General features: G+C 54.7%; 2 long non-coding RNA genes across 40 annotated transcripts; one reads left to right on the plus strand and one right to left on the minus strand.

The window, feature by feature from the left end:
* Window positions 1-15,542: 15,542 nt before the first annotated feature.
* Window positions 15,543-20,896, plus strand: LOC128089571 (uncharacterized). The gene is made up of 2 exons (XR_008210616.1): window positions 15,543-16,313; window positions 19,577-20,896. It is a non-coding gene; the product is annotated as an uncharacterized LOC128089571 (long non-coding RNA).
* A 5,109-nt stretch (window positions 20,897-26,005) lies between these two features.
* On the minus strand, window positions 26,006-54,409 carry LOC128089570 (uncharacterized). 39 transcript variants are annotated; one of them, XR_008210583.1, is made up of 4 exons: window positions 54,120-54,398; window positions 46,688-47,980; window positions 40,457-41,108; window positions 26,006-26,447 (listed from the first exon to the last, which is right to left on the minus strand). It is a non-coding gene; the product is annotated as an uncharacterized LOC128089570 (long non-coding RNA). The 39 variants fall into 39 exon arrangements; XR_008210585.1 differs by lacking the exons at window positions 26,006-26,447; window positions 40,457-41,108 and adding exons at window positions 28,803-29,244; window positions 43,254-43,905 and having other exon boundaries at window positions 54,120-54,399; XR_008210597.1 differs by lacking the exons at window positions 26,006-26,447; window positions 40,457-41,108 and adding exons at window positions 31,594-32,041; window positions 43,254-43,905 and having other exon boundaries at window positions 54,120-54,399.
* Window positions 54,410-63,010: the final 8,601 nt, after the last annotated feature.

Genomic DNA, 63,010 nt, shown 5'->3' on the forward strand with positions numbered 1-63,010 from the left:
GCTGCGCAGAGGAGGATGCTCTGCTTATGCACAGCGTTTCCACCTACGCAGAAGGTAGCTACTCAGAATGCTCTGTGGGGAAATGCATCCTTGGATTAACAGTATCGTCCGGGCCGCACAGTTGCATAGAAGCACCTGCGTTTCTACGTCAGAGCCCTCCCTGACGTACGTGAAGGAAGCGGGCAGCCATTCAGGGGCAGACCTGAGAAGACCGCGACATTACAAAAACTTGACTCAGGCAATCTCAGAGGGCGCGGGAACACGTGGGTTACAGAGTGTCCCCAAATGGCGGCTCCTCTCCGTGGAAGGCAGACGGATACAAAATGGCGCCCCCCTATGTGGGCATGGGGGAGGGATTTCCTGTGCTGGGCCCTCCTACCCCCGGGCGGGCCGATTGACGTTGGGATCCGCCCTTCACCGGAGGCTTTTTCCCAGCCCGGCACGCAGTCGGCACAGCGCTGCCAGCTGCTGACCAGGAAGAGCGGCGGGCCGGAGACGGAGGTCTGTGGAGCAGGAGCAGCAGCTTTACACGCCAGAGCGTTCCGTGCCTGGCTGCCCGAGTGGTAAGAGGTTCTCCGTTGCGCAAGGGGCGTAGTCGGGAGGGCTTGAAACTGCAGATTCCCGGATAGGGAGGGGGGCTCTCTGAGAGTTCTGGGGAGCCGTTCCGTCCCCGTTTTGGGAGGGCAAGCCAGACAGCTGCTGTTGTTAGCAGGGAAGGTGAGAGAGCCGTAGAGCTGCACCTTGTGACTGTGTTTGTGCGCTCCAGGGCGTGCTGATGCCCAAGAGCCATCTCTTGTCTGCATAGCAAAGGAAGGACAAGGCCCCACGTTCTTCGGGAGGGGTGTGTGTCAGGCTAATCCTGTCCCCTCTGGCTTCAAGCCACACACTCGATTGGAAATGCGGGGCTGAATCGTGCTGCGGCACCTGCGGCCTGAGAGGTACCGAAGAACAGGGCTGGTGGGCCCAAAGGCCGTGATTGGCAAGTGGCCTTTCCGTTTCAGACAGAAGTGTGCTTTCTAAGGCATATCCGTACCTTTAACTTCTGTCTGCAGAGATGTGTCTGTGGGTTACTTATCGCTGTTGGGGTATAACCCTCGATGCCCGGCTAAAGAGCAGAAAGTTGTTTGCTCTCCCTCCCCGGCCGACACCGCGGACAGTACCGGCAAGGTGAAAGTGCGAGGAGTCACGGGAGAGGCTGAAGGCAGTTTCCTAGGCAAAGCCAAGGCCGCAAGAAGGAGCAAAGCAAAATGCGGGGTTCAATTCCAGCTTCCCGTTGGCAGGCAGATAGCTGTTCAGGCGCTTCCAGGAAAACGGGGCCCATCACGTGTGGCAGTTTGCTGGCAAGACAAACGGCACCGCTCGCAAGATGCCCTCATGCCTCCTTCCCAGGTTGGCTTTTACTGCGGAGCATGTCGGTAGGCGGTGCGGAATACGCCCTTGCTTCAGTTTGGGCCAGGGGCCCCGGCTGTGTTCCCCCGCAGCCTCCCCCGACTTCTTGTGCAACTCCAGCCTCCTGGCATGAAGGAGAGCATAAGAAGCAGAAACATCCTCGGTTTCTGTGGAAGCAGTGCTCTGCTACAGCACTTAATGTGGCTGTGTGATCAGCACTGTTTGCGCCCCAGTTCCCAAACCTGCTTGACAGGTGCCTGCCAGGAGGAAAAGACCTCTGCCCTAGCCAGACCCAGCACAATTCCCTAGCGTAGTGCAGCAGCACAAACAGAGAGTAGCAGCACTGCTGTTAGAGTGTCGCCTACGCTGCATCCGGTGGCACGGGGACGTAATGTCGTGGCTTACGGGCCCTGAGTCTGCCGAGGCGCTTCCAAAGGAAGGGGCTCTACTTCTGCCCAAAGGCTGCCGCAGCAGAAGGCTGCGCAGAGGAGGATGCTCTGCTTATGCACAGCGTTTCCACCTACGCAGAAGGTAGCTACTCAGAATGCTCTGTGGGGAAATGCATCCTTGGATTAACAGTATCGTCCGGGCCGCACAGTTGCATAGAAGCACCTGCGTTTCTACGTCAGAGCCCTCCCTGACGTACGTGAAGGAAGCGGGCAGCCATTCAGGGGCAGACCTGAGAAGACCGCGACATTACAAAAACTTGACTCAGGCAATCTCAGAGGGCGCGGGAACACGTGGGTTACAGAGTGTCCCCAAATGGCGGCTCCTCTCCGTGGAAGGCAGACGGATACAAAATGGCGCCCCCCTATGTGGGCATGGGGGAGGGATTTCCTGTGCTGGGCCCTCCTACCCCCGGGCGGGCCGATTGACGTTGGGATCCGCCCTTCACCGGAGGCTTTTTCCCAGCCCGGCACGCAGTCGGCACAGCGCTGCCAGCTGCTGACCAGGAAGAGCGGCGGGCCGGAGACGGAGGTCTGTGGAGCAGGAGCAGCAGCTTTACACGCCAGAGCGTTCCGTGCCTGGCTGCCCGAGTGGTAAGAGGTGCTCCGTTGCGCAAGGGGCGTAGTCGGGAGGGCTTGAAACTGCAGATTCCCGGATAGGGAGGGGGGCTCTCTGAGAGTTCTGGGGAGCCGTTCCGTCCCCGTTTTGGGAGGGCAAGCCAGACAGCTGCTGTTGTTAGCAGGGAAGGTGAGAGAGCCGTAGAGCTGCACCTTGTGACTGTGTTTGTGCGCTCCAGGGCGTGCTGATGCCCAAGAGCCATCTCTTGTCTGCATAGCAAAGGAAGGACAAGGCCCCACGTTCTTCGGGAGGGGTGTGTGTCAGGCTAATCCTGTCCCCTCTGGCTTCAAGCCACACACTCGATTGGAAATGCGGGGCTGAATCGTGCTGCGGCACCTGCGGCCTGAGAGGTACCGAAGAACAGGGCTGGTGGGCCCAAAGGCCGTGATTGGCAAGTGGCCTTTCCGTTTCAGACAGAAGTGTGCTTTCTAAGGCATATCCGTACCTTTAACTTCTGTCTGCAGAGATGTGTCTGTGGGTTACTTATCGCTGTTGGGGTATAACCCTCGATGCCCGGCTAAAGAGCAGAAAGTTGTTTGCTCTCCCTCCCCGGCCGACACCGCGGACAGTACCGGCAAGGTGAAAGTGCGAGGAGTCACGGGAGAGGCTGAAGGCAGTTTCCTAGGCAAAGCCAAGGCCGCAAGAAGGAGCAAAGCAAAATGCGGGGTTCAATTCCAGCTTCCCGTTGGCAGGCAGATAGCTGTTCAGGCGCTTCCAGGAAAACGGGGCCCATCACGTGTGGCAGTTTGCTGGCAAGACAAACGGCACCGCTCGCAAGATGCCCTCATGCCTCCTTCCCAGGTTGGCTTTTACTGCGGAGCATGTCGGTAGGCGGTGCGGAATACGCCCTTGCTTCAGTTTGGGCCAGGGGCCCCGGCTGTGTTCCCCCGCAGCCTCCCCCGACTTCTTGTGCAACTCCAGCCTCCTGGCATGAAGGAGAGCATAAGAAGCAGAAACATCCTCGGTTTCTGTGGAAGCAGTGCTCTGCTACAGCACTTAATGTGGCTGTGTGATCAGCACTGTTTGCGCCCCAGTTCCCAAACCTGCTTGACAGGTGCCTGCCAGGAGGAAAAGACCTCTGCCCTAGCCAGACCCAGCACAATTCCCTAGCGTAGTGCAGCAGCACAAACAGAGAGTAGCAGCACTGCTGTTAGAGTGTCGCCTACGCTGCATCCGGTGGCACGGGGACGTAATGTCGTGGCTTACGGGCCCTGAGTCTGCCGAGGCGCTTCCAAAGGAAGGGGCTCTACTTCTGCCCAAAGGCTGCCGCAGCAGAAGGCTGCGCAGAGGAGGATGCTCTGCTTATGCACAGCGTTTCCACCTACGCAGAAGGTAGCTACTCAGAATGCTCTGTGGGGAAATGCATCCTTGGATTAACAGTATCGTCCGGGCCGCACAGTTGCATAGAAGCACCTGCGTTTCTACGTCAGAGCCCTCCCTGACGTACGTGAAGGAAGCGGGCAGCCATTCAGGGGCAGACCTGAGAAGACCGCGACATTACAAAAACTTGACTCAGGCAATCTCAGAGGGCGCGGGAACACGTGGGTTACAGAGTGTCCCCAAATGGCGGCTCCTCTCCGTGGAAGGCAGACGGATACAAAATGGCGCCCCCCTATGTGGGCATGGGGGAGGGATTTCCTGTGCTGGGCCCTCCTACCCCCGGGCGGGCCGATTGACGTTGGGATCCGCCCTTCACCGGAGGCTTTTTCCCAGCCCGGCACGCAGTCGGCACAGCGCTGCCAGCTGCTGACCAGGAAGAGCGGCGGGCCGGAGACGGAGGTCTGTGGAGCAGGAGCAGCAGCTTTACACGCCAGAGCGTTCCGTGCCTGGCTGCCCGAGTGGTAAGAGGTGCTCCGTTGCGCAAGGGGCGTAGTCAGGAGGGCTTGAAACTGCAGATTCCCGGATAGGGAGGGGGGCTCTCTGAGAGTTCTGGGGAGCCGTTCCGTCCCCGTTTTGGGAGGGCAAGCCAGACAGCTGCTGTTGTTAGCAGGGAAGGTGAGAGAGCCGTAGAGCTGCACCTTGTGACTGTGTTTGTGCGCTCCAGGGCGTGCTGATGCCCAAGAGCCATCTCTTGTCTGCATAGCAAAGGAAGGACAAGGCCCCACGTTCTTCGGGAGGGGTGTGTGTCAGGCTAATCCTGTCCCCTCTGGCTTCAAGCCACACACTCGATTGGAAATGCGGGGCTGAATCGTGCTGCGGCACCTGCGGCCTGAGAGGTACCGAAGAACAGGGCTGGTGGGCCCAAAGGCCGTGATTGGCAAGTGGCCTTTCCGTTTCAGACAGAAGTGTGCTTTCTAAGGCATATCCGTACCTTTAACTTCTGTCTGCAGAGATGTGTCTGTGGGTTACTTATCGCTGTTGGGGTATAACCCTCGATGCCCGGCTAAAGAGCAGAAAGTTGTTTGCTCTCCCTCCCCGGCCGACACCGCGGACAGTACCGGCAAGGTGAAAGTGCGAGGAGTCACGGGAGAGGCTGAAGGCAGTTTCCTAGGCAAAGCCAAGGCCGCAAGAAGGAGCAAAGCAAAATGCGGGGTTCAATTCCAGCTTCCCGTTGGCAGGCAGATAGCTGTTCAGGCGCTTCCAGGAAAACGGGGCCCATCACGTGTGGCAGTTTGCTGGCAAGACAAACGGCACCGCTCGCAAGATGCCCTCATGCCTCCTTCCCAGGTTGGCTTTTACTGCGGAGCATGTCGGTAGGCGGTGCGGAATACGCCCTTGCTTCAGTTTGGGCCAGGGGCCCCGGCTGTGTTCCCCCGCAGCCTCCCCCGACTTCTTGTGCAACTCCAGCCTCCTGGCATGAAGGAGAGCATAAGAAGCAGAAACATCCTCGGTTTCTGTGGAAGCAGTGCTCTGCTACAGCACTTAATGTGGCTGTGTGATCAGCACTGTTTGCGCCCCAGTTCCCAAACCTGCTTGACAGGTGCCTGCCAGGAGGAAAAGACCTCTGCCCTAGCCAGACCCAGCACAATTCCCTAGCGTAGTGCAGCAGCACAAACAGAGAGTAGCAGCACTGCTGTTAGAGTGTCGCCTACGCTGCATCCGGTGGCACGGGGACGTAATGTCGTGGCTTACGGGCCCTGAGTCTGCCGAGGCGCTTCCAAAGGAAGGGGCTCTACTTCTGCCCAAAGGCTGCCGCAGCAGAAGGCTGCGCAGAGGAGGATGCTCTGCTTATGCACAGCGTTTCCACCTACGCAGAAGGTAGCTACTCAGAATGCTCTGTGGGGAAATGCATCCTTGGATTAACAGTATCGTCCGGGCCGCACAGTTGCATAGAAGCACCTGCGTTTCTACGTCAGAGCCCTCCCTGACGTACGTGAAGGAAGCGGGCAGCCATTCAGGGGCAGACCTGAGAAGACCGCGACATTACAAAAACTTGACTCAGGCAATCTCAGAGGGCGCGGGAACACGTGGGTTACAGAGTGTCCCCAAATGGCGGCTCCTCTCCGTGGAAGGCAGACGGATACAAAATGGCGCCCCCCTATGTGGGCATGGGGGAGGGATTTCCTGTGCTGGGCCCTCCTACCCCCGGGCGGGCCGATTGACGTTGGGATCCGCCCTTCACCGGAGGCTTTTTCCCAGCCCGGCACGCAGTCGGCACAGCGCTGCCAGCTGCTGACCAGGAAGAGCGGCGGGCCGGAGACGGAGGTCTGTGGAGCAGGAGCAGCAGCTTTACACGCCAGAGCGTTCCGTGCCTGGCTGCCCGAGTGGTAAGAGGTGCTCCGTTGCGCAAGGGGCGTAGTCAGGAGGGCTTGAAACTGCAGATTCCCGGATAGGGAGGGGGGCTCTCTGAGAGTTCTGGGGAGCCGTTCCGTCCCCGTTTTGGGAGGGCAAGCCAGACAGCTGCTGTTGTTAGCAGGGAAGGTGAGAGAGCCGTAGAGCTGCACCTTGTGACTGTGTTTGTGCGCTCCAGGGCGTGCTGATGCCCAAGAGCCATCTCTTGTCTGCATAGCAAAGGAAGGACAAGGCCCCACGTTCTTCGGGAGGGGTGTGTGTCAGGCTAATCCTGTCCCCTCTGGCTTCAAGCCACACACTCGATTGGAAATGCGGGGCTGAATCGTGCTGCGGCACCTGCGGCCTGAGAGGTACCGAAGAACAGGGCTGGTGGGCCCAAAGGCCGTGATTGGCAAGTGGCCTTTCCGTTTCAGACAGAAGTGTGCTTTCTAAGGCATATCCGTACCTTTAACTTCTGTCTGCAGAGATGTGTCTGTGGGTTACTTATCGCTGTTGGGGTATAACCCTCGATGCCCGGCTAAAGAGCAGAAAGTTGTTTGCTCTCCCTCCCCGGCCGACACCGCGGACAGTACCGGCAAGGTGAAAGTGCGAGGAGTCACGGGAGAGGCTGAAGGCAGTTTCCTAGGCAAAGCCAAGGCCGCAAGAAGGAGCAAAGCAAAATGCGGGGTTCAATTCCAGCTTCCCGTTGGCAGGCAGATAGCTGTTCAGGCGCTTCCAGGAAAACGGGGCCCATCACGTGTGGCAGTTTGCTGGCAAGACAAACGGCACCGCTCGCAAGATGCCCTCATGCCTCCTTCCCAGGTTGGCTTTTACTGCGGAGCATGTCGGTAGGCGGTGCGGAATACGCCCTTGCTTCAGTTTGGGCCAGGGGCCCCGGCTGTGTTCCCCCGCAGCCTCCCCCGACTTCTTGTGCAACTCCAGCCTCCTGGCATGAAGGAGAGCATAAGAAGCAGAAACATCCTCGGTTTCTGTGGAAGCAGTGCTCTGCTACAGCACTTAATGTGGCTGTGTGATCAGCACTGTTTGCGCCCCAGTTCCCAAACCTGCTTGACAGGTGCCTGCCAGGAGGAAAAGACCTCTGCCCTAGCCAGACCCAGCACAATTCCCTAGCGTAGTGCAGCAGCACAAACAGAGAGTAGCAGCACTGCTGTTAGAGTGTCGCCTACGCTGCATCCGGTGGCACGGGGACGTAATGTCGTGGCTTACGGGCCCTGAGTCTGCCGAGGCGCTTCCAAAGGAAGGGGCTCTACTTCTGCCCAAAGGCTGCCGCAGCAGAAGGCTGCGCAGAGGAGGATGCTCTGCTTATGCACAGCGTTTCCACCTACGCAGAAGGTAGCTACTCAGAATGCTCTGTGGGGAAATGCATCCTTGGATTAACAGTATCGTCCGGGCCGCACAGTTGCATAGAAGCACCTGCGTTTCTACGTCAGAGCCCTCCCTGACGTACGTGAAGGAAGCGGGCAGCCATTCAGGGGCAGACCTGAGAAGACCGCGACATTACAAAAACTTGACTCAGGCAATCTCAGAGGGCGCGGGAACACGTGGGTTACAGAGTGTCCCCAAATGGCGGCTCCTCTCCGTGGAAGGCAGACGGATACAAAATGGCGCCCCCCTATGTGGGCATGGGGGAGGGATTTCCTGTGCTGGGCCCTCCTACCCCCGGGCGGGCCGATTGACGTTGGGATCCGCCCTTCACCGGAGGCTTTTTCCCAGCCCGGCACGCAGTCGGCACAGCGCTGCCAGCTGCTGACCAGGAAGAGCGGCGGGCCGGAGACGGAGGTCTGTGGAGCAGGAGCAGCAGCTTTACACGCCAGAGCGTTCCGTGCCTGGCTGCCCGAGTGGTAAGAGGTGCTCCGTTGCACAAGGGGCGTAGTCAAGAGGGCTTGAAACTGCAGATTCCCGTATAGGGTGGGGGCTCTCTGAGAGTTCTGGGGAGCCGTTCCGTCCCCGTTTTGGGAGGGCAAGCCAGACAGCTGCTGTTGTTAGCAGGGAAGGTGAGAGAGCCGTAGAGCTGCACCTTGTGACTGTGTTTGTGCGCTCCAGGGCGTGCTGATGCCCAAGAGCCATCTCTTGTCTGCATAGCAAAGGAAGGACAAGGCCCCACGTTCTTCGGGAGGGGTGTGTGTCAGGCTAATCCTGTCCCCTCTGGCTTCAAGCCACACACTCGATTGGAAATGCGGGGCTGAATCGTGCTGCGGCACCTGCGGCCTGAGAGGTACCGAAGAACAGGGCTGGTGGGCCCAAAGGCCGTGATTGGCAAGTGGCCTTTCCGTTTCAGACAGAAGTGTGCTTTCTAAGGCATATCCGTACCTTTAACTTCTGTCTGCAGAGATGTGTCTGTGGGTTACTTATCGCTGTTGGGGTATAACCCTCGATGCCCGGCTAAAGAGCAGAAAGTTGTTTGCTCTCCCTCCCCGGCCGACACCGCGGACAGTACCGGCAAGGTGAAAGTGCGAGGAGTCACGGGAGAGGCTGAAGGCAGTTTCCTAGGCAAAGCCAAGGCCGCAAGAAGGAGCAAAGCAAAATGCGGGGTTCAATTCCAGCTTCCCGTTGGCAGGCAGATAGCTGTTCAGGCGCTTCCAGGAAAACGGGGCCCATCACGTGTGGCAGTTTGCTGGCAAGACAAACGGCATCGCTCGCAAGATGCCCTCATGCCTCCTTCCCAGGTTGGCTTTTACTGCGGAGCATGTCGGTAGGCGGTGCGGAATATGCCCTTGCTTCAGTTTGGGCCAGGGGCCCCGGCTGTGTTCCCCCGCAGCCTCCCCCGACTTCTTGTGCAACTCCAGCCTCCTGGCATGAAGGAGAGCATAAGAAGCAGAAACATCCTCGGTTTCTGTGGAAGCAGTGCTCTGCTACAGCACTTAATGTGGCTGTGTGATCAGCACTGTTTGCGCCCCAGTTCCCAAACCTGCTTGACAGGTGCCTGCCAGGAGGAAAAGACCTCTGCCCTAGCCAGACCCAGCACAATTCCCTAGCGTAGTGCAGCAGCACAAACAGAGAGTAGCAGCACTGCTGTTAGAGTGTCGCCTACGCTGCATCCGGTGGCACGGGGACGTAATGTCGTGGCTTACGGGCCCTGAGTCTGCCGAGGCGCTTCCAAAGGAAGGGGCTCTACTTCTGCCCAAAGGCTGCCGCAGCAGAAGGCTGCGCAGAGGAGGATGCTCTGCTTATGCACAGCGTTTCCACCTACGCAGAAGGTAGCTACTCAGAATGCTCTGTGGGGAAATGCATCCTTGGATTAACAGTATCGTCCGGGCCGCACAGTTGCATAGAAGCACCTGCGTTTCTACGTCAGAGCCCTCCCTGACGTACGTGAAGGAAGCGGGCAGCCATTCAGGGGCAGACCTGAGAAGACCGCGACATTACAAAAACTTGACTCAGGCAATCTCAGAGGGCGCGGGAACACGTGGGTTACAGAGTGTCCCCAAATGGCGGCTCCTCTCCGTGGAAGGCAGACGGATACAAAATGGCGCCCCCCTATGTGGGCATGGGGGAGGGATTTCCTGTGCTGGGCCCTCCTACCCCCGGGCGGGCCGATTGACGTTGGGATCCGCCCTTCACCGGAGGCTTTTTCCCAGCCCGGCACGCAGTCGGCACAGCGCTGCCAGCTGCTGACCAGGAAGAGCGGCGGGCCGGAGACGGAGGTCTGTGGAGCAGGAGCAGCAGCTTTACACGCCAGAGCGTTCCGTGCCTGGCTGCCCGAGTGGTAAGAGGTGCTCCGTTGCGCAAGGGGCGTAGTCAGGAGGGCTTGAAACTGCAGATTCCCGGATAGGGAGGGGGGCTCTCTGAGAGTTCTGGGGAGCCGTTCCGTCCCCGTTTTGGGAGGGCAAGCCAGACAGCTGCTGTTGTTAGCAGGGAAGGTGAGAGAGCCGTAGAGCTGCACCTTGTGACTGTGTTTGTGCGCTCCAGGGCGTGCTGATGCCCAAGAGCCATCTCTTGTCTGCATAGCAAAGGAAGGACAAGGCCCCACGTTCTTCGGGAGGGGTGTGTGTCAGGCTAATCCTGTCCCCTCTGGCTTCAAGCCACACACTCGATTGGAAATGCGGGGCTGAATCGTGCTGCGGCACCTGCGGCCTGAGAGGTACCGAAGAACAGGGCTGGTGGGCCCAAAGGCCGTGATTGGCAAGTGGCCTTTCCGTTTCAGACAGAAGTGTGCTTTCTAAGGCATATCCGTACCTTTAACTTCTGTCTGCAGAGATGTGTCTGTGGGTTACTTATCGCTGTTGGGGTATAACCCTCGATGCCCGGCTAAAGAGCAGAAAGTTGTTTGCTCTCCCTCCCCGGCCGACACCGCGGACAGTACCGGCAAGGTGAAAGTGCGAGGAGTCACGGGAGAGGCTGAAGGCAGTTTCCTAGGCAAAGCCAAGGCCGCAAGAAGGAGCAAAGCAAAATGCGGGGTTCAATTCCAGCTTCCCGTTGGCAGGCAGATAGCTGTTCAGGCGCTTCCAGGAAAACGGGGCCCATCACGTGTGGCAGTTTGCTGGCAAGACAAACGGCACCGCTCGCAAGATGCCCTCATGCCTCCTTCCCAGGTTGGCTTTTACTGCGGAGCATGTCGGTAGGCGGTGCGGAATACGCCCTTGCTTCAGTTTGGGCCAGGGGCCCCGGCTGTGTTCCCCCGCAGCCTCCCCCGACTTCTTGTGCAACTCCAGCCTCCTGGCATGAAGGAGAGCATAAGAAGCAGAAACATCCTCGGTTTCTGTGGAAGCAGTGCTCTGCTACAGCACTTAATGTGGCTGTGTGATCAGCACTGTTTGCGCCCCAGTTCCCAAACCTGCTTGACAGGTGCCTGCCAGGAGGAAAAGACCTCTGCCCTAGCCAGACCCAGCACAATTCCCTAGCGTAGTGCAGCAGCACAAACAGAGAGTAGCAGCACTGCTGTTAGAGTGTCGCCTACGCTGCATCCGGTGGCACGGGGACGTAATGTCGTGGCTTACGGGCCCTGAGTCTGCCGAGGCGCTTCCAAAGGAAGGGGCTCTACTTCTGCCCAAAGGCTGCCGCAGCAGAAGGCTGCGCAGAGGAGGATGCTCTGCTTATGCACAGCGTTTCCACCTACGCAGAAGGTAGCTACTCAGAATGCTCTGTGGGGAAATGCATCCTTGGATTAACAGTATCGTCCGGGCCGCACAGTTGCATAGAAGCACCTGCGTTTCTACGTCAGAGCCCTCCCTGACGTACGTGAAGGAAGCGGGCAGCCATTCAGGGGCAGACCTGAGAAGACCGCGACATTACAAAAACTTGACTCAGGCAATCTCAGAGGGCGCGGGAACACGTGGGTTACAGAGTGTCCCCAAATGGCGGCTCCTCTCCGTGGAAGGCAGACGGATACAAAATGGCGCCCCCCTATGTGGGCATGGGGGAGGGATTTCCTGTGCTGGGCCCTCCTACCCCCGGGCGGGCCGATTGACGTTGGGATCCGCCCTTCACCGGAGGCTTTTTCCCAGCCCGGCACGCAGTCGGCACAGCGCTGCCAGCTGCTGACCAGGAAGAGCGGCGGGCCGGAGACGGAGGTCTGTGGAGCAGGAGCAGCAGCTTTACACGCCAGAGCGTTCCGTGCCTGGCTGCCCGAGTGGTAAGAGGTGCTCCGTTGCGCAAGGGGCGTAGTCAGGAGGGCTTGAAACTGCAGATTCCCGTATAGGGTGGGGGCTCTCTGAGAGTTCTGGGGAGCCGTTCCGTCCCCGTTTTGGGAGGGCAAGCCAGACAGCTGCTGTTGTTAGCAGGGAAGGTGAGAGAGCCGTAGAGCTGCACCTTGTGACTGTGTTTGTGCGCTCCAGGGCGTGCTGATGCCCAAGAGCCATCTCTTGTCTGCATAGCAAAGGAAGGACAAGGCCCCACGTTCTTCGGGAGGGGTGTGTGTCAGGCTAATCCTGTCCCCTCTGGCTTCAAGCCACACACTCGATTGGAAATGCGGGGCTGAATCGTGCTGCGGCACCTGCGGCCTGAGAGGTACCGAAGAACAGGGCTGGTGGGCCCAAAGGCCGTGATTGGCAAGTGGCCTTTCCGTTTCAGACAGAAGTGTGCTTTCTAAGGCATATCCGTACCTTTAACTTCTGTCTGCAGAGATGTGTCTGTGGGTTACTTATCGCTGTTGGGGTATAACCCTCGATGCCCGGCTAAAGAGCAGAAAGTTGTTTGCTCTCCCTCCCCGGCCGACACCGCGGACAGTACCGGCAAGGTGAAAGTGCGAGGAGTCACGGGAGAGGCTGAAGGCAGTTTCCTAGGCAAAGCCAAGGCCGCAAGAAGGAGCAAAGCAAAATGCGGGGTTCAATTCCAGCTTCCCGTTGGCAGGCAGATAGCTGTTCAGGCGCTTCCAGGAAAACGGGGCCCATCACGTGTGGCAGTTTGCTGGCAAGACAAACGGCATCGCTCGCAAGATGCCCTCATGCCTCCTTCCCAGGTTGGCTTTTACTGCGGAGCATGTCGGTAGGCGGTGCGGAATATGCCCTTGCTTCAGTTTGGGCCAGGGGCCCCGGCTGTGTTCCCCCGCAGCCTCCCCCGACTTCTTGTGCAACTCCAGCCTCCTGGCATGAAGGAGAGCATAAGAAGCAGAAACATCCTCGGTTTCTGTGGAAGCAGTGCTCTGCTACAGCACTTAATGTGGCTGTGTGATCAGCACTGTTTGCGCCCCAGTTCCCAAACCTGCTTGACAGGTGCCTGCCAGGAGGAAAAGACCTCTGCCCTAGCCAGACCCAGCACAATTCCCTAGCGTAGTGCAGCAGCACAAACAGAGAGTAGCAGCACTGCTGTTAGAGTGTCGCCTACGCTGCATCCGGTGGCACGGGGACGTAATGTCGTGGCTTACGGGCCCTGAGTCTGCCGAGGCGCTTCCAAAGGAAGGGGCTCTACTTCTGCCCAAAGGCTGCCGCAGCAGAAGGCTGCGCAGAGGAGGATGCTCTGCTTATGCACAGCGTTTCCACCTACGCAGAAGGTAGCTACTCAGAATGCTCTGTGGGGAAATGCATCCTTGGATTAACAGTATCGTCCGGGCCGCACAGTTGCATAGAAGCACCTGCGTTTCTACGTCAGAGCCCTCCCTGACGTACGTGAAGGAAGCGGGCAGCCATTCAGGGGCAGACCTGAGAAGACCGCGACATTACAAAAACTTGACTCAGGCAATCTCAGAGGGCGCGGGAACACGTGGGTTACAGAGTGTCCCCAAATGGCGGCTCCTCTCCGTGGAAGGCAGACGGATACAAAATGGCGCCCCCCTATGTGGGCATGGGGGAGGGATTTCCTGTGCTGGGCCCTCCTACCCCCGGGCGGGCCGATTGACGTTGGGATCCGCCCTTCACCGGAGGCTTTTTCCCAGCCCGGCACGCAGTCGGCACAGCGCTGCCAGCTGCTGACCAGGAAGAGCGGCGGGCCGGAGACGGAGGTCTGTGGAGCAGGAGCAGCAGCTTTACACGCCAGAGCGTTCCGTGCCTGGCTGCCCGAGTGGTAAGAGGTGCTCCGTTGCACAAGGGGCGTAGTCAAGAGGGCTTGAAACTGCAGATTCCCGTATAGGGTGGGGGCTCTCTGAGAGTTCTGGGGAGCCGTTCCGTCCCCGTTTTGGGAGGGCAAGCCAGACAGCTGCTGTTGTTAGCAGGGAAGGTGAGAGAGCCGTAGAGCTGCACCTTGTGACTGTGTTTGTGCGCTCCAGGGCGTGCTGATGCCCAAGAGCCATCTCTTGTCTGCATAGCAAAGGAAGGACAAGGCCCCACGTTCTTCGGGAGGGGTGTGTGTCAGGCTAATCCTGTCCCCTCTGGCTTCAAGCCACACACTCGATTGGAAATGCGGGGCTGAATCGTGCTGCGGCACCTGCGGCCTGAGAGGTACCGAAGAACAGGGCTGGTGGGCCCAAAGGCCGTGATTGGCAAGTGGCCTTTCCGTTTCAGACAGAAGTGTGCTTTCTAAGGCATATCCGTACCTTTAACTTCTGTCTGCAGAGATGTGTCTGTGGGTTACTTATCGCTGTTGGGGTATAACCCTCGATGCCCGGCTAAAGAGCAGAAAGTTGTTTGCTCTCCCTCCCCGGCCGACACCGCGGACAGTACCGGCAAGGTGAAAGTGCGAGGAGTCACGGGAGAGGCTGAAGGCAGTTTCCTAGGCAAAGCCAAGGCCGCAAGAAGGAGCAAAGCAAAATGCGGGGTTCAATTCCAGCTTCCCGTTGGCAGGCAGATAGCTGTTCAGGCGCTTCCAGGAAAACGGGGCCCATCACGTGTGGCAGTTTGCTGGCAAGACAAACGGCACCGCTCGCAAGATGCCCTCATGCCTCCTTCCCAGGTTGGCTTTTACTGCGGAGCATGTCGGTAGGCGGTGTGGAATACGCCCTTGCTTCAGTTTGGGCCAGGGGCCCCGGCTGTGTTCCCCCGCAGCCTCCCCCGACTTCTTGTGCAACTCCAGCCTCCTGGCATGAAGGAGAGCATAAGAAGCAGAAACATCCTCGGTTTCTGTGGAAGCAGTGCTCTGCTACAGCACTTAATGTGGCTGTGTGATCAGCACTGTTTGCGCCCCAGTTCCCAAACCTGCTTGACAGGTGCCTGCCAGGAGGAAAAGACCTCTGCCCTAGCCAGACCCAGCACAATTCCCTAGCGTAGTGCAGCAGCACAAACAGAGAGTAGCAGCACTGCTGTTAGAGTGTCGCCTACGCTGCATCCGGTGGCACGGGGACGTAATGTCGTGGCTTACGGGCCCTGAGTCTGCCGAGGCGCTTCCAAAGGAAGGGGCTCTACTTCTGCCCAAAGGCTGCCGCAGCAGAAGGCTGCGCAGAGGAGGATGCTCTGCTTATGCACAGCGTTTCCACCTACGCAGAAGGTAGCTACTCAGAATGCTCTGTGGGGAAATGCATCCTTGGATTAACAGTATCGTCCGGGCCGCACAGTTGCATAGAAGCACCTGCGTTTCTACGTCAGAGCCCTCCCTGACGTACGTGAAGGAAGCGGGCAGCCATTCAGGGGCAGACCTGAGAAGACCGCGACATTACAAAAACTTGACTCAGGCAATCTCAGAGGGCGCGGGAACACGTGGGTTACAGAGTGTCCCCAAATGGCGGCTCCTCTCCGTGGAAGGCAGACGGATACAAAATGGCGCCCCCCTATGTGGGCATGGGGGAGGGATTTCCTGTGCTGGGCCCTCCTACCCCCGGGCGGGCCGATTGACGTTGGGATCCCCCCTTCACCGGAGGCTTTTTCCCAGCCCGGCACGCAGTCGGCACAGCGCTGCCAGCTGCTGACCAGGAAGAGCGGCGGGCCGGAGACAGAGGTCTGTGGAGCAGGAGCAGCAGCTTTACACGCCAGAGCGTTCCGTGCCTGGCTGCCCGAGTGGTAAGAGGTGCTCCGTTGCACAAGGGGCGTAGTCAAGAGGGCTTGAAACTGCAGATTCCCGTATAGGGTGGGGGCTCTCTGAGAGTTCTGGGGAGCCGTTCCGTCCCCGTTTTGGGAGGGCAAGCCAGACAGCTGCTGTTGTTAGCAGGGAAGGTGAGAGAGCCGTAGAGCTGCACCTTGTGACTGTGTTTGTGCGCTCCAGGGCGTGCTGATGCCCAAGAGCCATCTCTTGTCTGCATAGCAAAGGAAGGACAAGGCCCCACGTTCTTCGGGAGGGGTGTGTGTCAGGCTAATCCTGTCCCCTCTGGCTTCAAGCCACACACTCGATTGGAAATGCGGGGCTGAATCGTGCTGCGGCACCTGCGGCCTGAGAGGTACCGAAGAACAGGGCTGGTGGGCCCAAAGGCCGTGATTGGCAAGTGGCCTTTCCGTTTCAGACAGAAGTGTGCTTTCTAAGGCATATCCGTACCTTTAACTTCTGTCTGCAGAGATGTGTCTGTGGGTTACTTATCGCTGTTGGGGTATAACCCTCGATGCCCGGCTAAAGAGCAGAAAGTTGTTTGCTCTCCCTCCCCGGCCGACACCGCGGACAGTACCGGCAAGGTGAAAGTGCGAGGAGTCACGGGAGAGGCTGAAGGCAGTTTCCTAGGCAAAGCCAAGGCCGCAAGAAGGAGCAAAGCAAAATGCGGGGTTCAATTCCAGCTTCCCGTTGGCAGGCAGATAGCTGTTCAGGCGCTTCCAGGAAAACGGGGCCCATCACGTGTGGCAGTTTGCTGGCAAGACAAACGGCATCGCTCGCAAGATGCCCTCATGCCTCCTTCCCAGGTTGGCTTTTACTGCGGAGCATGTCGGTAGGCGGTGCGGAATATGCCCTTGCTTCAGTTTGGGCCAGGGGCCCCGGCTGTGTTCCCCCGCAGCCTCCCCCGACTTCTTGTGCAACTCCAGCCTCCTGGCATGAAGGAGAGCATAAGAAGCAGAAACATCCTCGGTTTCTGTGGAAGCAGTGCTCTGCTACAGCACTTAATGTGGCTGTGTGATCAGCACTGTTTGCGCCCCAGTTCCCAAACCTGCTTGACAGGTGCCTGCCAGGAGGAAAAGACCTCTGCCCTAGCCAGACCCAGCACAATTCCCTAGCGTAGTGCAGCAGCACAAACAGAGAGTAGCAGCACTGCTGTTAGAGTGTCGCCTACGCTGCATCCGGTGGCACGGGGACGTAATGTCGTGGCTTACGGGCCCTGAGTCTGCCGAGGCGCTTCCAAAGGAAGGGGCTCTACTTCTGCCCAAAGGCTGCCGCAGCAGAAGGCTGCGCAGAGGAGGATGCTCTGCTTATGCACAGCGTTTCCACCTACGCAGAAGGTAGCTACTCAGAATGCTCTGTGGGGAAATGCATCCTTGGATTAACAGTATCGTCCGGGCCGCACAGTTGCATAGAAGCACCTGCGTTTCTACGTCAGAGCCCTCCCTGACGTACGTGAAGGAAGCGGGCAGCCATTCAGGGGCAGACCTGAGAAGACCGCGACATTACAAAAACTTGACTCAGGCAATCTCAGAGGGCGCGGGAACACGTGGGTTACAGAGTGTCCCCAAATGGCGGCTCCTCTCCGTGGAAGGCAGACGGATACAAAATGGCGCCCCCCTATGTGGGCAGGGGGGAGGGATTTCCTGTGCTGGGCCCTCCTACCCCCGGGCGGGCCGATTGACGTTGGGATCCGCCCTTCACCGGAGGCTTTTTCCCAGCCCGGCACGCAGTCGGCACAGCGCTGCCAGCTGCTGACCAGGAAGAGCGGCGGGCCGGAGACGGAGGTCTGTGGAGCAGGAGCAGCAGCTTTACACGCCAGAGCGTTCCGTGCCTGGCTGCCCGAGTGGTAAGAGGTGCTCTGTTGCGCAAGGGGCGTAGTCGGGAGGGCTTGAAACTGCAGATTCCCGGAGAGTTCGGGGAGCCGTTCCGTCCCCGTTTTGGGAGGGCAAGCCAGACAGCTGCTGTTGTTAGCAGGGAAGGTGAGAGAGCCGTAGAGCTGCACCTTGTGACTGTGTTTGTGCGCTCCAGGGCGTGCTGATGCCCAAGAGCCATCTCTTGTCTGCATAGCAAAGGAAGGACAAGGCCCCACGTTCTTCGGGAGGGGTGTGTGTCAGGCTAATCCTGTCCCCTCTGGCTTCAAGCCACACACTCGATTGGAAATGCGGGGCTGAATCGTGCTGCGGCACCTGCGGCCTGAGAGGTACCGAAGAACAGGGCTGGTGGGCCCAAAGGCCGTGATTGGCAAGTGGCCTTTCCGTTTCAGACAGAAGTGTGCTTTCTAAGGCATATCCGTACCTTTAACTTCTGTCTGCAGAGATGTGTCTGTGGGTTACTTATCGCTGTTGGGGTATAACCCTCGATGCCCGGCTAAAGAGCAGAAAGTTGTTTGCTCTCCCTCCCCGGCCGACACCGCGGACAGTACCGGCAAGGTGAAAGTGCGAGGAGTCACGGGAGAGGCTGAAGGCAGTTTCCTAGGCAAAGCCAAGGCCGCAAGAAGGAGCAAAGCAAAATGCGGGGTTCAATTCCAGCTTCCCGTTGGCAGGCAGATAGCTGTTCAGGCGCTTCCAGGAAAACGGGGCCCATCACGTGTGGCAGTTTGCTGGCAAGACAAACGGCACCGCTCGCAAGATGCCCTCATGCCTCCTTCCCAGGTTGGCTTTTACTGCGGAGCATGTCGGTGGGCGGTGCGGAATACGCCCTTGCTTCAGTTTGGACCAGGGGCCCCGGCTGTGTTCCCCCGTAGACTTCTTGTGCAACTCCAACCTCCTGGCATGAAGGAGAGCATAAGAAGCAGAAACATCCTCGGTTTCTGTGGAAGCAGTGCTCTGCTACAGCACTTAATGTGGCTGTGTGATCAGCACTGTTTGCGCCCCAGTTCCCAAACCTGCTTGACAGGTGCCTGCCAGGAGGAAAAGACCTCTGCCCTAGCCAGACCCAGCACAATTCCCTAGCGTAGTGCAGCAGCACAAACAGAGAGTAGCAGCACTGCTGTTAGAGTGTCGCCTACGCTGCATCCGGTGGCACGGGGACGTAATGTCGTGGCTTACGGGCCCTGAGTCTGCCGAGGCGCTTCCAAAGGAAGGGGCTCTACTTCTGCCCAAAGGCTGCCGCAGCAGAAGGCTGCGCAGAGGAGGATGCTCTGCTTATGCACAGCGTTTCCACCTACGCAGAAGGTAGCTACTCAGAATGCTCTGTGGGGAAATGCATCCTTGGATTAACAGTATCGTCCGGGCCGCACAGTTGCATAGAAGCACCTGCGTTTCTACGTCAGAGCCCTCCCTGACGTACGTGAAGGAAGCGGGCAGCCATTCAGGGGCAGACCTGAGAAGACCGCGACATTACAAAAACTTGACTCAGGCAATCTCAGAGGGCGCGGGAACACGTGGGTTACAGAGTGTCCCCAAATGGCGGCTCCTCTCCATGGAAGGCAGACGGATACAAAATGGCGCCCCCCTATGTGGGCATGGGGGAGGGATTTCCTGTGCTGGGCCCTCCTACCCCCGGGCGGGCCGATTGACGTTGGGATCCGCCCTTCACCGGAGGCTTTTTCCCAGCCCGGCACGCAGTCGGCACAGCGCTGCCAGCTGCTGACCAGGAAGAGCGGCGGGCCGGAGACGGAGGTCTGTGGAGCAGGAGCAGCAGCTTTACACGCCAGAGCGTTCCGTGCCTGGCTGCCCGAGTGGTAAGAGGTGCTCCGTTGCGCAAGGGGCGTAGTCAGGAGGGCTTGAAACTGCAGATTCCCGGATAGGGAGGGGGGCTCTCTGAGAGTTCTGGGGAGCCGTTCCGTTCCCGTTTTGGGAGGGCAAGCCAGACAGCTGCTGTTGTTAGCAGGGAAGGTGAGAGAGCCGTAGAGCTGCACCTTGTGACTGTGTTTGTGCGCTCCAGGGCGTGCTGATGCCCAAGAGCCATCTCTTGTCTGCATAGCAAAGGAAGGACAAGGCCCCACGTTCTTCGGGAGGGGTGTGTGTCAGGCTAATCCTGTTCCGGAAAACGGGGCACATCATGTGTTGCAGTTTGCTGGCAAGACAAACCACATCGCTCGCAGTTCGCCCTCATGCCTCCTTCCGAGTTTGGCTTTTACTGTGGAGCATGTCGGTAAGCGGTGCGGAATGCTCCTTTGCTTCAGTTTGGGCCATGGGCCCAGGCTGTGTTCCCCCACAGCCTCCCCCGACTTTTTGTGCAACTCCATCCTTCTTGTTTAGCTGTTATTTGATGTTGATTGATTGCCTTCCTGTTTTGTTGTTCTTCTTTGGAGAAAGAGGATACCTCCTCTTGGCTTCTTTTTAATTCATTTTTTGTGGCATTTTTACTATTTCTTTTCAGCGATCTTCACAATAGCCTTTTTCTTCTGAGGTGCTCCCAATACCCGGATAGGAGTTCTCCCGATTCTGTGGTATTCTGTATTATACCTTACCAGTTTGATATTTACCCTTTTAATCCTCCTTGGATTTTGGTACTGTCTCCAAATAATTCTCACTATTTCTGGAATTATTTTGTGCTCTCCCATCTCTTCCTATCCTCCATAAACCTTTACCCTAACTAACTAACACCTGCTCATTAAATTTCTTCCTTTATGATATTCAAGCCCAGAAATGGGAGTGTTATTACTTTCCTTAACAGCAGCCATTGTTACATATGGAAATGTTAGGTTGTTCCAGAAGCAGGGAGAATCACTCTGTTAGCAGTAACAAATAAAAACGTATAACACAAAACATAGTACTATGGCAACAAAAATACAAAATGTAACATCACACAGCATCCTCTTGTCACAGACACCACCCTGTGTACACTGAAATAAAGCAAATTAGTAACCAGCTCATCTTTTCCTTATGAGTTTAACTTCTGACAGTGTGCATTCCTTGACAGACCAACTAGTTCCTCAGCGTCTTGGAATAACCTCCCATAACAATACTTCAGTTACTCCACATGCCTTATTGGTTTACAAATGAATGCCTCTGGCCACTGTAAAGACATATCAGTACCAACATACAGCAACACCTTCCTCCCCTTTTTTGGGGAGTTCTGAGAAATCAATTTGCCATTGTTGCTTTCCCTTCTAAATTATTAATTAGATTCCTATCTTCTCTAGAATATTTTACAGGTTCTGAGTTTTTTATTTACAGGTTCTTCAGGTTTAGAGATTTTAAGTTTACTGTCTGGAATTAAAGCCTTCTTCAACTACCTGTTCTGACACCTGATTCATCATGTTATTTCTAATTTCCTGTACAGTGTTACCCTCCTGATGTCCTGTTACAATGTATAACAGCCATAGTCTTTGGTAGATTTGCATCATGCTGTTTTCCTTGTGTATACAATCCTTGCTCTTTTCATATGGAATTGTGATGTGTAGCATCCCAAATATATAATAAGCATCTGTCCATACAATTAAGGCTCTTGTCCAGGCAGTTATTTTGGCCTGTTGAGGGAAAGTCTGCTCAGGTAATGGTTATGTTTCAATTACCCTGTCAGTTGCAGCTACTGCACGTCCTGACTTACTGCTACCATTGGTAAACCAGGTGCCTTCTGCATCTTCTAAGGATTTGTCCTTCGGGTCCGACTGGCTGGAATATGCAGCTTCAGTTGTTTCAAAGTAGTCATGAAATACTTGTTCCCTAGGATTTCTGCTAAGGAAAGATACTGGGTTGACAATATTAGTTACAATTATCCTGCTCTGCTAGGATGGCCTGGGATTTCAGGAATCTTTGGGGTGAGTGCCAATGCCCCCCTTTTATCTCCAGTACGGTAGACACTGTATGAGACATCAAAACTGTTATTCTATGGCCTAGCATAACTTGACTTGTTTCTTGAGTATTGAGTTTTAGTGCAGCCACTGCCCTCAAACACCCCAGCCATTCCTTACTCACTTCATCAAACTGTTTGGAGAAATGTGCCACTGCCCTTTGATAAGATCCAAGATTCTGTGCAAGGACTCCAAGGGCTATTCCTTGTTTTTCATGCAAGTTGGTAGCCCCAAAGCAGAGGGCCTTCATTCTTATTTCAGCTGAGGGAATGCCCACCTTGCCTCCCCATTTCATATAAGATTTTGGCTTTACCAATAGTCCGTAGCTGTGTATCCACGGTGGGCACCATCCTGTCATTCCCGGGAATGTACAGATTTCCTCAGCAGTTGGTGACTCAGGGGTTTGGCAGATGGCTTCTTTCCTGACAGTCCTTAAGGTGATGGAGCACTGGAACAGGCTGCCCAGGGGAGTTGTGGAGTCTCCTTCTCTAGAGATATTCAAGTCTCGCCTGAACGCCTACTTGTGTGACCTTGTTTAGGGAACCTGCTTTGGCAGGGGGGTTGGTCTCGATGATCTGTACAGGTCTCTTCCAACCCCTACAATTCTGTGATTCTGTGATCCCATATATGTCTTTCTGTTGAGAAACTTGATAATCATTTAAACAAGAAATTCAGCAAACTCACAGTCCATTGTACACAGTCCTCTTTTGCTTTTTTGTGACATCCACATACTACAGTAAGTTTCCACCCTGGGATGGAGGAACCCATGTCTCAGGTTCACAAGTTGACCAGCTCTCAAAAAAGTCATTGAGCAGTTCTCACAACCCTGGGTAACACTGTTCAGATTAATTTAGTCTTTTCACCCCATCTTGGGGTTTTCCTATTCAAAGGCAAATAACCTTAGGCTTCCTCCAGCCAAACCAGGCAGAAAAGGCATCCTTCCAATCCAGAAAGTAAATTCCACCTACTAATTCTTTAACTTGGTTAATAAAGTGTACAGATTTTTCACCACTGAGTGTATACATTCAACTATTTTATAACTTGCCCTCAAATCTTGTCCCAGACTGTAGCACTTCTTTTGCAATTTTTTTCATCAGCAGGTTTGGAGTACTGTGTTTGGATTCATATTCAATTAGTAATCCAAAGCCCAAAAATTATATATTATTTCTTTTATGTGTATACAGTCACATATCCTTAAAGGGCACTGCTTTACCCTGATTGGGCTAACTCTTGCTTTTAACTTCTATTCAGGGCTGCATTTTTGGCTCTACCAGGTATCCCTGATGCCCACACTCCTAAGGTATCTTATTCAAGATTCCGTTAACTTCTGGGGCTACAACCTTGTTTTTCCCAGTTTGTGTTAAAGGCAGACTTACAATTCTCAATCAGTTAATATTCTTTGATCTTTAGATCCAGATTTATTTAATTTCTTGCCAGAGTAATCTGGCATGTACAAGAATTTATGCATTCCCACTTGTTTTCTCAGCGTATATTTAATTGATCCCAGAAAGTAAGCCTTTTCTTATTGGGTATTAGCTCCTATTACTGTTACAAAATCATCTACGGGTGGTAAGAGGCACCCATACCCACCAAAAGATAAACCTCTTTATCCTGCTCCCCTCTCTTCAGTCCTGACATCCCTGTCACACCCTGTTCATCTTTTGCCTTCCTCAGCCTGTGTCTTTTCCAAACTTTCCACTTTCCAAACTCATAATTACATTAACTACTAACATCATATTTCAGTTTTACCTCCTCCTCTCCAGAGGCTTCCAGTGCTAACACTGGCATTTTGGGTTTCTTAGATCTCTGCAGAGGCTATTCTCAGTTCCAGTGCCCTATCCTCTCCAACTCCCCCTTTGCAAGTAATGTTGTTTACAACAGCACTCTCCATCTGTAGCTCACTCTCTCACACAAAGTTCTGCTCACGGAGGAAAAGTGCTGAGCAGGGGTGGGGGTGAGGGGGGAGGGGGGGGAGGGGTTACTCTCATGCCAGCACAGATAATCTCACTTTTTCTTTAACATTTTTTTCCTTTGTATGTTATTCCACTATTCGTACCCTCAATTACACTTCCACAAATCCTCAATTCTACTTCTGTATACCATTAACAATTACACTTTCTTCTACCATCAAAACAGTTTGTCCCATTCCCTCCAAAATCCACAAATCAAAAAATACAGATCCTCAACTTCCACAGACACCCAGCACTTGGTCTCATGATTAGGGTACTCAATTATAAAACTGATCCCATTATTCCATTTATGTTCCTGGTTTCTTATTCTATAGTCCCCCTGGCTCACCAGCAATGTTTCTCCAGTGAGCCAAAATACAACCCAGGGGGTCTTCTCAGTGACACTTTAGGCACCCCTTGTTCCATAACAGCCTCGTAGGTAACACTTTCATGACATAAACATTGACCAATCACAAAGACAGTGACAATAATCAGTACAATTTATCCTCAGGATCCTTCCTCTCTCTGCCACCCTCTAGGGCTAAACCTTGCCTCTGTATTCCCTTATTGTGATCAGTAACGTGTGTACTTCCATAATAATCCTAATCTGTAACTTTCATTTAAACAGAGAAAATTTATATGCACAAAACAAATAACACAGAGAACAAAAACAACTTCGGTTTTGTCTGTATCTGGCTGTTTCCCTCGCAAGAGAACGAAATGGTGGATCGGGACTCTACTCTTGCTCTGTAGCTTAGCTATGTCTCACTCTCGCCACACTCACTCAATACTGGCTTGGTCAAAGTATTAAGTTTGAAATTTCTTAGTTCATAGTCCTAATTTCCTCGGAGGATAACCCAAATATTCTGATGGTATTAATTCAGATACACAGTAACAAACATCTACAACAGATGTTAACAGCAATTGTACAACCTATGACTCCTGTTATCACAACCGGAAGAACCCAGACAACCATTTAACAGGATGCTCACTATACCCTGCCCTGTTACCCTGCATACGACTTACAAGGTCCGTTTCTGGGTGCACACCCAAGGAGCTGCTCACCAGAGTCTGCCCACCCCAGCCAGCAACCTTTCAAACCTGTAACCTCACTAACCAACACAGGGGCAGCAGCAATGGCTATTCCCAGTGTAGGATGTCTCCATACAGCTTACTGGTTCCCCACATTACGTACACATATTTGGTCCCCAGACGGATGGTCTTTATCAGATCCTACAGTGATTGGATGAAGAAGGGGAGTTCTTCAGAGAAATCTCGGGGTGTGCCTAAAGGCATACCTCCTCTCAACAGATCCTGCACCTGAGCAGAGGATGTCCCATCTGGGATGCCAAACTGACATGAGGAATCAAATTCTATAATCGTAGCAAGATTACAAAGCACGTACACTTTATTTAGTGCTACACAAACACCGAGGGCAAGGGGAATAGACCTACCTAACTTGCACATCATCTGGAAAAATTGTGCAAAATAAAGGCGAAAATAATACATAATAAACAGATTTCATGGCATTTGGTTACATATTCACTACACACCTGAGAGTTTGTTAGCATGCAGACCAAACCCTCTTGAGTGCGCAGAGTGGGTCGTGGGATGAAGATTTCTTGTTTCCTTGCAAAAGCTTCAGACGTTTCTTGCAGTACACTTCTGAACATTTGGGGGGGCATCCACCAAAGGTGGTATCTTCTTGACTTCTCAGCATATAATCACTTCCCTGCCAAATGACATAAGACTGTTCTCAAACCCTTACATGTATGAGCTACATCCACGTCCAAAGAACAAGAAACTAACATTCATTACATTATAATAACCCCAATATTTCCTCACGGATAAACTACATCTAAAAACTCCCAAAAAAATCTCACTATAAGTGAATCATTCTTACCATAATAATTACAATTCCGCAGACCTTCTAAAATTTGAGCAAAAACTCCTGCAGCAATAAAATGCTCAATAGTCAAGCAGAAGGGGGTGCAGTGATACACACTGTATGAAGCCAGGTAAACTCACAGGGCAGAAAGCCAGACATTTTATCAGGGAAAGCAAAAGCCCGGCCCGCACAACAAGGAAAACGGGCAACACAATCGCTGCTTCCCATCCGCAGGCAGGCCAATATTCAGCCACATCCAGGAACAGACGGCTCATTGCACGGAACAATCTCTTGGGAAGGCAACAGCATCCATCCCACCTTGACCCAGGCCTCCTGCTTGACACCTCCAGCTTTCCTTGCTGAGCGTGACATCCCGGCCAGTCTGGGCCGCCAGCTGTGTGGCTCTGTCTCCTGGCTGTGGCCGCTGCCAGCTTCTGCTCTGTCCCCTGCCTCCTCACGGGATGAACCGCACGAGAAGCAGAAAAGTCCTTGGCTCTGTGCAAGCACTGTTCTGCAACAGCTACAAACGTGCCTGTCTTAGGCACCCGTGTTCTCGTGAAAAGAATCCAAGCACCAGCACGCGGGAGACTCTGCAAGGCCCAGACCCTCCACCCCAGGCCAAATCACAACACTTATAGTACTGCAGTACTGCAGAGTGTCGGACAGTCTCTGGAGCACCTACTGCTAAGGAAACGCAATAGATGGACTGCCGTGTCTCAGGTGCGTTCCCTAGGGGTCCCTGTGAGCACATTTTGCTGCGCGGGCCTGACCTTGGCCGGCAGCCCCATGCCCACACAGCCACTCTCGCACTCTCTGTCCTCAGTAGGAGAGGGTGAAGAATAAGACGGGAAATCTCCAGCGCAAACACTGACACAGGGAGCTCACTCACCAACCACCTTCCCACGCAAAACAATCTCAACGTGTAGTGAGGGTGTTTATTTTATTGCCAATTGCAAACAGCGCTGGACTGCAAGGTGCATAAAGGTTTTCCACCTCTCCCCCTCTCTCTCGCTCCTTCCCAGGCTCGCTCTCTCTCCTAAATACTCAGTGCCCGGACCTCACCTCTGCACTTGCCTCGGGACCCACAGCCGTCACAGGCGGTCCGTCACAGCTCCTCTCCTGACGCTCCTTCCTCCTAACACTTCTCCCCTGCACCCACGCGGGTAAACGCAGCGCTGCTGCTTCCCTCGGGACACATCAGCCTCCTCTGCCATGCTCTCCTCCTCAGGCTGCAGGAGCTGCAGGGGAAGCTCTGCCCCAGCTCCCGGAGCACCCCACCTCCTCCCGCTGCCCCCTCTCTGGCTCCTCCTCCTCCCGTTCCTCATCTTTCTACCACCTCAGCCTGCCCCTCCTCTCGCTCCTCCTCCTGCTCCTCCTCCCCATCCACCTCCTGCTCCTCCTCTGCTCATCTTCACTTTTGCGGGCCCGTTTCGGACACTTTTCCTCCCTCTCTCCCAACTGCCTGACCGTATCTGCTCTCCTCTTGGTGTTCCCATCTGGATACGTGGCCCCGGGGCCCCTCCAACTCACGTGCTGGGCTCACTTTTGCCCGGTGGCAGTGCCACCGCAGACGCATCCAACGCACTGCACCTGCCTTAGGGCTGCCCCGGTTTCTCCTCACAGGCCACCGTCAGCCTCCAGTGACAGCACCTGGGCACCTGCACCCCGTACACGTGCATAGGAAGGAGCACGCGTCTTGTCACATCTGAGCACCTCCTGCTCCACAGGAAGCATCCAAGCGCTCCGAGCCGTTTCGGAGAAAATGACAGCTGCTAAAACAAGGGCTGCTAAGCCAATCACTGAGCGCTCTGGTAACACGTGGCTTACCGAGTGTCACAAAATGGAGGCTCCTCCCTATGGCTTGTGGACTGAAACCAAATGGCGCCCCTGAAGCTTCACGAAATGGCGGCAGCTCACTCTGGAACGCCGACTGAAACAAAATGGCGCCTCCCAGTGTAGGTAGAGGGCAGGGATTTCCGGTCCTGGCCACTCCTGCCAGTGGGCTGGCCCAGTAGCGCTGGCACCTCCCCTTCCGTGCCCTGGCATGCACTCTGCGCAGCGCCGCAGGCTGGTAGCTGGGAAGAGCTGCAGGATGGAGGCGCCGCCTGGCGGAGCTCCACCACCCGCAGCAGCAGCAGCAGCAGCTGCACGATCCACACTGCTCGGCGTCTCACCGGCCAAGCGGTAGGGGGTGCTCGGCTGCCTATTGCGTGCAGCCAGTGTTCCTGAAACTGTGAAGTCAGTGAGGACGAGCATGGCTAGCAGTGAGTTTGGGGAGGGGGTTGGTGGCCCCTTTCTGCTTGGCCAGGAGGGCTGTTCCTGTCCTTAACCGGGACGGTGAGAGAACAAGTGTCCTGCACCCCCTGACTGTGTTTGTGCCATTGCAACTGCTGTGGCCGCGTGTGTCCCGGAGCTTCCTTTTCTCGGCATTACAAGCCCCGTAGCGGGCAAGTAAACCCAGCCGTTGCAAAAACAAATTCAGCTGGGTGAACACTCTAGTGCCCATTTTGTCCACGGGCTGCAAAGTGATGTTTGCAAGCTACGCTTCAGTGTGCCTTAAGCACACTGCAGGAGCCACCGGAGCTTTCAGCACAAAGGCTGGGGCAGGTGTAGCCACCACTTGCTTTCTGCTGCTGAGGAGCTCCTCCAACCAAAGCAGTCTTTGCTTTGTGTACCTTGCTTGATTTCAACATCCACACAGTGCAACAAAAGCATGAACTGGAAAGATCAGATGGCCCCTTTGGCGTCCACCAAAGCTTTTAGGAGTACGTGCACGTACCGTACTACTGTTGTTATCTTCATGCACGTGCGTCTATTGCCTAGTGCTGTCGTGGTTTAAGCCGGCAGACAGAAAAAACATCCCTCCCTCACTGGCCCCAGGCCAGGAGCCGGGATAAAGGAGGCAAGGTGAGGGTGCGAGGACTCCTGGGGCGGAGGGCCAGACTCAATTTTTTTTTTTATCAGGGAAAGCAAAAGCCCGGCCCGCACAACAAGGAAAACGGGCAACACAATCGCTGCTTCCCATCCGCAGGCAGGCCAATATTCAGCCACATCCAGGAACAGACGGCTCATTGCACGGAACAATCTCTTGGGAAGGCAACAGCATCCATCCCACCTTGACCCAGGCCTCCTGCTTGACACCTCCAGCTTTCCTTGCTGAGCGTGACATCCCGGCCAGTCTGGGCCGCCAGCTGTGTGGCTCTGTCTCCTGGCTGTGGCCGCTGCCAGCTTCTGCTCTGTCCCCTGCCTCCTCACGGGATGAACCGCACGAGAAGCAGAAAAGTCCTTGGCTCTGTGCAAGCACTGTTCTGCAACAGCTACAAACGTGCCTGTCTTAGGCACCCGTGTTCTCGTGAAAAGAATCCAAGCACCAGCACGCGGGAGACTCTGCAAGGCCCAGACCCTCCACCCCAGGCCAAATCACAACACTTATAGTACTGCAGTACTGCAGAGTGTCGGACAGTCTCTGGAGCACCTACTGCTAAGGAAACGCAATAGATGGACTGCCGTGTCTCAGGTGCGTTCCCTAGGGGTCCCTGTGAGCACATTTTGCTGCGCGGGCCTGACCTTGGCCGGCAGCCCCATGCCCACACAGCCACTCTCGCACTCTCTGTCCTCAGTAGGAGAGGGTGAAGAATAAGATGGGAAATCTCCAGCGCAAACACTGACACAGGGAGCTCACTCACCAACCACCTTCCCACGCAAAACAATCTCAACGTGTAGTGAGGGTGTTTATTTTATTGCCAATTGCAAACAGCGCTGGACTGCAAGGTGCATAAAGGTTTTCCACCTCTCCCCCTCTCTCTCGCTCCTTCCCAGGCTCGCTCTCTCTCCTAAATACTCAGTGCCCGGACCTCACCTCTGCACTTGCCTCGGGACCCACAGCCGTCACAGGCGGTCCGTCACAGCTCCTCTCCTGACGCTCCTTCCTCCTAACACTTCTCCCCTGCACCCACGCGGGTAAACGCAGCGCTGCTGCTTCCCTCGGGACACATCAGCCTCCTCTGCCATGCTCTCCTCCTCAGGCTGCAGGAGCTGCAGGGGAAGCTCTGCCCCAGCTCCCGGAGCACCCCACCTCCTCCCGCTGCCCCCTCTCTGGCTCCTCCTCCTCCCGTTCCTCATCTTTCTACCACCTCAGCCTGCCCCTCCTCTCGCTCCTCCTCCTGCTCCTCCTCCCCATCCACCTCCTGCTCCTCCTCTGCTCATCTTCACTTTTGCGGGCCCGTTTCGGACACTTTTCCTCCCTCTCTCCCAACTGCCTGACCGTATCTGCTCTCCTCTTGGTGTTCCCATCTGGATACGTGGCCCCGGGGCCCCTCCAACTCACGTGCTGGGCTCACTTTTGCCCGGTGGCAGTGCCACCGCAGACGCATCCAACGCACTGCACCTGCCTTAGGGCTGCCCCGGTTTCTCCTCACAGGCCACCGTCAGCCTCCAGTGACAGCACCTGGGCACCTGCACCCCGTACACGTGCATAGGAAGGAGCACGCGTCTTGTCACATCTGAGCACCTCCTGCTCCACAGGAAGCATCCAAGCGCTCCGAGCCGTTTCGGAGAAAATGACAGCTGCTAAAACAAGGGCTGCTAAGCCAATCACTGAGCGCTCTGGTAACACGTGGCTTACCGAGTGTCACAAAATGGAGGCTCCTCCCTATGGCTTGTGGACTGAAACCAAATGGCGCCCCTGAAGCTTCACGAAATGGCGGCAGCTCACTCTGGAACGCCGACTGAAACAAAATGGCGCCTCCCAGTGTAGGTAGAGGGCAGGGATTTCCGGTCCTGGCCACTCCTGCCAGTGGGCTGGCCCAGTAGCGCTGGCACCTCCCCTTCCGTGCCCTGGCATGCACTCTGCGCAGCGCCGCAGGCTGGTAGCTGGGAAGAGCTGCAGGATGGAGGCGCCGCCTGGCGGAGCTCCACCACCCGCAGCAGCAGCAGCAGCAGCTGCACGATCCACACTGCTCGGCGTCTCACCGGCCAAGCGGTAGGGGGTGCTCGGCTGCCTATTGCGTGCAGCCAGTGTTCCTGAAACTGTGAAGTCAGTGAGGACGAGCACGGCTAGCAGTGAGTTTGGGGAGGGGGTTGGTGGCCCCTTTCTGCTTGGCCAGGAGGGCTGTTCCTGTCCTTAACCGGGACGGTGAGAGAACAAGTGTCCTGCACCCCCTGACTGTGTTTGTGCCATTGCAACTGCTGTGGCCGCGTGTGTCCCGGAGCTTCCTTTTCTCGGCATTACAAGCCCCGTAGCGGGCAAGTAAACCCAGCCGTTGCAAAAACAAATTCAGCTGGGTGAACACTCTAGTGCCCATTTTGTCCACGGGCTGCAAAGTGATGTTTGCAAGCTACGCTTCAGTGTGCCTTAAGCACACTGCAGGAGCCACCGGAGCTTTCAGCACAAAGGCTGGGGCAGGTGTAGCCACCACTTGCTTTCTGCTGCTGAGGAGCTCCTCCAACCAAAGCAGTCTTTGCTTTGTGTACCTTGCTTGATTTCAACATCCACACAGTGCAACAAAAGCATGAACTGGAAAGATCAGATGGCCCCTTTGGCGTCCACCAAAGCTTTTAGGAGTACGTGCACGTACCGTACTACTGTTGTTATCTTCATGCACGTGCGTCTATTGCCTAGTGCTGTCGTGGTTTAAGCCGGCAGACAGAAAAAACATCCCTCCCTCACTGGCCCCAGGCCAGGAGCCGGGATAAAGGAGGCAAGGTGAGGGTGCGAGGACTCCTGGGGCGGAGGGCCAGACTCAATTTTTTTTTTTATCAGGGAAAGCAAAAGCCCGGCCCGCACAACAAGGAAAACGGGCAACACAATCGCTGCTTCCCATCCGCAGGCAGGCCAATATTCAGCCACATCCAGGAACAGACGGCTCATTGCACGGAACAATCTCTTGGGAAGGCAACAGCATCCATCCCACCTTGACCCAGGCCTCCTGCTTGACACCTCCAGCTTTCCTTGCTGAGCGTGACATCCCGGCCAGTCTGGGCCGCCAGCTGTGTGGCTCTGTCTCCTGGCTGTGGCCGCTGCCAGCTTCTGCTCTGTCCCCTGCCTCCTCACGGGATGAACCGCACGAGAAGCAGAAAAGTCCTTGGCTCTGTGCAAGCACTGTTCTGCAACAGCTACAAACGTGCCTGTCTTAGGCACCCGTGTTCTCGTGAAAAGAATCCAAGCACCAGCACGCGGGAGACTCTGCAAGGCCCAGACCCTCCACCCCAGGCCAAATCACAACACTTATAGTACTGCAGTACTGCAGAGTGTCGGACAGTCTCTGGAGCACCTACTGCTAAGGAAACGCAATAGATGGACTGCCGTGTCTCAGGTGCGTTCCCTAGGTGTCCGTGTGAGCACATTTTGCTGCGCGGGCCTGACCTTGGCCGGCAGCCCCATGCCCACACAGCCACTCTCGCACTCTCTGTCCTCAGTAGGAGAGGGTGAAGAATAAGACGGGAAATCTCCAGCGCAAACACTGACACAGGGAGCTCACTCACCAACCACCTTCCCACGCAAAACAATCTCAACGTGTAGTGAGGGTGTTTATTTTATTGCCAATTGCAAACAGCGCTGGACTGCAAGGTGCATAAAGGTTTTCCACCTCTCCCCCTCTCTCTCGCTCCTTCCCAGGCTCGCTCTCTCTCCTAAATACTCAGTGCCCGGACCTCACCTCTGCACTTGCCTCGGGACCCACAGCCGTCACAGGCGGTCCGTCACAGCTCCTCTCCTGACGCTCCTTCCTCCTAACACTTCTCCCCTGCACCCACGCGGGTAAACGCAGCGCTGCTGCTTCCCTCGGGACACATCAGCCTCCTCTGCCATGCTCTCCTCCTCAGGCTGCAGGAGCTGCAGGGGAAGCTCTGCCCCAGCTCCCGGAGCACCCCACCTCCTCCCGCTGCCCCCTCTCTGGCTCCTCCTCCTCCCGTTCCTCATCTTTCTACCACCTCAGCCTGCCCCTCCTCTCGCTCCTCCTCCTGCTCCTCCTCCCCATCCACCTCCTGCTCCTCCTCTGCTCATCTTCACTTTTGCGGGCCCGTTTCGGACACTTTTCCTCCCTCTCTCCCAACTGCCTGACCGTTTCTGCTCTCCTCTTGGTGTTCCCATCTGGATACGTGGCCCCGGGGCCCCTCCAACTCACGTGCTGGGCTCACTTTTGCCCGGTGGCAGTGCCACCGCAGACGCATCCAACGCACTGCACCTGCCTTAGGGCTGCCCCGGTTTCTCCTCACAGGCCACCGTCAGCCTCCAGTGACAGCACCTGGGCACCTGCACCCCGTACACGTGCATAGGAAGGAGCACGCGTCTTGTCACATCTGAGCACCTCCTGCTCCACAGGAAGCATCCAAGCGCTCCGAGCCGTTTCGGAGAAAATGACAGCTGCTAAAACAAGGGCTGCTAAGCCAATCACTGAGCGCTCTGGTAACACGTGGCTTACCGAGTGTCACAAAATGGAGGCTCCTCCCTATGGCTTGTGGACTGAAACCAAATGGCGCCCCTGAAGCTTCACGAAATGGCGGCAGCTCACTCTGGAACGCCGACTGAAACAAAATGGCGCCTCCCAGTGTAGGTAGAGGGCAGGGATTTCCGGTCCTGGCCACTCCTGCCAGTGGGCTGGCCCAGTAGCGCTGGCACCTCCCCTTCCGTGCCCTGGCATGCACTCTGCGCAGCGCCGCAGGCTGGTAGCTGGGAAGAGCTGCAGGATGGAGGCGCCGCCTGGCGGAGCTCCACCACCCGCAGCAGCAGCAGCAGCAGCTGCACGATCCACACTGCTCGGCGTCTCACCGGCCAAGCGGTAGGGGGTGCTCGGCTGCCTATTGCGTGCAGCCAGTGTTCCTGAAACTGTGAAGTCAGTGAGGACGAGCACGGCTAGCAGTGAGTTTGGGGAGGGGGTTGGTGGCCCCTTTCTGCTTGGCCAGGAGGGCTGTTCCTGTCCTTAACCGGGACGGTGAGAGAACAAGTGTCCTGCACCCCCTGACTGTGTTTGTGCCATTGCAACTGCTGTGGCCGCGTGTGTCCCGGAGCTTCCTTTTCTCGGCATTACAAGCCCCGTAGCGGGCAAGTAAACCCAGCCGTTGCAAAAACAAATTCAGCTGGGTGAACACTCTAGTGCCCATTTTGTCCACGGGCTGCAAAGTGATGTTTGCAAGCTACGCTTCAGTGTGCCTTAAGCACACTGCAGGAGCCACCGGAGCTTTCAGCACAAAGGCTGGGGCAGGTGTAGCCACCACTTGCTTTCTGCTGCTGAGGAGCTCCTCCAACCAAAGCAGTCTTTGCTTTGTGTACCTTGCTTGATTTCAACATCCACACAGTGCAACAAAAGCATGAACTGGAAAGATCAGATGGCCCCTTTGGCGTCCACCAAAGCTTTTAGGAGTACGTGCACGTACCGTACTACTGTTGTTATCTTCATGCACGTGCGTCTATTGCCTAGTGCTGTCGTGGTTTAAGCCGGCAGACAGAAAAAACATCCCTCCCTCACTGGCCCCAGGCCAGGAGCCGGGATAAAGGAGGCAAGGTGAGGGTGTGTGGACTCCTGGGGCGGAGGGCCAGACTCAATTTTTTTTTTTATCAGGGAAAGCAAAAGCCCGGCCCGCACAACAAGGAAAACGGGCAACACAATCGCTGCTTCCCATCCGCAGGCAGGCCAATATTCAGCCACATCCAGGAACAGACGGCTCATTGCACGGAACAATCTCTTGGGAAGGCAACAGCATCCATCCCACCTTGACCCAGGCCTCCTGCTTGACACCTCCAGCTTTCCTTGCTGAGCGTGACATCCCGGCCAGTCTGGGCCGCCAGCTGTGTGGCTCTGTCTCCTGGCTGTGGCCGCTGCCAGCTTCTGCTCTGTCCCCTGCCTCCTCACGGGATGAACCGCACGAGAAGCAGAAAAGTCCTTGGCTCTGTGCAAGCACTGTTCTGCAACAGCTACAAACGTGCCTGTCTTAGGCACCCGTGTTCTCGTGAAAAGAATCCAAGCACCAGCACGCGGGAGACTCTGCAAGGCCCAGACCCTCCACCCCAGGCCAAATCACAACACTTATAGTACTGCAGTACTGCAGAGTGTCGGACAGTCTCTGGAGCACCTACTGCTAAGGAAACGCAATAGATGGACTGCCGTGTCTCAGGTGCGTTCCCTAGGTGTCCCTGTGAGCACATTTTGCTGCGCGGGCCTGACCTTGGCCGGCAGCCCCATGCCCACACAGCCACTCTCGCACTCTCTGTCCTCAGTAGGAGAGGGTGAAGAATAAGACGGGAAATCTCCAGCGCAAACACTGACACAGGGAGCTCACTCACCAACCACCTTCCCACGCAAAACAATCTCAACGTGTAGTGAGGGTGTTTATTTTATTGCCAATTGCAAACAGCGCTGGACTGCAAGGTGCATAAAGGTTTTCCACCTCTCCCCCTCTCTCTCGCTCCTTCCCAGGCTCGCTCTCTCTCCTAAATACTCAGTGCCCGGACCTCACCTCTGCACTTGCCTCGGGACCCACAGCCGTCACAGGCGGTCCGTCACAGCTCCTCTCCTGACGCTCCTTCCTCCTAACACTTCTCCCCTGCACCCACGCGGGTAAACGCAGCGCTGCTGCTTCCCTCGGGACACATCAGCCTCCTCTGCCATGCTCTCCTCCTCAGGCTGCAGGAGCTGCAGGGGAAGCTCTGCCCCAGCTCCCGGAGCACCCCACCTCCTCCCGCTGCCCCCTCTCTGGCTCCTCCTCCTCCCGTTCCTCATCTTTCTACCACCTCAGCCTGCCCCTCCTCTCGCTCCTCCTCCTGCTCCTCCTCCCCATCCACCTCCTGCTCCTCCTCTGCTCATCTTCACTTTTGCGGGCCCGTTTCGGACACTTTTCCTCCCTCTCTCCCAACTGCCTGACCGTTTCTGCTCTCCTCTTGGTGTTCCCATCTGGATACGTGGCCCCGGGGCCCCTCCAACTCACGTGCTGGGCTCACTTTTGCCCGGTGGCAGTGCCACCGCAGACGCATCCAACGCACTGCACCTGCCTTAGGGCTGCCCCGGTTTCTCCTCACAGGCCACCGTCAGCCTCCAGTGACAGCACCTGGGCACCTGCACCCCGTACACGTGCATAGGAAGGAGCACGCGTCTTGTCACATCTGAGCACCTCCTGCTCCACAGGAAGCATCCAAGCGCTCCGAGCCGTTTCGGAGAAAATGACAGCTGCTAAAACAAGGGCTGCTAAGCCAATCACTGAGCGCTCTGGTAACACGTGGCTTACCGAGTGTCACAAAATGGAGGCTCCTCCCTATGGCTTGTGGACTGAAACCAAATGGCGCCCCTGAAGCTTCACGAAATGGCGGCAGCTCACTCTGGAACGCCGACTGAAACAAAATGGCGCCTCCCAGTGTAGGTAGAGGGCAGGGATTTCCGGTCCTGGCCACTCCTGCCAGTGGGCTGGCCCAGTAGCGCTGGCACCTCCCCTTCCGTGCCCTGGCATGCACTCTGCGCAGCGCCGCAGGCTGGTAGCTGGGAAGAGCTGCAGGATGGAGGCGCCGCCTGGCGGAGCTCCACCACCCGCAGCAGCAGCAGCAGCAGCTGCACGATCCACACTGCTCGGCGTCTCACCGGCCAAGCGGTAGGGGGTGCTCGGCTGCCTATTGCGTGCAGCCAGTGTTCCTGAAACTGTGAAGTCAGTGAGGACGAGCACGGCTAGCAGTGAGTTTGGGGAGGGGGTTGGTGGCCCCTTTCTGCTTGGCCAGGAGGGCTGTTCCTGTCCTTAACCGGGACGGTGAGAGAACAAGTGTCCTGCACCCCCTGACTGTGTTTGTGCCATTGCAACTGCTGTGGCCGCGTGTGTCCCGGAGCTTCCTTTTCTCGGCATTACAAGCCCCGTAGCGGGCAAGTAAACCCAGCCGTTGCAAAAACAAATTCAGCTGGGTGAACACTCTAGTGCCCATTTTGTCCACGGGCTGCAAAGTGATGTTTGCAAGCTACGCTTCAGTGTGCCTTAAGCACACTGCAGGAGCCACCGGAGCTTTCAGCACAAAGGCTGGGGCAGGTGTAGCCACCACTTGCTTTCTGCTGCTGAGGAGCTCCTCCAACCAAAGCAGTCTTTGCTTTGTGTACCTTGCTTGATTTCAACATCCACACAGTGCAACAAAAGCATGAACTGGAAAGATCAGATGGCCCCTTTGGCGTCCACCAAAGCTTTTAGGAGTACGTGCACGTACCGTACTACTGTTGTTATCTTCATGCACGTGCGTCTATTGCCTAGTGCTGTCGTGGTTTAAGCCGGCAGACAGAAAAAACATCCCTCCCTCACTGGCCCCAGGCCAGGAGCCGGGATAAAGGAGGCAAGGTGAGGGTGTGTGGACTCCTGAGGCGGAGGGCCAGACTCAATTTTTTTTTTTATCAGGGAAAGCAAAAGCCCGGCCCGCACAACAAGGAAAACGGGCAACACAATCGCTGCTTCCCATCCGCAGGCAGGCCAATATTCAGCCACATCCAGGAACAGACGGCTCATTGCACGGAACAATCTCTTGGGAAGGCAACAGCATCCATCCCACCTTGACCCAGGCCTCCTGCTTGACACCTCCAGCTTTCCTTGCTGAGCGTGACATCCCGGCCAGTCTGGGCCGCCAGCTGTGTGGCTCTGTCTCCTGGCTGTGGCCGCTGCCAGCTTCTGCTCTGTCCCCTGCCTCCTCACGGGATGAACCGCACGAGAAGCAGAAAAGTCCTTGGCTCTGTGCAAGCACTGTTCTGCAACAGCTACAAACGTGCCTGTCTTAGGCACCCGTGTTCTCGTGAAAAGAATCCAAGCACCAGCACGCGGGAGACTCTGCAAGGCCCAGACCCTCCACCCCAGGCCAAATCACAACACTTATAGTACTGCAGTACTGCAGAGTGTCGGACAGTCTCTGGAGCACCTACTGCTAAGGAAACGCAATAGATGGACTGCCGTGTCTCAGGTGCGTTCCCTAGGTGTCCGTGTGAGCACATTTTGCTGCGCGGGCCTGACCTTGGCCGGCAGCCCCATGCCCACACAGCCACTCTCGCACTCTCTGTCCTCAGTAGGAGAGGGTGAAGAATAAGACGGGAAATCTCCAGCGCAAACACTGACACAGGGAGCTCACTCACCAACCACCTTCCCACGCAAAACAATCTCAACGTGTAGTGAGGGTGTTTATTTTATTGCCAATTGCAAACAGCGCTGGACTGCAAGGTGCATAAAGGTTTTCCACCTCTCCCCCTCTCTCTCGCTCCTTCCCAGGCTCGCTCTCTCTCCTAAATACTCAGTGCCCGGACCTCACCTCTGCACTTGCCTCGGGACCCACAGCCGTCACAGGCGGTCCGTCACAGCTCCTCTCCTGACGCTCCTTCCTCCTAACACTTCTCCCCTGCACCCACGCGGGTAAACGCAGCGCTGCTGCTTCCCTCGGGACACATCAGCCTCCTCTGCCATGCTCTCCTCCTCAGGCTGCAGGAGCTGCAGGGGAAGCTCTGCCCCAGCTCCCGGAGCACCCCACCTCCTCCCGCTGCCCCCTCTCTGGCTCCTCCTCCTCCCGTTCCTCATCTTTCTACCACCTCAGCCTGCCCCTCCTCTCGCTCCTCCTCCTGCTCCTCCTCCCCATCCACCTCCTGCTCCTCCTCTGCTCATCTTCACTTTTGCGGGCCCGTTTCGGACACTTTTCCTCCCTCTCTCCCAACTGCCTGACCGTTTCTGCTCTCCTCTTGGTGTTCCCATCTGGATACGTGGCCCCGGGGCCCCTCCAACTCACGTGCTGGGCTCACTTTTGCCCGGTGGCAGTGCCACCGCAGACGCATCCAACGCACTGCACCTGCCTTAGGGCTGCCCCGGTTTCTCCTCACAGGCCACCGTCAGCCTCCAGTGACAGCACCTGGGCACCTGCACCCCGTACACGTGCATAGGAAGGAGCACGCGTCTTGTCACATCTGAGCACCTCCTGCTCCACAGGAAGCATCCAAGCGCTCCGAGCCGTTTCGGAGAAAATGACAGCTGCTAAAACAAGGGCTGCTAAGCCAATCACTGAGCGCTCTGGTAACACGTGGCTTACCGAGTGTCACAAAATGGAGGCTCCTCCCTATGGCTTGTGGACTGAAACCAAATGGCGCCCCTGAAGCTTCACGAAATGGCGGCAGCTCACTCTGGAACGCCGACTGAAACAAAATGGCGCCTCCCAGTGTAGGTAGAGGGCAGGGATTTCCGGTCCTGGCCACTCCTGCCAGTGGGCTGGCCCAGTAGCGCTGGCACCTCCCCTTCCGTGCCCTGGCATGCACTCTGCGCAGCGCCGCAGGCTGGTAGCTGGGAAGAGCTGCAGGATGGAGGCGCCGCCTGGCGGAGCTCCACCACCCGCAGCAGCAGCAGCAGCAGCTGCACGATCCACACTGCTCGGCGTCTCACCGGCCAAGCGGTAGGGGGTGCTCGGCTGCCTATTGCGTGCAGCCAGTGTTCCTGAAACTGTGAAGTCAGTGAGGACGAGCACGGCTAGCAGTGAGTTTGGGGAGGGGGTTGGTGGCCCCTTTCTGCTTGGCCAGGAGGGCTGTTCCTGTCCTTAACCGGGACGGTGAGAGAACAAGTGTCCTGCACCCCCTGACTGTGTTTGTGCCATTGCAACTGCTGTGGCCGCGTGTGTCCCGGAGCTTCCTTTTCTCGGCATTACAAGCCCCGTAGCGGGCAAGTAAACCCAGCCGTTGCAAAAACAAATTCAGCTGGGTGAACACTCTAGTGCCCATTTTGTCCACGGGCTGCAAAGTGATGTTTGCAAGCTACGCTTCAGTGTGCCTTAAGCACACTGCAGGAGCCACCGGAGCTTTCAGCACAAAGGCTGGGGCAGGTGTAGCCACCACTTGCTTTCTGCTGCTGAGGAGCTCCTCCAACCAAAGCAGTCTTTGCTTTGTGTACCTTGCTTGATTTCAACATCCACACAGTGCAACAAAAGCATGAACTGGAAAGATCAGATGGCCCCTTTGGCGTCCACCAAAGCTTTTAGGAGTACGTGCACGTACCGTACTACTGTTGTTATCTTCATGCACGTGCGTCTATTGCCTAGTGCTGTCGTGGTTTAAGCCGGCAGACAGAAAAAACATCCCTCCCTCACTGGCCCCAGGCCAGGAGCCGGGATAAAGGAGGCAAGGTGAGGGTGTGTGGACTCCTGAGGCGGAGGGCCAGACTCAATTTTTTTTTTTATCAGGGAAAGCAAAAGCCCGGCCCGCACAACAAGGAAAACGGGCAACACAATCGCTGCTTCCCATCCGCAGGCAGGCCAATATTCAGCCACATCCAGGAACAGACGGCTCATTGCACGGAACAATCTCTTGGGAAGGCAACAGCATCCATCCCACCTTGACCCAGGCCTCCTGCTTGACACCTCCAGCTTTCCTTGCTGAGCGTGACATCCCGGCCAGTCTGGGCCGCCAGCTGTGTGGCTCTGTCTCCTGGCTGTGGCCGCTGCCAGCTTCTGCTCTGTCCCCTGCCTCCTCACGGGATGAACCGCACGAGAAGCAGAAAAGTCCTTGGCTCTGTGCAAGCACTGTTCTGCAACAGCTACAAACGTGCCTGTCTTAGGCACCCGTGTTCTCGTGAAAAGAATCCAAGCACCAGCACGCGGGAGACTCTGCAAGGCCCAGACCCTCCACCCCAGGCCAAATCACAACACTTATAGTACTGCAGTACTGCAGAGTGTCGGACAGTCTCTGGAGCACCTACTGCTAAGGAAACGCAATAGATGGACTGCCGTGTCTCAGGTGCGTTCCCTAGGTGTCCCTGTGAGCACATTTTGCTGCGCGGGCCTGACCTTGGCCGGCAGCCCCATGCCCACACAGCCACTCTCGCACTCTCTGTCCTCAGTAGGAGAGGGTGAAGAATAAGACGGGAAATCTCCAGCGCAAACACTGACACAGGGAGCTCACTCACCAACCACCTTCCCACGCAAAACAATCTCAACGTGTAGTGAGGGTGTTTATTTTATTGCCAATTGCAAACAGCGCTGGACTGCAAGGTGCATAAAGGTTTTCCACCTCTCCCCCTCTCTCTCGCTCCTTCCCAGGCTCGCTCTCTCTCCTAAATACTCAGTGCCCGGACCTCACCTCTGCACTTGCCTCGGGACCCACAGCCGTCACAGGCGGTCCATCACAGCTCCTCTCCTGACGCTCCTTCCTCCTAACACTTCTCCCCTGCACCCACGCGGGTAAACGCAGCGCTGCTGCTTCCCTCGGGACACATCAGCCTCCTCTGCCATGCTCTCCTCCTCAGGCTGCAGGAGCTGCAGGGGAAGCTCTGCCCCAGCTCCCGGAGCACCCCACCTCCTCCCGCTGCCCCCTCTCTGGCTCCTCCTCCTCCCGTTCCTCATCTTTCTACCACCTCAGCCTGCCCCTCCTCTCGCTCCTCCTCCTGCTCCTCCTCCCCATCCACCTCCTGCTCCTCCTCTGCTCATCTTCACTTTTGCGGGCCCGTTTCGGACACTTTTCCTCCCTCTCTCCCAACTGCCTGACCGTATCTGCTCTCCTCTTGGTGTTCCCATCTGGATACGTGGCCCCGGGGCCCCTCCAACTCACGTGCTGGGCTCACTTTTGCCCGGTGGCAGTGCCACCGCAGACGCATCCAACGCACTGCACCTGCCTTAGGGCTGCCCCGGTTTCTCCTCACAGGCCACCGTCAGCCTCCAGTGACAGCACCTGGGCACCTGCACCCCGTACACGTGCATAGGAAGGAGCACGCGTCTTGTCACATCTGAGCACCTCCTGCTCCACAGGAAGCATCCAAGCGCTCCGAGCCGTTTCGGAGAAAATGACAGCTGCTAAAACAAGGGCTGCTAAGCCAATCACTGAGCGCTCTGGTAACACGTGGCTTACCGAGTGTCACAAAATGGAGGCTCCTCCCTATGGCTTGTGGACTGAAACCAAATGGCGCCCCTGAAGCTTCACGAAATGGCGGCAGCTCACTCTGGAACGCCGACTGAAACAAAATGGCGCCTCCCAGTGTAGGTAGAGGGCAGGGATTTCCGGTCCTGGCCACTCCTGCCAGTGGGCTGGCCCAGTAGCGCTGGCACCTCCCCTTCCGTGCCCTGGCATGCACTCTGCGCAGCGCCGCCAGCTGGTAGCTGGGAAGAGCTGCAGGATGGAGGCGCCGCCTGGCGGAGCACCAGCACCAGCAGCAGCAGCAGCAGCAGCTGCACGATCCACACTGCTCGGCGTCTCACCGGCCAAGCGGTAGGGGGTGCTCGGCTGCCTATTGCGTGCAGCCAGTGTTCCTGAAACTGTGAAGTCAGTGAGGACGAGCACGGCTAGCAGTGAGTTTGGGGAGGGGGTTGGTGGCCCCTTTCTGCTTGGCCAGGAGGGCTGTTCCTGTCCTTAACCGGGACGGTGAGAGAACAAGTGTCCTGCACCCCCTGACTGTGTTTGTGCCATTGCAACTGCTGTGGCCGCGTGTGTCCCGGAGCTTCCTTTTCTCGGCATTACAAGCCCCGTAGCGGGCAAGTAAACCCAGCCGTTGCAAAAACAAATTCAGCTGGGTGAACACTCTAGTGCCCATTTTGTCCACGGGCTGCAAAGTGATGTTTGCAAGCTACGCTTCAGTGTGCCTTAAGCACACTGCAGGAGCCACCGGAGCTTTCAGCACAAAGGCTGGGGCAGGTGTAGCCACCACTTGCTTTCTGCTGCTGAGGAGCTCCTCCAACCAAAGCAGTCTTTGCTTTGTGTACCTTGCTTGATTTCAACATCCACACAGTGCAACAAAAGCATGAACTGGAAAGATCAGATGGCCCCTTTGGCGTCCACCAAAGCTTTTAGGAGTACGTGCACGTACCGTACTACTGTTGTTATCTTCATGCACGTGCGTCTATTGCCTAGTGCTGTCGTGGTTTAAGCCGGCAGACAGAAAAAACATCCCTCCCTCACTGGCCCCAGGCCAGGAGCCGGGATAAAGGAGGCAAGGTGAGGGTGCGTGGACTCCTGGGGCGGAGGGCCAGACTCAATTTTTTTTTTAATCAGGGAAAGCAAAAGCCCGGCCCGCACAACAAGGAAAACGGGCAACACAATCGCTGCTTCCCATCCGCAGGCAGGCCAATATTCAGCCACATCCAGGAACAGACGGCTCATTGCACGGAACAATCTCTTGGGAAGGCAACAGCATCCATCCCACCTTGACCCAGGCCTCCTGCTTGACACCTCCAGCTTTCCTTGCTGAGCGTGACATCCCGGCCAGTCTGGGCCGCCAGCTGTGTGGCTCTGTCTCCTGGCTGTGGCCGCTGCCAGCTTCTGCTCTGTCCCCTGCCTCCTCACGGGATGAACCGCACGAGAAGCAGAAAAGTCCTTGGCTCTGTGCAAGCACTGTTCTGCAACAGCTACAAACGTGCCTGTCTTAGGCACCCGTGTTCTCGTGAAAAGAATCCAAGCACCAGCACGCGGGAGACTCTGCAAGGCCCAGACCCTCCACCCCAGGCCAAATCACAACACTTATAGTACTGCAGTACTGCAGAGTGTCGGACAGTCTCTGGAGCACCTACTGCTAAGGAAACGCAATAGATGGACTGCCGTGTCTCAGGTGCGTTCCCTAGGTGTCCCTGTGAGCACATTTTGCTGCGCGGGCCTGACCTTGGCCGGCAGCCCCATGCCCACACAGCCACTCTCGCACTCTCTGTCCTCAGTAGGAGAGGGTGAAGAATAAGATGGGAAATCTCCAGCGCAAACACTGACACAGGGAGCTCACTCACCAACCACCTTCCCACGCAAAACAATCTCAACGTGTAGTGAGGGTGTTTATTTTATTGCCAATTGCAAACAGCGCTGGACTGCAAGGTGCATAAAGGTTTTCCACCTCTCCCCCTCTCTCTCGCTCCTTCCCAGGCTCGCTCTCTCTCCTAAATACTCAGTGCCCGGACCTCACCTCTGCACTTGCCTCGGGACCCACAGCCGTCACAGGCGGTCCATCACAGCTCCTCTCCTGACGCTCCTTCCTCCTAACACTTCTCCCCTGCACCCACGCGGGTAAACGCAGCGCTGCTGCTTCCCTCGGGACACATCAGCCTCCTCTGCCATGCTCTCCTCCTCAGGCTGCAGGAGCTGCAGGGGAAGCTCTGCCCCAGCTCCCGGAGCACCCCACCTCCTCCCGCTGCCCCCTCTCTGGCTCCTCCTCCTCCCGTTCCTCATCTTTCTACCACCTCAGCCTGCCCCTCCTCTCGCTCCTCCTCCTGCTCCTCCTCCCCATCCACCTCCTGCTCCTCCTCTGCTCATCTTCACTTTTGCGGGCCCGTTTCGGACACTTTTCCTCCCTCTCTCCCAACTGCCTGACCGTATCTGCTCTCCTCTTGGTGTTCCCATCTGGATACGTGGCCCCGGGGCCCCTCCAACTCACGTGCTGGGCTCACTTTTGCCCGGTGGCAGTGCCACCGCAGACGCATCCAACGCACTGCACCTGCCTTAGGGCTGCCCCGGTTTCTCCTCACAGGCCACCGTCAGCCTCCAGTGACAGCACCTGGGCACCTGCACCCCGTACACGTGCATAGGAAGGAGCACGCGTCTTGTCACATCTGAGCACCTCCTGCTCCACAGGAAGCATCCAAGCGCTCCGAGCCGTTTCGGAGAAAATGACAGCTGCTAAAACAAGGGCTGCTAAGCCAATCACTGAGCGCTCTGGTAACACGTGGCTTACCGAGTGTCACAAAATGGAGGCTCCTCCCTATGGCTTGTGGACTGAAACCAAATGGCGCCCCTGAAGCTTCACGAAATGGCGGCAGCTCACTCTGGAACGCCGACTGAAACAAAATGGCGCCTCCCAGTGTAGGTAGAGGGCAGGGATTTCCGGTCCTGGCCACTCCTGCCAGTGGGCTGGCCCAGTAGCGCTGGCACCTCCCCTTCCGTGCCCTGGCATGCACTCTGCGCAGCGCCGCCAGCTGGTAGCTGGGAAGAGCTGCAGGATGGAGGCGCCGCCTGGCGGAGCACCAGCACCAGCAGCAGCAGCAGCAGCAGCTGCACGATCCACACTGCTCGGCGTCTCACCGGCCAAGCGGTAGGGGGTGCTCGGCTGCCTATTGCGTGCAGCCAGTGTTCCTGAAACTGTGAAGTCAGTGAGGACGAGCACGGCTAGCAGTGAGTTTGGGGAGGGGGTTGGTGGCCCCTTTCTGCTTGGCCAGGAGGGCTGTTCCTGTCCTTAACCGGGACGGTGAGAGAACAAGTGTCCTGCACCCCCTGACTGTGTTTGTGCCATTGCAACTGCTGTGGCCGCGTGTGTCCCGGAGCTTCCTTTTCTCGGCATTACAAGCCCCGTAGCGGGCAAGTAAACCCAGCCGTTGCAAAAACAAATTCAGCTGGGTGAACACTCTAGTGCCCATTTTGTCCACGGGCTGCAAAGTGATGTTTGCAAGCTACGCTTCAGTGTGCCTTAAGCACACTGCAGGAGCCACCGGAGCTTTCAGCACAAAGGCTGGGGCAGGTGTAGCCACCACTTGCTTTCTGCTGCTGAGGAGCTCCTCCAACCAAAGCAGTCTTTGCTTTGTGTACCTTGCTTGATTTCAACATCCACACAGTGCAACAAAAGCATGAACTGGAAAGATCAGATGGCCCCTTTGGCGTCCACCAAAGCTTTTAGGAGTACGTGCACGTACCGTACTACTGTTGTTATCTTCATGCACGTGCGTCTATTGCCTAGTGCTGTTGTGGTTTAAGCCGGCAGACAGAAAAAACATCCCTCCCTCACTGGCCCCAGGCCAGGAGCCGGGATAAAGGAGGCAAGGTGAGGGTGCGTGGACTCCTGGGGCGGAGGGCCAGACTCAATTTTTTTTTTAATCAGGGAAAGCAAAAGCCCGGCCCGCACAACAAGGAAAACGGGCAACACAATCGCTGCTTCCCATCCGCAGGCAGGCCAATATTCAGCCACATCCAGGAACAGACGGCTCATTGCACGGAACAATCTCTTGGGAAGGCAACAGCATCCATCCCACCTTGACCCAGGCCTCCTGCTTGACACCTCCAGCTTTCCTTGCTGAGCGTGACATCCCGGCCAGTCTGGGCCGCCAGCTGTGTGGCTCTGTCTCCTGGCTGTGGCCGCTGCCAGCTTCTGCTCTGTCCCCTGCCTCCTCACGGGATGAACCGCACGAGAAGCAGAAAAGTCCTTGGCTCTGTGCAAGCACTGTTCTGCAACAGCTACAAACGTGCCTGTCTTAGGCACCCGTGTTCTCGTGAAAAGAATCCAAGCACCAGCACGCGGGAGACTCTGCAAGGCCCAGACCCTCCACCCCAGGCCAAATCACAACACTTATAGTACTGCAGTACTGCAGAGTGTCGGACAGTCTCTGGAGCACCTACTGCTAAGGAAACGCAATAGATGGACTGCCGTGTCTCAGGTGCGTTCCCTAGGTGTCCCTGTGAGCACATTTTGCTGCGCGGGCCTGACCTTGGCCGGCAGCCCCATGCCCACACAGCCACTCTCGCACTCTCTGTCCTCAGTAGGAGAGGGTGAAGAATAAGATGGGAAATCTCCAGCGCAAACACTGACACAGGGAGCTCACTCACCAACCACCTTCCCACGCAAAACAATCTCAACGTGTAGTGAGGGTGTTTATTTTATTGCCAATTGCAAACAGCGCTGGACTGCAAGGTGCATAAAGGTTTTCCACCTCTCCCCCTCTCTCTCGCTCCTTCCCAGGCTCGCTCTCTCTCCTAAATACTCAGTGCCCGGACCTCACCTCTGCACTTGCCTCGGGACCCACAGCCGTCACAGGCGGTCCATCACAGCTCCTCTCCTGACGCTCCTTCCTCCTAACACTTCTCCCCTGCACCCACGCGGGTAAACGCAGCGCTGCTGCTTCCCTCGGGACACATCAGCCTCCTCTGCCATGCTCTCCTCCTCAGGCTGCAGGAGCTGCAGGGGAAGCTCTGCCCCAGCTCCCGGAGCACCCCACCTCCTCCCGCTGCCCCCTCTCTGGCTCCTCCTCCTCCCGTTCCTCATCTTTCTACCACCTCAGCCTGCCCCTCCTCTCGCTCCTCCTCCTGCTCCTCCTCCCCATCCACCTCCTGCTCCTCCTCTGCTCATCTTCACTTTTGCGGGCCCGTTTCGGACACTTTTCCTCCCTCTCTCCCAACTGCCTGACCGTATCTGCTCTCCTCTTGGTGTTCCCATCTGGATACGTGGCCCCGGGGCCCCTCCAACTCACGTGCTGGGCTCACTTTTGCCCGGTGGCAGTGCCACCGCAGACGCATCCAACGCACTGCACCTGCCTTAGGGCTGCCCCGGTTTCTCCTCACAGGCCACCGTCAGCCTCCAGTGACAGCACCTGGGCACCTGCACCCCGTACACGTGCATAGGAAGGAGCACGCGTCTTGTCACATCTGAGCACCTCCTGCTCCACAGGAAGCATCCAAGCGCTCCGAGCCGTTTCGGAGAAAATGACAGCTGCTAAAACAAGGGCTGCTAAGCCAATCACTGAGCGCTCTGGTAACACGTGGCTTACCGAGTGTCACAAAATGGAGGCTCCTCCCTATGGCTTGTGGACTGAAACCAAATGGCGCCCCTGAAGCTTCACGAAATGGCGGCAGCTCACTCTGGAACGCCGACTGAAACAAAATGGCGCCTCCCAGTGTAGGTAGAGGGCAGGGATTTCCGGTCCTGGCCACTCCTGCCAGTGGGCTGGCCCAGTAGCGCTGGCACCTCCCCTTCCGTGCCCTGGCATGCACTCTGCGCAGCGCCGCCAGCTGGTAGCTGGGAAGAGCTGCAGGATGGAGGCGCCGCCTGGCGGAGCACCAGCACCAGCAGCAGCAGCAGCAGCAGCTGCACGATCCACACTGCTCGGCGTCTCACCGGCCAAGCGGTAGGGGGTGCTCGGCTGCCTATTGCGTGCAGCCAGTGTTCCTGAAACTGTGAAGTCAGTGAGGACGAGCACGGCTAGCAGTGAGTTTGGGGAGGGGGTTGGTGGCCCCTTTCTGCTTGGCCAGGAGGGCTGTTCCTGTCCTTAACCGGGACGGTGAGAGAACAAGTGTCCTGCACCCCCTGACTGTGTTTGTGCCATTGCAACTGCTGTGGCCGCGTGTGTCCCGGAGCTTCCTTTTCTCGGCATTACAAGCCCCGTAGCGGGCAAGTAAACCCAGCCGTTGCAAAAACAAATTCAGCTGGGTGAACACTCTAGTGCCCATTTTGTCCACGGGCTGCAAAGTGATGTTTGCAAGCTACGCTTCAGTGTGCCTTAAGCACACTGCAGGAGCCACCGGAGCTTTCAGCACAAAGGCTGGGGCAGGTGTAGCCACCACTTGCTTTCTGCTGCTGAGGAGCTCCTCCAACCAAAGCAGTCTTTGCTTTGTGTACCTTGCTTGATTTCAACATCCACACAGTGCAACAAAAGCATGAACTGGAAAGATCAGATGGCCCCTTTGGCGTCCACCAAAGCTTTTAGGAGTACGTGCACGTACCGTACTACTGTTGTTATCTTCATGCACGTGCGTCTATTGCCTAGTGCTGTCGTGGTTTAAGCCGGCAGACAGAAAAAACATCCCTCCCTCACTGGCCCCAGGCCAGGAGCCGGGATAAAGGAGGCAAGGTGAGGGTGCGTGGACTCCTGGGGCGGAGGGCCAGACTCAATTTTTTTTTTAATCAGGGAAAGCAAAAGCCCGGCCCGCACAACAAGGAAAACGGGCAACACAATCGCTGCTTCCCATCCGCAGGCAGGCCAATATTCAGCCACATCCAGGAACAGACGGCTCATTGCACGGAACAATCTCTTGGGAAGGCAACAGCATCCATCCCACCTTGACCCAGGCCTCCTGCTTGACACCTCCAGCTTTCCTTGCTGAGCGTGACATCCCGGCCAGTCTGGGCCGCCAGCTGTGTGGCTCTGTCTCCTGGCTGTGGCCGCTGCCAGCTTCTGCTCTGTCCCCTGCCTCCTCACGGGATGAACCGCACGAGAAGCAGAAAAGTCCTTGGCTCTGTGCAAGCACTGTTCTGCAACAGCTACAAACGTGCCTGTCTTAGGCACCCGTGTTCTCGTGAAAAGAATCCAAGCACCAGCACGCGGGAGACTCTGCAAGGCCCAGACCCTCCACCCCAGGCCAAATCACAACACTTATAGTACTGCAGTACTGCAGAGTGTCGGACAGTCTCTGGAGCACCTACTGCTAAGGAAACGCAATAGATGGACTGCCGTGTCTCAGGTGCGTTCCCTAGGTGTCCCTGTGAGCACATTTTGCTGCGCGGGCCTGACCTTGGCCGGCAGCCCCATGCCCACACAGCCACTCTCGCACTCTCTGTCCTCAGTAGGAGAGGGTGAAGAATAAGACGGGAAATCTCCAGCGCAAACACTGACACAGGGAGCTCACTCACCAACCACCTTCCCACGCAAAACAATCTCAACGTGTAGTGAGGGTGTTTATTTTATTGCCAATTGCAAACAGCGCTGGACTGCAAGGTGCATAAAGGTTTTCCACCTCTCCCCCTCTCTCTCGCTCCTTCCCAGGCTCGCTCTCTCTCCTAAATACTCAGTGCCCGGACCTCACCTCTGCACTTGCCTCGGGACCCACAGCCGTCACAGGCGGTCCATCACAGCTCCTCTCCTGACGCTCCTTCCTCCTAACACTTCTCCCCTGCACCCACGCGGGTAAACGCAGCGCTGCTGCTTCCCTCGGGACACATCAGCCTCCTCTGCCATGCTCTCCTCCTCAGGCTGCAGGAGCTGCAGGGGAAGCTCTGCCCCAGCTCCCGGAGCACCCCACCTCCTCCCGCTGCCCCCTCTCTGGCTCCTCCTCCTCCCGTTCCTCATCTTTCTACCACCTCAGCCTGCCCCTCCTCTCGCTCCTCCTCCTGCTCCTCCTCCCCATCCACCTCCTGCTCCTCCTCTGCTCATCTTCACTTTTGCGGGCCCGTTTCGGACACTTTTCCTCCCTCTCTCCCAACTGCCTGACCGTATCTGCTCTCCTCTTGGTGTTCCCATCTGGATACGTGGCCCCGGGGCCCCTCCAACTCACGTGCTGGGCTCACTTTTGCCCGGTGGCAGTGCCACCGCAGACGCATCCAACGCACTGCACCTGCCTTAGGGCTGCCCCGGTTTCTCCTCACAGGCCACCGTCAGCCTCCAGTGACAGCACCTGGGCACCTGCACCCCGTACACGTGCCTAGGAAGGAGCACGCGTCTTGTCACATCTGAGCACCTCCTGCTCCACAGGAAGCATCCAAGCGCTCCGAGCCGTTTCGGAGAAAATGACAGCTGCTAAAACAAGGGCTGCTAAGCCAATCACTGAGCGCTCTGGTAACACGTGGCTTACCGAGTGTCACAAAATGGAGGCTCCTCCCTATGGCTTGTGGACTGAAACCAAATGGCGCCCCTGAAGCTTCACGAAATGGCGGCAGCTCACTCTGGAACGCCGACTGAAACAAAATGGCGCCTCCCAGTGTAGGTAGAGGGCAGGGATTTCCGGTCCTGGCCACTCCTGCCAGTGGGCTGGCCCAGTAGCGCTGGCACCTCCCCTTCCGTGCCCTGGCATGCACTCTGCGCAGCGCCGCCAGCTGGTAGCTGGGAAGAGCTGCAGGATGGAGGCGCCGCCTGGCGGAGCACCAGCACCAGCAGCAGCAGCAGCAGCAGCTGCACGATCCACACTGCTCGGCGTCTCACCGGCCAAGCGGTAGGGGGTGCTCGGCTGCCTATTGCGTGCAGCCAGTGTTCCTGAAACTGTGAAGTCAGTGAGGACGAGCACGGCTAGCAGTGAGTTTGGGGAGGGGGTTGGTGGCCTCTTTCTGCTTGGCCAGGAGGGCTGTTCCTGTCCTTAACCGGGACGGTGAGAGAACAAGTGTCCTGCACCCCCTGACTGTGTTTGTGCCATTGCAACTGCTGTGGCCGCGTGTGTCCCGGAGCTTCCTTTTCTCGGCATTACAAGCCCCGTAGCGGGCAAGTAAACCCAGCCGTTGCAAAAACAAATTCAGCTGGGTGAACACTCTAGTGCCCATTTTGTCCACGGGCTGCAAAGTGATGTTTGCAAGCTACGCTTCAGTGTGCCTTAAGCACACTGCAGGAGCCACCGGAGCTTTCAGCACAAAGGCTGGGGCAGGTGTAGCCACCACTTGCTTTCTGCTGCTGAGGAGCTCCTCCAACCAAAGCAGTCTTTGCTTTGTGTACCTTGCTTGATTTCAACATCCACACAGTGCAACAAAAGCATGAACTGGAAAGATCAGATGGCCCCTTTGGCGTCCACCAAAGCTTTTAGGAGTACGTGCACGTACCGTACTACTGTTGTTATCTTCATGCACGTGCGTCTATTGCCTAGTGCTGTCGTGGTTTAAGCCGGCAGACAGAAAAAACATCCCTCCCTCACTGGCCCCAGGCCAGGAGCCGGGATAAAGGAGGCAAGGTGAGGGTGCGTGGACTCCTGGGGCGGAGGGCCAGACTCAATTTTTTTTTTAATCAGGGAAAGCAAAAGCCCGGCCCGCACAACAAGGAAAACGGGCAACACAATCGCTGCTTCCCATCCGCAGGCAGGCCAATATTCAGCCACATCCAGGAACAGACGGCTCATTGCACGGAACAATCTCTTGGGAAGGCAACAGCATCCATCCCACCTTGACCCAGGCCTCCTGCTTGACACCTCCAGCTTTCCTTGCTGAGCGTGACATCCCGGCCAGTCTGGGCCGCCAGCTGTGTGGCTCTGTCTCCTGGCTGTGGCCGCTGCCAGCTTCTGCTCTGTCCCCTGCCTCCTCACGGGATGAACCGCACGAGAAGCAGAAAAGTCCTTGGCTCTGTGCAAGCACTGTTCTGCAACAGCTACAAACGTGCCTGTCTTAGGCACCCGTGTTCTCGTGAAAAGAATCCAAGCACCAGCACGCGGGAGACTCTGCAAGGCCCAGACCCTCCACCCCAGGCCAAATCACAACACTTATAGTACTGCAGTACTGCAGAGTGTCGGACAGTCTCTGGAGCACCTACTGCTAAGGAAACGCAATAGATGGACTGCCGTGTCTCAGGTGCGTTCCCTAGGTGTCCCTGTGAGCACATTTTGCTGCGCGGGCCTGACCTTGGCCGGCAGCCCCATGCCCACACAGCCACTCTCGCACTCTCTGTCCTCAGTAGGAGAGGGTGAAGAATAAGATGGGAAATCTCCAGCGCAAACACTGACACAGGGAGCTCACTCACCAACCACCTTCCCACGCAAAACAATCTCAACGTGTAGTGAGGGCGTTCATTTTATTGCTAAATGGCAAACAGCGCTGGACTGCAAGGTGCATAAAGGTTTTCCACCTCTCCCCCTCTCTCTCGCTCCTTCCCAGGCTCGCTCTCTCTCCTAAATACTCAGTGCCCGGACCTCACCTCTGCACTTGCCTCGGGACCCACAGCCGTCACAGGCGGTCCATCACAGCTCCTCTCCTGACGCTCCTTCCTCCTAACACTTCTCCCCTGCACCCACGCGGGTAAACGCAGCGCTGCTGCTTCCCTCGGGACACATCAGCCTCCTCTGCCATGCTCTCCTCCTCAGGCTGCAGGAGCTGCAGGGGAAGCTCTGCCCCAGCTCCCGGAGCACCCCACCTCCTCCCGCTGCCCCCTCTCTGGCTCCTCCTCCTCCCGTTCCTCATCTTTCTACCACCTCAGCCTGCCCCTCCTCTCGCTCCTCCTCCTGCTCCTCCTCCCCATCCACCTCCTGCTCCTCCTCTGCTCATCTTCACTTTTGCGGGCCCGTTTCGGACACTTTTCCTCCCTCTCTCCCAACTGCCTGACCGTATCTGCTCTCCTCTTGGTGTTCCCATCTGGATACGTGGCCCCGGGGCCCCTCCAACTCACGTGCTGGGCTCACTTTTGCCCGGTGGCAGTGCCACCGCAGACGCATCCAACGCACTGCACCTGCCTTAGGGCTGCCCCGGTTTCTCCTCACAGGCCACCGTCAGCCTCCAGTGACAGCACCTGGGCACCTGCACCCCGTACACGTGCATAGGAAGGAGCACGCGTCTTGTCACATCTGAGCACCTCCTGCTCCACAGGAAGCATCCAAGCGCTCCGAGCCGTTTCGGAGAAAATGACAGCTGCTAAAACAAGGGCTGCTAAGCCAATCACTGAGCGCTCTGGTAACACGTGGCTTACCGAGTGTCACAAAATGGAGGCTCCTCCCTATGGCTTGTGGACTGAAACCAAATGGCGCCCCTGAAGCTTCACGAAATGGCGGCAGCTCACTCTGGAACGCCGACTGAAACAAAATGGCGCCTCCCAGTGTAGGTAGAGGGCAGGGATTTCCGGTCCTGGCCACTCCTGCCAGTGGGCTGGCCCAGTAGCGCTGGCACCTCCCCTTCCGTGCCCTGGCATGCACTCTGCGCAGCGCCGCAGGCTGGTAGCTGGGAAGAGCTGCAGGATGGAGGCGCCGCCTGGCGGAGCACCAGCACCAGCAGCAGCAGCAGCAGCAGCTGCACGATCCGCACACACCGCTCGGCGTCTCACCGGCCAAGCGGTAGGGGGTGCTCGGCTGCCTATTGCGTGCAGCCAGTGTTCCTGAAACTGTGAAGTCAGTGAGGACGAGCACGGCTAGCAGTGATTTTGGGGAGGGGGTTGGTGGCCCCTTTCTGCTTGGCCAGGAGGGCTGTTCTTGTCCTTAACCGGGACGGTGAGAGAACAAGTGTCCTGCACCCCCTGACTGTGTTTGTGCCATTGCAACTGCTGTGGCCGCGTGTGTCCCGGAGCTTCCTTTTCTCGGCATTACAAGCCCCGTAGCGGGCAAGTAAACCCAGCCGTTGCAAAAACAAATTCAGCTGGGTGAACACTCTAGTGCCCATTTTGTCCACGGGCTGCAAAGTGATGTTTGCAAGCTACGCTTCAGTGTGCCTTAAGCACACTGCAGGAGCCACCGGAGCTTTCAGCACAAAGGCTGGGGCAGGTGTAGCCACCACTTGCTTTCTGCTGCTGAGGAGCTCCTCCAACCAAAGCAGTCTTTGCTTTGTGTACCTTGCTTGATTTCAACATCCACACAGTGCAACAAAAGCATGAACTGGAAAGATCAGATGGCCCCTTTGGCGTCCACCAAAGCTTTTAGGAGTACGTGCACGTACCGTACTACTGTTGTTATCTTCATGCACGTGCGTCTATTGCCTAGTGCTGTTGTGGTTTAAGCCGGCAGACAGAAAAAACATCCCTCCCTCACTGGCCCCAGGCCAGGAGCCGGGATAAAGGAGGCAAGGTGAGGGTGCGTGGACTCCTGGGGCGGAGGGCCAGACTCAATTTTTTTTATCAGGGAAAGCAAAAGCCCGGCCCGCACAACAAGGAAAACGGGCAACACAATCGCTGCTTCCCATCCGCAGGCAGGCCAATATTCAGCCACATCCAGGAACAGACGGCTCATTGCACGGAACAATCTCTTGGGAAGGCAACAGCATCCATCTCACCTTGACCCAGGCCTCCTGCTTGACACCTCCAGCTTTCCTTGCTGAGCGTGACATCCCGGCCAGTCTGGGCCGCCAGCTGTGTGGCTCTGTCTCCTGGCTGTGGCCGCTGCCAGCTTCTGCTCTGTCCCCTGCCTCCTCACGGGATGAACCGCACGAGAAGCAGAAAAGTCCTTGGCTCTGTGCAAGCACTGTTCTGCAACAGCTACAAACGTGCCTGTCTTAGGCACCCGTGTTCTCGTGAAAAGAATCCAAGCACCAGCACGCGGGAGACTCTGCAAGGCCCAGACCCTCCACCCCAGGCCAAATCACAACACTTATAGTACTGCAGTACTGCAGAGTGTCGGACAGTCTCTGGAGCACCTACTGCTAAGGAAACGCAATAGATGGACTGCCGTGTCTCAGGTGCGTTCCCTAGGTGTCCCTGTGAGCACATTTTGCTGCGCGGGCCTGACCTTGGCCGGCAGCCCCATGCCCACACAGCCACTCTCGCACTCTCTGTCCTCAGTAGGAGAGGGTGAAGAATAAGATGGGAAATCTCCAGCGCAAACACTGACACAGGGAGCTCACTCACCAACCACCTTCCCACGCAAAACAATCTCAACGTGTAGTGAGGGCGTTCATTTTATTGCTAAATGGCAAACAGCGCTGGACTGCAAGGTGCATAAAGGTTTTCCACCTCTCCCCCTCTCTCTCGCTCCTTCCCAGGCTCGCTCTCTCTCCTAAATACTCAGTGCCCGGACCTCACCTCTGCACTTGCCTCGGGACCCACAGCCGTCACAGGCGGTCCGTCACAGGTCCTCTCCTGACGCTCCTTCCTCCTAACACTTCTCCCCTGCACCCACACGGGTAAACGCAGCGCTGCTGCTTCCCTCGGGACACATCAGCCTCCTCTGCCATGCTCTCCTCCTCAGGCTGCAGGAGCTGCAGGGGAAGCTCTGCCCCAGCTCCCGGAGCACCCCACCTCCTCCCGCTGCCCCCTCTCTGGCTCCTCCTCCTCCCGTTCCTCATCTTTCTACCATCTCAGCCTTCCTCTGCTCATTCTTCTCGTCCTACTTCTCCTCTGCTATACCTTTTTACTCTTGTGAGTTATAGTCATTCTGTTAATTATGCTACTTACTTCCTTTTTTAATTATTTTTATTTTTTATCTTTTTCTTTTTTCGTTTTTTGCTTGAAATTCTTTTTTCTTCGTGGATTTTTGATCTTTTATTTACTGCTTTTTATTCCTTTTTTTTATATCTAATTGTGAGATATAAACTTCTGTTTTTTATCTTTTTTGTCTTGTTTTCTATTTTTTTTCATTTTTTTATGCATATTTTATGTCTTTGTTTCTGTATTTCCTTTTCCGCTATGTTTTTTTTTTCCGCTACTGTCACTGTCACATCTGTTATATGCTGTCCTTTCCTCATTTTTTTATCATCCACTTTTTTTCTCCTGAAATTTACATTCATTTTCTGTGAATGTGGTTTTGTTTGTTTGTTTGTTTGTTTGTTTGTTTGTTTGTTTTGTGCATTTTATTATTCATTACACATCCTTGCTTTGTTTGCACTTTTTTTTTCTTGTCGCATTTTGTCAGGCTTCTCTCTTCTGCCATTTGTCTTACATTTGTAAATTGCTGATATTAGTGGGGTAGTTCAGTTTCAGCTGTCATACTGCCACCTTCCTCTAATGTCATTGTTCAACATAATATAAAATGGGACATTGCCTTCCTTTAGGTCTCACTTTCTGTGGTGTTTCGCTCCAGGGACAATCATTTTCTGAGGTGATCATCTCCCGTGAAGGAGCATTCTACTTTCAAGTGTGGAATCACTATCTTTGACGTATGTCTTGAAATGGAAAAGGCCCCAGAGCTCTCTGTCCTGAGAAGAGTTTCCAATGCAACATGGGTAGGGCCAAGAGCAGCAGCAAGATATTTAAATGTGACATGTTCTCATGAAAGGGAGTGCAAGAAGTGGGAGGATCCTTCAGATTTAGGTGGTAAATTCAACAGTGATTGTCACCCACTAAGTACTGAATCATCATCCTCTAAATACAGGATTATCTCCCTTTGTGAGTATAGACCCTATTCATGGCATCCACTCAATGGAGATCTGAGGCATCTGCATTCATTTGAAAGGATGCTGAAAACCAGTCCAAATTCCCTGGCAAAATAGAGCTGTCCAGATTTTTGGCAGCAAAGTGATGGAGTCTTCCACTAGCATCACCTAACAGCAGCAAGAACAGTTGTGTGAGGTGTGAGCAGTCAGATGACCTACTCAGACTGTTGGTGAGACTACAGGATTAAAACAAAGCAAAACAAAACAAAACAAAACAAAACAGTCAAACCTGCCTTTGGCAGGGTCTCAAACCACTAGACTCCAACCACACAGGATGTCCAGAGCTATGTCTAGTCTGGCCTTGGATGCCACCAGGGGTGGGATATCCACAACATTCTGGGCAACCTGTTCCAGTGCGTCACCACTCTTCAGATGAAAAACTTCTTCCTAATATCCAACCTAGACCTCCCCGTCTTAGTTTAAAACAATTCCCCCTTGTCCTATCACTATCAGCCCGTGTCAACAGTTGTTCCCTCTCTTGTTATATGCTCCGTTCAAGTACTAGAAGGGCACAATGAGGTCTCCCCAGAGCCTTCTCTTCTCCTAGCTAAACAATCCCAGTTCCCTCGACCTTTCCTCATAGGAGAGGTGCTTCAGCCTTCTGATCATCTTAGTGGCCCTCCTCTGGACAGACGTGCTCCAAGAGATCAACATTCTTCTTGTGCTGGAGGCCCCAGGCACTACTCCAGATGGGATCTCACAAAATTGTCCCCTGAGTAGAGGGAGACGATCAGCTCCCTCTCTCTGCTGGCCACTACTTTTTTAAAGCAGTCGAGGATATAGTTGGCTTTCCAGGCTGTAAGTGCACACTTTTGGCCTACACTGCTATCCAGTTTCTTGTCCACCAGGATCCCCAAGTCTTTATCTGCAGGTCTGCTCTCAAGAAGTTCTTCCAGTTTATATGAATACTTGAGATTGCCCTGTCCCATGTGCAACACCCTGCACTTGGCCTTGTTGAATTTCATTAGATTCTCATGGGCCCTGTTCTCCAGCCTGTCCAGATCCCTTTGGACTGCTTCCCTTCCCTACAAGTGCATCAACTGCACCACTCAGCTTGCTGCAAACTTGCTGAAGGTGCACTTGATTCTATTGTTTATGTCACTGATAAAAGATGTTGAAAAGCACAAGTCCCAAGACCGAGCCTTGGGTGAAACCACTCATGATCAGCCTCCACCCTGACACAGAACCATCAATCACAGCCCTTTGGCTTTACCCAGCCAATCAATTCCTAATCCATCGAACAGTCTTTCAAATCCATATCTCTCCTAATTAGTGAGAAGGGTGTGGTGAGGGACTATGTCAAAGGCTTTGCAGAAGTCCAGGTAGATGACGTCCATTACCCTTCCCCTGTCCACTGATGCCGTCACTCCATCATAGAAGGCCACCAAATTTGTCAGGCAAGATCTGCACTTGGTGAAGCCATGATGGCTGTCTCAGCTCACTTCTTCATCTGTATGTGCCTTAACATAGTAACCAGAAGCATCTGCTCCATGATCTTCCCAGGCCAGGCGAGGCTCCCTGGCCTGTAGTTCCCAGGTCATCCTTTCTCCCTTTCTTAAAAATGGGATCAGTGTTTTCCTTTCTCACCAATTCAAGTGAACTGGTAACATTAAGAATGGAGATTGCCTGAGCCATAACAACCATACAACGATAGAGTTTACACTCCTCAGTTACATGAGACAAAGAGGAAAATCAGGTTGATAAATTCTAGCAAGGACAACTTCCACCTCATCAGGGAGATACTCAATATAGCTCCCTGGGAAACTGTCTTCAAGGACAAAAACTACAGGCCTGTAATTCCTTGGATCCTCTTTCCAGCCCTTCATGTAAATGATGTCACTTTAGCAAGTATCCAGTTGCCTGGGTTGTCCCTGCTAGACTAGGACTACTTCCGAATGACAGAAAGCAGCTTGGCAATCACTTCTGCAAACTCTGGGGTGGATGTCTTCCAGTCTTATGGATGTTACTGTCCAGGTGGAGTAGTAGGTCACTAAGTGTTTCCTCCTGAATGGTGGGTGTTATATTCTGCTCCTCATTCCAGTCTGCCAGGGAGTTGAGTCCCCTGAAGCTAACTGGCCTGACTATAAAAAGTACAAGTCAAGAAGTCATTGAGAGCCTCAGCTTTTCCATCATCTTTGGAGATGATGTTCCCTGCTGCATCTCTTAAAGGACACAAATTCTCCTTGGCCTTCCTCTTGCTGTTAATATATTTGTAAAAGCATTTTTTTACTATTAACAATGAAGGCCAGATTAAGTTCTTGCTGGGCTTTTGCTTTTCTGATTTCTCTCTGCTTACCTCAAGGACATTCTTCTACTCTTCCTGAGTTGCCTGACTCTTCTTACAAATATCATGAATTCTCCTTTTTTGACAGTGTCTCAGCAAAAACTTCCTGTTCAGTCAGGCTGGTTCTATTCCCTGATCATCATATAGCACAGTCAGACAGAGTGTTTTTGTGTCTTTAAGGTTGCTTTCCTGAGGAAAGCCTAGGTTTCCTGGGCCTCACTGCACTCAGAACTGACTTCCAACGAATTCTGCCAACCAGTGATCTATACAGTTCAAAGTTTAACCTCATGGAAGTTCAGAGTAGGAGTTTTGCTGACTCCTCTCCTAATCTCACCAAAGATGGAAAAGAGAACTCTACTATTTCATGTTTGCTATGCCCAAGACAGCTTTCAGCAACCACATTTTCCAAGCTTCCTTCTCTGTCTGTAAACAGCAAGTCTTAAGGAGTACCTTCCCTTGTAAGCTGTCTTACTAGCTGTGTCAGGAGGTTATCTTCCATACACTCCAGGAACCTCCTAGACTGCTTCTTCTCTGCTGTACTGTAACTCCAGCAGGCATCAAATAAGTTGAAGTCCCCCCTGAGAACAAGGGAGGACAACTGCAGGACTGATGCCAGTTGTTTGAACATTTCATCTATCTCTTCATCCTGCTTAGGTGGTTTGTAACAGACTCTCACAAAAATATCAGCATCATTGGCCTTTTCCCTGATACTTACTCATAAGGTTAGCATTATCATTCCAAATATTGGGTTCCACAACATCAAAATACCTCCTAATATAGACTACCATCCCACTACTCCTCTTGCCATCTTGGGAGTGTTGATCTGCCTGAGGGTAGAGAGGCCCTTTCAGAGGGATCTGGATAAGCTGGATCACTGGGCTGAGGTGAATGAGATGAGGTTCAACAAAGCCAAGTGCCAGGTCCTGCACTTTGGCTACAATAACCCCATGTACCAATATAGGCTTCAGGCTGAGTGGCTGGATGACTGTGAAGACGAAAGGAACCTAGGGGTGTTGGTTGATGCTCGGCTGAACATGAGCCAACAGTGAGCCCAGGTGGCCAAGAGGGCCAATGGCATTTCTGGTCTGCATCAGAAATAGTGTGGTCAGCAGGAGAAGGGAGGTAATCATCCCTCTGTACTCAGCACTGCTGAGGCTGCACCTTGAGTACTGTGTTCAGCTTTGGGCCCCTCACTATGAAAAAGACATTGAGTCCCTGGAATGTGTCCAGAGAAGAGCAACTAAACCAGTGAGGGATCTTACGAGTCTCTCTTATGAGGAGCTCTTTGTCCTCAACAGGATTGAGTGGACAATAAGTCTGGAAATCTTGTGGGGTAAAGTTTGGACAAGGAGCTCACTTACCAATCAGTATCACAGGTAAAAAGTCTAAATGTGGACTAAACTTTTTTTTTTTAATTTTTTTTTTTTCCAAATTAGAAATAGACTTGGATTGTGACAAGTGCTCTTTCCACATCACTTCCTCATCCCTTTTCCCAGCTGCAGCCTTGCTCCTTCATTGATGATTCCCTGATCTGCTCACAGCCCAAGTGGTGTAGGGATCAGGGCTGTAGCACTCTTTCACAGCTCTTCTCTGCTGTTCTTTCATCCTCACACTTTTCCCCTGCTAACATACGAGCTCCCTGTGGGCTGCAGTTTCCATTGGGGTACATCAGTTTTCTTTAGCATGTTCTCCATGGGCACATGAGGAAATATTTGCTCCAGTAACCACAGAACCTTCTTTTCCTTTTCTACATTTGCCTTCATTTCTTAATCTTCCTGCTCCTTCAATCCTCCATCTCCTCCTACCCTCACCACAGAGTTCATTCATCTTTTTCTCAGTTTTTTTTTCTACTAGCCTCCTTTTTGCACTTCTTAAAGAATGCTTTCCCCTAAGTACTATCCTCTCGGTTGCTGGACTCACCTTTGCCCTTTAGCAGTGCCTGTGGAACTAGCAGAAGTTTGTTGTGTCCTGTACAGGGCAGCCTCAAGAGACTTTCCTCAGAAACTGCTGTCAACCCCCAGAGCCAGCACCTGGTCACCTGCTGGGAAAAATTTTGCTCAACTAGACTTGGTCAATTATCTTTATCCCAGAAAAAGACAGGAGAGTCTTTAGCTTTCTTTATTCAAATGAAGGGAGAGCCCAAGCGGACAATCCTCGTGTTCCCCTGCTTTCACTGCAGTTTCTGTAGTGAGTAGCACCTGAAAAGGTCCATTCTATTTAGGAGTCAATGATGATTCCTTCCAATCTTTAATCATGATCAAATCTCCGGGTTGAATATCATGAGCCTCAAAGTGCAAGGATAGATTTTGTGCTAGCTGGACTTCCTGACAAAGAGATTTGACAAGAAACAGTATCTTGCCCATATAATTGTCTTAGGTAAATACTATTTATTTCCTTTTCCCCTCCAGGTTGGGGGGGTTACTTGAGTAAGTCATTCCAAACAGCAACTTATAGAAGGATAACCCTATCTCCCCTAGGTTTTGCCTTTATTCTGGCCAGGGCCAAAGATAGCAATTTGATCCAAGGTAAGCCAGTTTTCACCACCAGTTTCAGAATAAGTTTCTTTATTGCCCCATTTATTTTTTCCACCTTTCCAGAACAATGAAGGCACTAGAGGGCATGAAAGTCCCATGTTATACCTAATGCAGTCATGACTTCCTGTAACACCTTCCCAGTGAAGTGAGTTCCTCTATCTGAGTCTATCACCTCTATTATCCCATATCTTGGAATGATTTGTTACAGGAATATCTTTATGACAGAGCTGGAAGTTGATGAGGCTATGGGAAATGCTTTCAGCCATTCCATAAGCTAGTATACTACTGCTAGGAAGTATCTGAATCACTCAGCCTTAGGCATCTCAGTAAAATTTGCCTGATATGACTGGAAGAGCTGCCTTGCTCAGAGTCAGACTCCATTTGCCATTTAATTTGTTCATTATTTACTTTAGCACCCATAGCAAAATTTTTCGTAAAGGCATCCACTAATCCTTTGAAGACCAGATGGCTTTCCTCATTAGGTTGTTTCAAAACTTGTAGGATCAATGACTTGGGCAGCTACTGTTTGCCATCTCTGGTAAGCCACTTATTCTCTCTCTTCTGTTCCACTATTTTTATCAGCTCTAGCTACTCTGGTGGGAAACACATTTTATCCAGCCATAGCCGGACCACTGGGAGTAGGGGGAGGATCTTCAATACTTCTGGCAGAATTGCTGCTTTTTGAGCTTCTTCATCTGTCAATCAATTACCTAAATTCTCCACCAAAAACCCTGCCTGATATTCCCTGACATATCTTACAGCCTATTCTTATGGTACATTCTTTGAAGCTGAGAAAACCAACAAAGTAACTTGATGTGCCAATGAATTATGTCAAGCAGCTATTCCCTTTATTACAGCACTGGGTGCATTGGGGATTTCTCCACCAACGTGCACACCAAGAGAAGCATATTTAAAGGTGTAGGGCATACATATTCATTACATTCCAAGAATATGGGCAGAAGCTCCAAGAAATAATTAACATCTCTGGTCATCATGGGATGAAGGCTAATTATCGTTCACACTGCAAATTTTAACATTTTAAGAGGATGTAGACCAAACAGGTTCCCACTGATGTTACATTGAGATGAGGCATTTGTTTTGCCATCTTATCTTCAACAACAGGACATCTATTCTACTTTCTTGTCTTCACTTGACAACAAGCTCTGCAGCCTCCTCTACAGCATTCTGTTATTGAGCTTACACTTATGCAAACCTTCTGTCCCTTCAGCTTATATCTGTTCAAACTATGTGTAAAGCTGTTCTCAAAATATAGAAAAGCTGTTGTTATGATTCATTTTCAATAGGCAAATAATTACGTCTTCATAGACTAACGCTTTTCCTCTGCAAGTTAATAACCCTCTTACCTTTGGAACCATTTGGCTTACACTCATTTAAAAATAAATAAATAAACAAACAAAACACTATAGCTCTTAAATCAAAACTGAATACTGAAGTTTTATGATCAAACATATGGCCAGATATATTTATTAATCTGCTCTCTTCACAAACAAGTTTTGGTTTAAGTGTAATGGAATAGACTAGGCCCATTTTCCTTCAATACCAAGAGATCACCAAATTCATATGACTTGTTCTTCTTTCTCTAAACTTATATCTGACCCCAATGTACAAAAGATACTAAATAAAATGAGTTTATTAACTGGAGGACTTGCGTTATCAACTATGATGTCTGCTTCAGCTTGGTTATTCTAATCTTCCAGCCATATTGCATTATGTTCTATTTTCCATTTTTACACTTAGTCTTAATTGTTTGAAAGAAAGGTCCAACCTTGTGTTTTCCTGTGGCACTAATTGCTGACAGAAAGTTTGTTTCAATGATTTAACATGCAGTACATTGCCCCTACATAAACTAAGAGTTTTAACTGTCTCATTACCTGCATTTCTCCTCCTCATTCTTGGGGAAAACATGAAACTTCCTCCTCAAGATAAGGTTTGTACTTGAGCTAATACAGCTACGAAAATTGCACCATTTTTGTTCCCTTCCCTTCAGCCTATCTTTCTTCTTCTTTCGTTATCTGACAGCTACAGTTCATTACCTTAGGTATTTTGTTTGGATCCTCTTTGTATGCTTCCTTCAAATCTGTCACTGCCATTAAGTCCTAGCACTTGCCTCAAAAGCACCCTTTGTACTTAGACCATCCCTCTTCCTCTCTCCCTCCCTCTGTCTCTCCCTCCATTACATCGGATCTCTCTTGCTACTTCCTTCCTTCTTGTGAGATAGGGTGTTGTTTTCTGGAATCTATTTGTCTTGGTTATTTCAGTGTAATCTGTAGGGGTTCAATTTCCAACTTTCCACAATTTCCAGGTGTAGCCCAAACACAAGGGCCAACTTCAGCATAGGTATTTTCCAGTAATTTATGAGGATTACTACAGTATTAGATTCAGTTTCTCCCTTGGTCATATTAATTTGCATTCTTGATTCAGCCCTTAAATCCCTTCCTGATAGATTACAATTGCAATTTGGTACGTTCAAAAACTCATGCATCTCAAATTTATTTCCCACATCTATTAATAGTAGTTGAAGGAATTGTACCCCTTCTTCCCACTGAACACCTGAATTACTTAAGATACACCTGAGAATGATCTCCTCCTCATTTTCTGGGAAGAAATTTTAAAAAGGATTGGGAGGCTCTGGTGTCAGCTAGAAAATGTATTTCCTCTCGATCCATACTAACCCTACAGATCATCAAGAGATCTGTATTTCTA

The sequence above is a fragment of the Tympanuchus pallidicinctus genome, unplaced genomic scaffold, assembly GCF_026119805.1.
Source record: "Tympanuchus pallidicinctus isolate F22 unplaced genomic scaffold, pur_lepc_1.0 scaffold4, whole genome shotgun sequence".
Classification (NCBI taxonomy): Eukaryota; Metazoa; Chordata; class Aves; order Galliformes; family Phasianidae; genus Tympanuchus; species Tympanuchus pallidicinctus.